Source organism: Odontesthes bonariensis, chromosome 7, assembly GCF_027942865.1.
Source record: "Odontesthes bonariensis isolate fOdoBon6 chromosome 7, fOdoBon6.hap1, whole genome shotgun sequence".
NCBI classification, from domain to species: domain Eukaryota; kingdom Metazoa; phylum Chordata; class Actinopteri; order Atheriniformes; family Atherinopsidae; genus Odontesthes; species Odontesthes bonariensis.
In genome coordinates this window covers 22,540,921-22,608,420 of record NC_134512.1, presented here as the reverse complement: position 1 = coordinate 22,608,420, position 67,500 = coordinate 22,540,921, and the positions used below count along the sequence as shown (strand labels likewise).

At 40.5% G+C, this 67,500-nt stretch overlaps 1 protein-coding gene across 1 annotated transcript; it reads left to right on the top strand.

The window, feature by feature from the left end:
- Window positions 1-17,741: 17,741 nt before the first annotated feature.
- LOC142384136 (tumor protein p53-inducible protein 11-like) lies at window positions 17,742-66,014 on the top strand. The gene is made up of 7 exons (XM_075470120.1): window positions 17,742-17,866; window positions 53,078-53,215; window positions 59,970-60,028; window positions 60,214-60,262; window positions 60,627-60,723; window positions 62,383-62,484; window positions 63,289-66,014. The coding sequence occupies exons 2-7, from the start codon at window positions 53,087-53,089 to the stop codon at window positions 63,420-63,422; spliced, it is 570 nt and encodes a 189-aa protein (XP_075326235.1). The 5' UTR covers window positions 17,742-17,866; window positions 53,078-53,086; the 3' UTR covers window positions 63,423-66,014.
- Window positions 66,015-67,500: the final 1,486 nt, after the last annotated feature.

Here is a 67,500-nt window from a genome sequence, read left to right as displayed (position 1 = left end):
TATTATCTTTTAATAGTCCTTAGTGAAAGTGTTGGGAATAATTTTACATTCCTCTCCTTTGTCCACGGAGGAAAATGCCTCTCGTCTTCAGCCGGTGTGCCCTTAAGTGGTACAAGTGAGTCAAAACCAGTCTTACTCACAAAGCTGTCCCTGTCAGCTCTCCCTTAGATTGCCTGCTTTTACTCGTCATCATTGGCAGGAAGGAAAGTGGAATGGCATGTAATGACCAAGGTCAGACGGTAGGCAGCAGAACCCTTGCTTAAATTGTCTTTCTAATACCACAGATTGTCATTTCTTCTTCACTCTGTCTTTCGGCAGCGACGTTGTGCCGGATTGCGCTGATGTTAAACCATTTCAAGTTCACTTTAAAAGTGGGCTGTTTTTCATCGTTTGATGTAGGCTAGGTCAAACTAAAGGCTTCTTTTGTCTGTTATTGAACTGGAAGCAATAATGCAGCACAAATAACTTTTTTTCTCCTGAACTGGGACTGGTAACCATGTCAGTTTGCAATCTTTCATGGGAAATTGTCCCCTAAAGTCAACCTTCATCTCTTGGCTTAAGACGTATCAAGGAGAATGATTAGGCTTATGGTAGATGCCCTAATAAGGGCTGTGTAAAGAAGCATAATAGTATAAAGAAGTTATCTCTAGGTTATCTAAAAAAACTTGTCACACACTTCCATTTCAACTTCTCCAACAACACATAGATGGTAAATTAGTCTGCAGTCTCCTCTGAGAAATACAGCAGCATCAAAAACACTTTATCAGTAACTAATCTTGGGGTTTATCATCAAGCTCTGACATAATGAGAATTAGATCTTGTCGAGCTCAGGGGCTGATGTGTGTTCTACCTTTCCTCCACAATCCTATGTTAAAAATAAGGCTATAGATATTTCATCAGTTTATTTCTATCCCCGAAGCCATTGAAAAAATAAAGTTGGCCTCGTTATGGATGTAGCAGAAGCTCACTGTGCCTTGTGTCTTCAAAGAAAAGATCACGGCCGGGCAAACGGTTTTAAAACATGGAAAAACACAGCTACGCTTTGTCATGCAGATTATTCTTTTCAATGGGATCAGCAAGAGTGATTAGGATTAAGTCTACTTGGGACAAAGCACAACAAGAGGACACAATATTAGTTTTGATATTACTTAAATGAGAGCGCTCGACGCTGTTCTCTCAGCATCTGAAATATTTCTGTGTTTTGAAGTTGAGTGAGTTAAGCTCTTCCATAAACAACACATTAATGGTTTATTACCATCTCTTTAAACTGGAGGAATCTATTGATAGTTTTTGTTGGTGGCTGCATGAGAACATCTATATAATCTTGGAGGGGAGACAGCTTGCCAAGAACAGATCCGGGTAGTGCCAAAAATCACAGAAGATCAAACAGATCTAGTAGGACGGATGGGCAGATTTTACTGACTTCAGTTTAGAAACAGTGGAGCTGATATAACAGTAAAGAGTGTTTTTAATGATGGTGAGAAATGCTGTTGGATCAGGACCTTTTTTTTTTGGTTTGTTTGTTTGTTTATACGTATGGCCAGGGGCCGGCTCAGTCTCTACACACCCATGGGGCCGTATCTTCTGTTAGCATGGCAACAGTTGGCGAGCTCAGGTGAGCTTGGAGTCACATCTTACCCAGTCACCTGCGAGGCTTGGCTCCGGTCCGTGGAAATCTGAGACACAAAAAGTGATGGGCCTATTGTCGGTTGACATGCCTGTTCTTCTCCTTCACCTTTCCCTGGGCAAATCAATTTACTCTCTTCTCTGCATCAGTCTGACAGTTAGGCTGAGGGCGTGAAATTGTAACGGGTTGAAAACCAAATCTCTCATCTCTGCGTGGCCGTTCACTATAAGGTGATTTTTTCTTTTTCCCGTATGAATGTGCAGTATCTGGATGTATAAATTCAGGATGGAAGGTTTTACTCAGACACTTATATGGCAGACATTTATATCTTTTAGCTCTTATATACTGGCGTTGCCCTTCAATCATTAACGTGTCAACACATTATGAGATAATAGAAGTGGCATTTGTTTCACAATCTCCATTATCAGCTGTCTGTCTCCCTCTTCCCACATAGATCCATCATCACTCAGAATATCAGCAGTATCTTAAGCATTATTTATTTATATGCCTGTGCTAGTCTTCTTTTCATTTGGCTCCTCTGCAGGAAGGTCAGAGTGCAGGTCAGAGGCAGACGGAGCCTCAGGAGGTGACTTAGAGTCAGCGTCCTCTTCAAGGATGTGTTTGTATGTGAGATTCAGGCTGCCGGGAGAGGATGAGCCTCAGATCCCCTACTGTATGGCGTTTTTCTTAGTTAACATCATGCTGCTTGTCAGAATTGCTAAGTTTGAGAAAACACATTTTTATATTGGACTAAGAGCTTAAAAATGAATCTCTCCAAACCTAAATCTATCCATGTTTAACAATGCCTCTCCTCCTCAGTGACCATCAACAGCGACAACGAACATTTTTACTGGGATTTTTTTATGTGTGAAATAATTCTATAAAAAAAGTGCTATATTCAGAGGTAAACCCTATAGAATATCTTTCTCAGCTCTTATACGTGTCTAATGGAAAACACGAGGTCTGGAAGCCACATGACTGATCAGTGGAGTGCACAAGAGAGGCGGAAGCATTCAGATGAAGACAATTAAGCTGAAAGTTGTGAGTGACTGAACCAGAGTATTAAAAAGGTCAAATTAGCAGCTTTCAAGTCTAACATTTCTCTTTTTTTGAAATTGTGAAATGCTCTAATTATGTATGTATGAATGCATGTATTAGCGAAAGTGGCTTTCATCTGCCCCCACCCTCACTGCTAATCACACTGTGGCATTACAATGAAGTCAACTTTTTAAAAGTCCCTTTCTTCCCATCATCAGTAATAACTCAATCTTATTGTAATTTATCCGATCCTTTGTGTGTAACACTGAGTGTGTTATTTGACAAAAGAGTCTCCTTTTTATGCTAAACAGAAACAGATCTGCCACAGCAGGTTTATGTTTTTTGTTTGAAGTGCTAAACATGCTGAGTTTATTCCTCGTGGAATTTGCATTCCATTTGTGACCTAAGCAGTATTTAAGCCACTGTTTGGAGAGATCAACTGAAGCAGCTCTTCGCTCCACTCATCCTGCGACTTGTTTTTCCAGCCATAAACTGTGTTTGTGCACCGCAAAAGACGGTGTGACTCACGGGAGACGCACAATAATCCAAATGTTAAATGCCACTTACTGGCAGTTCAGTAAGGGGAGATCAATTGAAAACATGCAAGGAAATCTAATTATGCACAAGATTTTTTTTTGCCGAAAGAGGTTAAGAAACAGACAATAGTAGGTGATTTTATAAAAGGATATTAAACTGGGGCCCCTGCTGAGAGGTGGATGCACATTCACCACAAACACAGAGAATGAATGAGCCACTTAAGATGTGTCAACAGGTCAGGCCGACACAACACGGAATGTAGAAGTGGAGTGGGAAAGGGTTCTAAAGGCTGATGCAAACCTTTTCCCACATGATTAACTCATCTTTATCACATTTGCATTAAATTGTTAGTTTAGTATTTTGGGCATTGTTTCATGAGCAATTTCCATGTTTGCTTGCCCAAATATGAAAACAAAGCCAGCAATTTTAAAATGCGCCTTGCCTGGATGGCTGAATTTCTGAGATCTCTTTAGAAACCCTGCCAAAACCAATCTCAAAATCCAAGAAAGCTGAATTTAAAATGCGATTAAAGCTAGTTAGTCATTTTTGTCCGTCAAACTTCTCTCAGTGGGCTTGTTGCTGGGAAGTTTGTACGTGCCACATGACATGTTTTCAAGTGGTATCATTAAAACAGTGACAAACAACAGTCAAGTTGGTAAGGGGAACAAACCTCAGGTTTTACAGCTCGTTGACATTAATTGCAGCTACATTAGGTGTGGTGTCTTTCACCGGTCTCTGACCTCCAAATTAAGCAGTAGATGGCAGGCCGTAAAAGACAGATAACTGATACCTCTAATATCTGTTTGCTGAGTATGAATCTGCAGGCTGTCAGCTCACCTTGGTATAATGATTGACAACGGGGGGGGGATCTTTTTCAAACATGTGGGGTGTGTTTTCTGACAGTTTCAGCTTTGACAGTCTTGCCCTCACTTGTATGATATACAATGTCAATAGATGTCAAATGTGTACGTGCAGAGCTGTTTGTTTCCAAGCACAGACCTATTTTGCTCCGTACCTCCACCAGTTCTGCAAAAAAGTCGTAAATGTCAGAAGCAGTGTTACAGCTTCACACAAATGAAAGGAGAAAGTCTCGGTCTGTCTGCAAACATTCTCTGGTAACGATGTCCACAGTGTGCCATTACCACAGCTTAATTTTTCAAAAGGTTGAATAGGGGAATGTTTATTGGTAACTCATAGTTACTTACTATAATTAGTTCATTGCAGGTGATAAATGAATTGCTGTAGAGTTATAAATTACATAACTTTGATTTATCATGTCAGCTTCACTCTGAATGGTTCATGTGGGAGATACGTCATCACATTCATCTCACATCTACATCATCAAAATGTCAGCCAGGAGCCCTCCTGACACAGAGAAGATGCATTTCTCTTTCAGAGGAAATGAACTACTGTGAATGAAGAAACGTTTGACATTTCCACACATAGCACTATTGTGACCGGGGTAATGAAGCAACCAAACCTGCAAGAGACCATCAAATCTGTCCAGCACAATCAGGCCTTTTTTTGCCGAGTGTAATTACCCGGCATTTTTTATTTCCCTCTGCCTTCCTCTGGGGCCTTCTTCCAGCTGCCTTGAATGTTTATCTATCACTGATGGAGATGAGGGCTTTGCAGTTTTCGAGGCAATTGTTATGTTGCTGTGTGACCCTTCAGACAGAAATATTCTGTATGAATCATGACGTGATTGTGGTTCTTACGGAACACCAATTATACCAGTGCACATACTGCAGTCAGGGCATCCAGGCGTCTCAAAGACTGCCATTCTTTACTATGTGGTGGGTTTTTCTCTGTCTCTGCAATGAGTAGCGCATTATTTGTGGCAAGTGTTTTTATCTGAATGGGAAAAAATCTTGAAAAATATTTTGCGCTATTTTGTCCCTCCCCATCCTCCAAACAGAAGCATCCTCATTAGAATGAAATCTTTCCCCATCTCGCAGTTTCTCTCATTTCTCTGCTTTTTACTTGAACTTTGATTTGGCGCATAATGAATTCTTCCAGTCCACCCTCTCCGTCTTCCCCTCACACTCTGTCATTTATCTCCTCCGAGCTTTTGCTGACTTGAGTGATTTATTCCCATCTCCAATTTAGTCTCACGGTGAAATGTGAATGGGTTCTTAGTCCCTTGGGCGGCTGGCTGGTCACAGCTGAATACATTTTGAGCTCATGTTCCTCCATCCCTGCCTGTCACTTGAGATTGACTATAAATGACCCCAGTGAGAGCATCACAAAGGAGAGCAGGGCCTCACTAATGTAACAGTCGCACATTTTATACCAAGATTTCACTAATTTTTAGTTATGCAGACGTATGGAACACGTTTTCTTTTAGCTGACTTTGTAACAAGTGTGTAGGTGTTGATCACAAAGCATGGCCCACTGAAGCACCTTAACTTTGCATTAGACGAGATTTGTTATGTAAAAATAATAATATACTTCCCACTGTAGCCTACTGTAAGCCTTCTAAAGCAGCACTCATCCTAAATCACAAAGCAGCTCTGTGATGGCGAATCGTTTCTGTGGAGAGGCTGTAAAAGTACCACATACTGTCCTGTTTACTGGAGTCAGACACTGACTGAACAGAAGAATAAAAGAAACGTCTTAATGTAATAAGAATGAATGTCTCACTTTATCAAAATTAGGGTTGCGTGAGTTATGCTTTTCAAGTTTTAGCAGATTGTTGCAAAAATTGCATGGAATTCTTTTTTAAAGGGTCGATATGAAGATTTCGATTAGTTCATTATCTACGAGAAAAGATTTTGATAGTTTGGCTTTTATTTAGTCTCAGATGCCTATATTTTTCTTTGTAAATTGTAACTCGCCTAAGTTGCATTGCACAGCTATAACATGTTTATAAGGAAGTAGGACGAATGAATGGTGTCAATGCATGACAGTGTTTGGAATGACCATCTTCATAGCTTTATGTGTTAGTATGGAAATATTTGACTTACTAAACCAAGCATTGGAAAACTTCAACTCTGTGATGTTTCTAGAGAAATCATGTTGTCAGCAGCATTTGTACTCTGAATGCTACGTCCATACTCCGAGGATACTGTGACAACATTTATTGATATTGTGAAAGCATTGTATCTTAAAATCAGTTGAGATAGTGGTAGCACTTTAAAAGGATGCAATAGCTAAATAATATGATCCATCGTTGCTCATTGGGCAGCGAGGTCGAACCCCTACCCCTCCCTTTGGGATTCTTGAGTGTGTGAATAAATGAATGGAAAACACTTTGTAGTGTTTTCCATTCAACAAGGTTAAGGTCACTACTTGAATGCAGACCATTGACCACTTACCATTTTACCATTGACCACTTGATGCTTCATTGATGCAATAAGATTTAATGCATGAATTAAGGCTATATCATGAAATCCTGTTGCCTACAATGATCTAATGATCAAGCCACTGTTCCTTTATACACTTAAATACATTAATCTAGTTATCAGTGGAAAATTCGCTTGAAAACATAAAAACAGAAATAGATTCATTAAATGATCACATTCAAGGCCTTAGCCGAGTACGACTTACGTATACAATTTGCACGGCTAAGTACTGGTATTGCTGAAATTGCTAAGTCTTGATGACAAATATGATATATATTATATTATATTATACTATTACATTATATTATTAACATCATTGTCCCAACAAACTGAAATGTTAATAACAAGAAATATAGATTTCATGCTGTGCTCGTGTAAGGTGTCCAGCAGCACTGGCTCACAAGTGTTTATGTAAGAAAAGATAGATGAATTGTGAAACAAAACTGGTTAAACTGTTTAGATTCAGCCAAGTGCAGCTAAGTTGATGGATATGGCTGGGCAATGATGCGAAATGTACTGCAAAAACAGGAGTCATTAAAGGCTTTGGAAGCCCACTGGTGACGGCCTGTGCTTTTTTTTGTCAATTTCTTCAATTAGCAGTTTGACAACAGTGAGAGACACGAAGGGTTTCAAACCACAGGGAGCAAAAACACTCAGTTCAAAGAGAGGTGTGAACTGAAAGAAAGAACCGCAATCTGCTTGTGAAGTTCATCACTTCACAGTGAGCTGAATAGCGAGATTACCCATCAGACATTTCGTCTCACTTGAGTTGCAAAGTACGGAGCCCGGTGGAGATCAAACAATATCTTTTTCAGGGGGTTTCAAGAAAGCGTTCTCTCACTTTTCAAAGTGTGCCCTCGCTTTATTAAATCGTGCGCTCGTCTAAATAAAGCGTGCGCGCGTATACATAAACCGTGCACTCGTCTTACTAAAACCGTGCGCTCACTGCCCCTCGGTCGTGCCCACATTATATACCTTGTGAGCACAATAAACAAAAGTGTGCCCACGATCTGTAAGACGTGCCCACGACATTCTATATGGCAACAATAAATCCAAATTGCTTGAAACGTTCGCACGTTGTATTAATTGTGGCCACGAAATCTGTTACCATTACAGGGTGAGCATCTCACCTTTTTAATCTATTTGGAAGTTGCTTGGAATGGAACAGTAAGTGCATTGTGCTATGGCGAATGTATGCCTAAGCAAGTATTATGGGACGAACAGTGTCCCTTAATGTAATGTATAATTCAAGTGCTTGGTCTGGACTGTTTGTCAACTGTAACCCTCGTTCTTGCATTATGCCTGTGCAAAAATCAAATACATCGATGTCGCATGGTATGGAGTCGAGGAAGGTGCATTTCCTCTTGCAGACGGTCAGATTGGCTTCATCGAGAGAAAAGAGATGATCTTCAGCCCCCCACAGATGCGGAGCCAGGTGCATTATATCCGGTATTCCAGCCGGAACACCTGGGTTTCTGGACGGACGGATGCGATGTGCATTCCATGTGTCTTGGATGCTGTTCAATTCATCCTGGGGAAAAAATTAACGAATGCAAATAAATATTTTAGGATTTTCATTTGGCTACAGCCCTGACTTGGGCGCCTTACAAGGCAGCCTTGAGAACAGGTGAGGGTGTGTGAAGTACTTTGAGTCAACTAGGCTCATGATGATGCCATGACTGGACGCCAAGGTTGAAAGAATATTCTTGTATTCCATACCTAGCCCATGGTAAACCCTGATTAAGTCCATTTCAAAATGGTTAAGAATCATATCCTGCTGGTAAATTTGGCTCATGATGTTATGAGAGTGTGGAATCGTGGCCATGCTTTGCTTACTTGTGCCAATTTTAATTAGGCTATACGTTTCTTAAATAACGTTAACACGTTTTGTGAATCATGACCACGCTTTAGTAAATTGTGGTCACGAGGTATATAACTTTGTTACTACAACGAGAGCAAGAAACTACTAAATCGAGCGCACGATTTAGGTAAACGTGCGCACGTTGTATTTCAACGAGAGCACGTTTTGGTTAAATGAGCGCGCACTTTGCAAAGTGAAGACACGTTTCAGTAAATTGTGCTCACGAGGGATATAACGTGAGTACGACTGTATTACAGCGAGTACACGACATTAGTAATTCGAGCGCACGATTTAGGTAAACGTGCGCTTGCTATATTTTAAGGAGAGCACGGTTTGGTTAAATGAGAGCGCGCTTTTTAAAACGGGTGCATGCTTTCTCGACACCCCAATATATTTCACCTTAAGACTCAAGGGGCTCCGTAGCAAAGTAATAAAAGAGAAAAAAGAAATTGCTCAAATAGTATAACTTGAAATTATGCTTTTATTAATTCCCAAGGAGACTATATTTCATGCATTTTAAAGCTCAGAAAGAAATTAGAAATTTGATTAAGTGTTTATTTGTCATAGGAAAATGCCTTTCTTACTTGAGTCATTTAAGAGGTCATGTTACATTACGTTACTGAAAACTCTATAAATTAAGTCCTCAAATAACTTTAGAGAAGAAATGATTGTTTACATTTAACGAGCCAATAAGTAACTTAAGCTAACATTTGTTAGCTAGCATGGCTATGTAATGCAAACATTTGTTGTTGTGGCGCTTACAACAGTTTACACGACTATTGTCTTCCGGAGCAGAAAGTGCCGTCAGTGTTAGTGAAGTTGTAGGGTGTTTGAAATGGGCAGTTCCTGTGTTTAGCATGAACTACACACAGTCAGAATTAAGTTATGACTAAGTTTCTTCCTCACAGTTTCAACTTTCCGTGCTCCTGATGCAGGGAGATTTTAACGTCAGATAACTTAACGTAAAATACCATTTTTATGTATTTTACAGAAACCAAATAAACAAGATGTAGGATAACATGGGTACGACAGTGATTATATGGGGATTTTAACAATTAAGGTTTCTTGTATTTACGAGTGTAGTCAAGTTTTAGTCACTCAAGTGTACCTGAGAATTGCTGTGCTTGATATTCAGCACCACGGTGCAGTTGTTGGCTGACGGTATTGATATTTCGGTCTCTTCTGTTTTTTAACTTGACAGGCTTTTTTTTACAGTTTTTTCAGATTTGGGTACGAGGACCCAGATTTGGAAACATGAGCACAAAGCTGTTGGGCCTGGTTGTTGTCTTCAATAGGAGGATTGTGTTTCAGCAGTCAGATCCACAACTGGAAATTTGTCACGAGCTACCACAAAGTTCAGACCGTAGTTCAGACATCTGCGTTGTTTCTTCATGAGCGCTTTGAATTCCACGAAAAGTCCCAGTTACTCATTGCATATGTGGTTTTAAGTTCAGACTGTAGGAGCTTGGAAATCGTGTTGGCACCACTGAAAACATTAATAATTTCCATATATGGTTTGCTTGACAGAGCTGACTCTAATTCTCTGCTTCAAAGGGGAAGCCTGATCTGTAGGTGAAGAACTGGACAGAGAACAAAGAAGTATGAGAGAGGTCATCTGTCCCTCTGTATCCTTGGAGACCTGTTATATTTTCATCTGGCAGCTCAGGGACCTCCAGAGTGTTAACCCGGTTCTCATTTCACCTCTTGTTGGAGTGGAAAGAAAGATACATTACATTCAGTCCTCTCCATCCTCGTCAATACAGCGACCGTCCTATCAGCAGGACAAATCAATGTGTGCCTTTACCTGGGAACATCTTCGATAAGGAGAGATGGTCTGAAGCTCTGATTTCAGGGCAGGAGGCTGGTTGACCCAACCTACATTTTACTCATTGCATATATTTAAAAAGCTAATAGTACGCTTATATGTCAGAAATGCCATTTTCTTAAGAATGCAAATTAAACCAAACCACAAACTGCAGTGTGTGCTTGAGTGTGAACCCTGTCGACAAAGCCACCCTGCTTACCCATTCAAAACCCTTGGCTTCAAGCGAGTCAATTATTAAACCCAATGACTTTAAATACCCCTCATACGAAGAATCTACTTTGCCTCAGAATAGTTTTGTAAATATCTGAGTTGCACATTAACCCAATCAGAGCAGCTTTGTTTTCTTTCTTTTCCTGCCCATTATTGATTTCCAAGGTGTTTTGCTTGTTGACAGTTCAACCTTTCAGCAGATAATAGCTGTTTGATATTGAAATGATGCATTAATTTAGCATAAGTGTGTGTGTTGCTCTGTGGCCAGGCTTTAGACTCTACAAAGATGTGTCTATGCTCTATTATTTGTACAATACTGCTGTTGTAAGCATCAAAACACACCGTACATGTTTGCTGTTCCTGGCCGAATTTTGACTCTTCAGCATGTTGATATACTTGCACAAAAAGTCATTAGTTTTGCAGGAATTAGAGATCTGTATGCTGGTCTGTATACCACTGTCTCCTTAAAATTCTTTTTTTAAATAAACCTGTTTGTAGCAGCAGAGGGGAATTCAAGGGTGTCACCAAAATTCTTCCTTGCCTGCATTACAGATATCTATAAATTGCATGAATATGTGAGAAATTTTGGGTCAAATTGATCGAGATATACAGTATGTGAGTAAAAATGAATATAAATATGAACGAATTTATAAATGTATTTTTACTCACATATATCTCGATCAATTTGACCCAAAACATCCCCCATAGTTTTCAAGTATGCAACTAACATTTGTCAACACTTGTCTTTTGACCACAGGGAACTGCATTCGTATTTTTCAAAAATAATTTCAACCTTTGATTCCTCAGTGCACTGGACTGGACTGGATTTTAAATGAGCTCTGTCTCACAGGCTGAGGCCATCTTTCTGGATCTTGTTGATATGTTTTTTTTTCTTTACACAATTTTGACTTTTGAAACATTTGTGACAAACTGCGTTCACTGTTGAAGGTTTTTGGAAAGGGTTCTTGTGCCCATGCAGAGACTACTTTCACCGCAGAACTTGCTTTTATCTTTTATCTTTAATACGCTGGAATTCTTAATCATGCACATATGAACTGTCCAAGTTCTTTGCAGCTTTTCTGTTAGGAAATGCCACAATAATTGAACTATTTCACAGAGCGGTGAGCTTCTCTCCATCTTTACTTCTGAAATACTCAGCTCTTGTGCAGTGCTCCTTTTATCCCTAATCATGTTACTGACCCGCAGACTAAATGTGAGATGTCCCATTATTACCACCCTGTTTTTATTTTTTTCATTTTCTTTAATTCTTTGGAAGAAACTTTCACATTTGATTTGTTGCCTATGTACTCTTTATTGTAAGCTCTATCCAAACATTGTTTTCAAATCATTGCATGCTGATTTCTATTTTCATGTCAGACTGGGTTCCAGTCTCTTTGGAAACAGGGTTTATATTTTGGTCTATTTTCACCCTGTCAGTATCTCTATAAATGCACCATTTGGCCAACATTCAGACTGCTACAAGTCAAGGCTGTTTTGTAAAAGAAAATGGTTCAGTAAAATCTTTAAACTGCCGTCTGTTTCTGTGCATGCGGTGTATAGATTTGAGCATCCCTGCAGCTTTGTGGAGGGGTTTTCTTCCTTAATGATGAGATATATGGACAGTGCAAACAACTGAGTGCGGGAAGTCAAATATTCATTCTCGAGTGTGTGAAGGGTGTTGAGCCAGTTTGAAATATTGCTCTGCCTTGGGTTGGTGCCCTCTGTGGAGTACAGCAAACAGATGTGGGTGTTGTTTTGAGCAATTACACTTGGATTTATTGGTGTACAAGGTTCAAACACTGTTCTTTGTTTTTTTTTTTTTTTTTCAAGCTAGTCTTGTTTGTGCATCCATTCAGCTGATGGCACAGTCAGCACCTCTTTCCATTTTAAACCAGAATTAATTAGAATGAATCTGTTTTTAATTAAATTATTAGCATTTGTTATAGCTGAGACCTGTCGACACATGACATTAAAGCCCCTCCTTCCCTGTACGTTTTCATTTCCTACAGCGCCCCTGGGACATTGTTAAGCTTGTGAAAACAATTAGGTTTCATAAATCATGTAAAAATCTGATTTGCGTCAGTACTCCCACCTGTATGGTCACAGCTGGGAGGTAGAATGTCCCCAAATTGGAATTGAGCCCGTGTTTGGATTAATCATTTTCCCCTACTTGGAACAAATATGAGCACAGTTCCTAAAATAGCACTTGGCTGGAGAAAAGAGGAAATTGAATCATGCTTGAAAGAGGAGACCCCATTGTTTCCATAAGATGGAAAACTAAGGTGCTAAACATGTAGATAGATTCCACGCATTGACCAAAACCCAGGAGAGCTCCCTCATGTTAAAGACTATTTCCAATTGCCTTATCTTTGTAAGCATATCAATTAGGTAATGTGTATGTATCGCTGAAGAATGCAGATTAGAATTGTGTGCCACAAATATGGTAGATATAATTTTTTGGTCGGGTCATTCTGCGGACATGTAATTCATTTTTCTACTAATTATCATTGGATTACTGGCTGCTCTAATTCACTCCAAGATCTGATGAGAAAATTTGGAAATTATTAACTGACTGTGGAGTTGTCCAAGCTGATTTAAGTCAGGTCAACAAGCTGTTTGTGCCGACAGAGCGAAGGGGAGAGAAGAGGCACGGCTCCAATCTGCTCTTGACTAATACTTGACCTTCACCTTTGTCCACTTTTGAGCAACTGTCCTCGCAAGAGATTGTCACTGATGAACAGCGGAATCGACCCCCTATATTTGGGCTTAGATGTCACAGGGGCTGCAGCCACCAGGACAGCCGTACCCCCAACACAATAAACTTTATGAGCAACAGCAATGTTTCCTCTGGACAACAAAAATGCGAATCAGTCTGAGTCAGCAAACGCTTTTCTATCTGCTGAAAATGTCTTCTTGTGCTTTCATAGCTTCATTATATCCTTTCACCTGGTATTATTGGCTGTGGACTTTGTTTGCTGTTTCTTGCTCTTTTTCCTGGAAATCGCTGTTGATTTTTAGTCTTCCTGTTCGCGCAACTGCTTCCCTTGGAGTGAAAGAAATATTGCACTCTTGCTCTTACAGTAGATATCCTGCTGTGTTGAAGCAAGGAAAGATCAAGCGGATGATCTTGTTGAATTTTGTTGAATTGTTAATGTTTTTTTTAAGGCCATGTGATTACCATATGCAAGGGATTTTGTGTGCTTTCAAAGGCACTCTGAAAACGTAGCATGTGGACTGCAATGAATCACAGTAGGAGAATTTAAGACGAAAGGCTGGAGGGCTGCTTAACATGATTAGTTGAGGAGGTGGGATGCCTGGAAGGGAGCTGATAACACGAGTTTGGTCTCACCAAGGGCTACTGAGGTGTTTAGTATATAAAGCTAATGACCTGAGACTCCTCTTAAAGGATTTGTTGTACACCATCCTCATAACCACTGTCACTTCTACTTAACTGTGTTCATTCTGGAGGATGGATGGCAGTTAAAAGTACAAACAAGACTCTTTTTGTTTGGAAATCATAGTTAGCCTCTCTCCTTGCTGTGAAATCAAGCCATGTTTGCTAAAACCTACGATTTTTCCTAGATTACCAGAAATATCTTATTGATTATAGATGACAACAAACACTTGCTTACCATGTTGCATTTACCATTTCGGTTACATAACAATTAAATGACAAAACACAATAAAGGGTTTTAAAACCCGCCATCCAAAATCAGCAAATACCTTGTTCCAGACAATCCCACTTGGAGAAATTGAGTGTTGTGATAATGACATCTGATTGGTGGCTGCATGATGGGGGTGGAAGAAGCGTGTTGTTTGTTTGACAGGTTTGTGTGTGGGTGAAGACACAGCACACATGCCTCCCCCATACATACAAGCCCCTTTTTCTTAGAGCCCATATTTTCTTGTTCATTGCACAAATTGCAAAAGTACACGTGCACATTTCTGTGTCTCCACGCTAAAAATGGCACAGGAGAAGGATACAGAAATGAACACAGTAAAAGAGAAAACTTGTCCTGTCTCAAAACCCTCACGTCTTTTTCCACTAAGACACAGTGTCCTTCAATATGCACCCGCATCTTTGTTCCCCTCACACTGGTATACTTAGCCTATTGAATCGCCTACAATTTTCTGCCTTTCTAATCTTTTCTAAACGGACCGGACTGCCGTTCGCTTGTAACATGCAGCTGCTGCCATCACTGCTCCTTTTCAAATGTCACATCTTCCCTTGAGGGGCCAATGTCCTGACAAACATCAGAGAGGTGGTTTTTATATTCATGCAGTTGAGGAAAAATGCCACTGAAACATGACCAACTGGTCACAGGTACCCTTTTGCTGAAAATATTGTGACAGTTGAGATTGTCAATCAACAGGATAACCCTTTTGTGTTGTAGACTTGGATTTTTAAAATGTTTTGCACAGTTTTACACACATCAAATGGAGTAAACTGTGTGTGCTCTTTCTGCAGAGGCTTGATTTGTACCAGTACCACAGAAGTGATCTGCACATGCAGAAGAACCAGACGCTTATGTGTCATATCATTATGGTTCCATCAGCGCATAGCTAATACTTCTATATGTAGTATCACACTTAGTGTATTTATTAGATATAGCTTAGCAGACTTTTTTAGCATGCATTCACTGTCCCTCCACTGAACACCCTTATTACAAGAGTGTAAAAGATTTGAGTGGAGTAAAGTCTAGATTCTGTTCAATCAGCCACAAATCAGAAAGATTTTTTTTTGGCAGAGCAGCCTCGATATATCATAACAGACCATAAGTAGGGGGAAAACAACAAATACGACGACAAACGGCAAGATGTCGCCCACTTCTGCCTGAAATTTAAAGACACAGAAATGTGTGAGTTGTTTCTCTCACGGAAACCTGTGTATGCTGCAATAAAGCCTTCCTTTTTCATCCATTTCATCCACAGTGGCATTTTCTCCAGCACTAATTCAGCACCTGTGTGCAAAGCCGAGGAGCCTGTTTTATTAACAGCTGGATGAGTACTGTTGCTGCTGTTACGAAGGCAGAAGATAACAGACAAATAACCCTGCATGTTTCCTCTCTGATACGCTCTATCAGTCTATGGCTCTGATCTATCTATCTATCTATCTATCTATCTATCTATCTATCTATCTATCTATCTATCTATCTAGTTTCAGCACTTACACTTATCATCTGCAAAATAGAGGTGTCCCTTCCTCTGCACAAATATATATTCCCTGTGACTGATGTTGTTATATATAAACTGTTAACGTACCAATGAGTGTGCAGCAACTATGCACTTCATCTTTGAGCATTTTCAAGACTTTTCAATGTTGCACGATTCATAACTGCACGGTGGATCTGTCTCAAATACGCTCCGGCCCACCTGCTCTATTAGAACACACTTGTTTTACTGTAAGATCTCCATGGTAATACAACATACATCACAAACAGACCATGTCACAGATTTCTATAGAATACTACTGACTGCATGCTTTGATAGTCACATATAGCACATTTGGAGGTCCTGCGAGGGCAGTTTGACAAAGAATCAGACCTTGCACCACCCAAATTGCAAAGATCTTTCTCAATTGCCTAGGCTCATTTCTTGAAACAAACCGGACGTTTTCAACACTCTTTAGTACTTTTTGCAAAACTAAACTGAATGGTTCAGCAAAACACCACGGTTCACCAGCAAAAGCTCATATCTCCCCCTAAACAGTTCACCCATGTGTCAAAATGAAGTTTCTTTCTCATTCAAATAGTCAGTGCCCCCAAAATGCATTGTCCTTTTGGCATTGTGTGAGCACTACAAGTCAAAATGTTTAGATGTTTTGTCACTATGGCATAGGACTACCTAACAGAATACAATAGTGTATAAAACTGAAGGAAAAAAGTTTCACAGTAAGAGTAGCCTCAAAGCACACACAATACACTCATGCCAACCATTTTTATTCACACAAATACTGTGAAGTACGTAACTTCCATACAGTACAGTATTGTAGAAGGAAAAGAAAAATATACATAGCACACATATACTGTAATATTTAACACAAACAAAAAAACAAGCAAAATTATGTGGCTATGGATGATCTATAATTGTGGCCCGAATTTCATCTGGGACAGCACGGTGTCTTCGTGCTCCTCGGCCTCTTCCCCCTATTCCACCACCACACATCCTCACTCCTCCTCTTCTTCTTCTTCTTCTTCTTCTTCTTCGAGCAGGAACTTGCCCTTGTTCATTTGCTTGGCCTGGTGCCTCCATGTTCAGAAGTTGGTCCTGGTCAAGCTCTTTATATAGGCCTACATGTTTGGCAGCGCTCACAATCATGGACAGCATCTGTCAGGTAACTAACTATGCCTACCATTTGATTGGTCACCTGAGGTGCTTGAAACTCCTTCGTTAGTAAAGTTCTAGTTCCACCTGATTGTCAATTACTGTCATGAATTTATCAAATGTTACATGAGATTCTATATGGTATTGATGGTATCATGTTCTTGGCCCATTTTGACAATTGAACAGATTATTGTGTATGTGATGACTTATACAATGAAATCATGCTGACATATTTTGGATAGAAGAACCATTAGATCAAGAATCAACTAATCAGTTCAGATCACCAAAATCGATTCACTTGGAAAATGTGCTAAATGTAGGCAAACTGTGCAAACTGTAGGCTACTTGTACTTAATCTTTTGCAGAGATGCACTGAAACAATTGACACATGTATTAAGACAATTGCAATTTGATGAAAGCAATGAGAAATGCCATTCTGTTGTGAACAATTGCGAGGTGGTTTGGAGCTTTGTCCATGTTATTTTGATAATGTAATTTCTGTTTCAAGAAATGAGCCAAACCAATAGAGAAAAACTGTAAAAAGCCCTCACTGAGATCCTTGTGCTGTGGTGAATTAAAGCATGCACACCACATGGAGGTGAATGCACCCACACAGACACTGGCATTTATTTGAGGGACAAATATGTTTGTAACAGTTTATGACTGTTTTATAACTGTTTATTCGGTCAACATGAACCATTTATCTGCAGTGGTAATAATAATCCCAGGCATGTTTGGGGCCCTGTGTGTTTTCTCTCACCACTACATCTGGTGAAAAGTACATATTTGGCAGAAGTGTTGTTTTAACAGATCACTTGAACGCGTTACTTTCAATTGCAACACAGTATAAAGATGTACTTTTAGTATAAAAAAAAACGTGTTCCTGTTTACTTCGGTGATGTCTACATATTACGGTAATAAAATTCAGACGTGCGTCTTGTTTGAGAGCCGGTTATTACGGTGCTGTAATGTTTCCTGCTCCGGGGTCTGTGAAAGCGCGGAGCGCTGTGATGAGCCACTAACCGCTCTACCCACTCCCTGTTCACCACGGCCGACGTTACCCTCAGAAGCAAACTCTGGATATTGCTCCGCTTCCCGCTGTAAGTCACACAATAAGTTTCTGCCTTTTCACAGTTTTTCCGCGCTTGCCTCTCCGGTGAGCTACAGTTTTACTTTCAGATGCACGACTCTTTTGTCCGTCAACGTCTCGGGGAGTTAATAATTGACGGTTAGCAACAATTGAACAAATCTCGCGCTGCGTGGTCTGCAAAGCTTTTAAAGGAGGCAGTTTAATTGAATTGCATGCGAAAGTTGTCCGTCGGGGCGACAATAGCCACTGTGAATTTAACTCTAAAGGTCGGTAATGCCACGGCTGGCCAAGAGAAGTTGAGCTCTTTGGACAGCTCAGTCAAAAACAGCAATGTTTGTCTCATAACACGGAGCTAAAACAAACGTTTATGTTCACCGGGACGCAAGTTCTTTTTAAATGTTTTTTTTTTCAGGAGACACAGCTGCTGCACCGCACCCACCGGCTGTGAGTGAAAGGTTTAACATTAGTGGGTAACTTTTTGGTTATTTAGTGGAAAAATCCTTCTGTAAATGAATCGTTTGAACTGCTGGGTTTAGGTTCCCTCCCAGGTTTTGGGTTTAGTCGATAAATTGGGAGTTTTTTACGTTAGCGCACCGGCTGTGTTTATCCGTAGGAAGAGGGCAGACGTGCATATCTCTGTGCTGTAATGTTTACAGGAGAACGGCTACGTTTTCTGCCTCTGTAAACAGCCCAGATCAAATGTTCTCCTTCATTTCGCCACCCTTTAAAATGAATGATACCCAAAGTGTAATGGAAAGTTAATTAAGTGTATTCTCTTTTGCTCATTCTTTTGAAAACAATTGGTCCGTGCAAGTGAGAGTGTGCTTATGTTTCACTGAAGGTGTTCACTGGTGTGTCCAGACTTGTCCCGAGAGAGGTGCAGCCAGCCACAGTCATGTTATTCGAGTTGAGCAGAATGTGGGGGGGAAGAGTCTCAAAGCCATTCCTCATGAGGATCGCCCATCTGATGGTTGATCTTGAACTTGAGTCTATCTTTTCCACTCTTAACTGCGACACTTGTTGAATATTTGGTTGGAAGCAAATCGTTTTAATTTGAACCAACAATGGACGATTTTACTCCCCCTCCTCAGGAAAAAGGGAGCGCATACCTTTAAGTTAGCATATCTATGTGTAACTTCAAATAAAACTGAACACATATTATAACCTAAACTAAGATGCTGGTCTGGGTCACAGGGATGCCAATTAAATAATCAAAGCACCAGTTTCTTTTTCTTTTTTATGAAATTGGACGTTTTTTTCCTTGCAGCCATTTCATCTGCTCATTTGGTTAGTCTTTTTAATGAAACAAGTCCAAATCCCATGGCATCAGTAGCACTCTTTTATAAACGCCTTGCCTTCAGAAATAAGCACATCATCCCGGCTGTGTGAGTGGGCAGGGGGTTTCTAATTGGCAGAGGAAATCGGCATGATAAAACAAATACTTCCATCTCTGTTGTTGTGAGAAAGTTGTCAGCTTTGTCAAAGTGGGGAAAGAAAAATGGAAACGTGATTTGGAGGGAACCGCAGGGGATTTCTGTTGACTCCGTGGTGGCTGTGTTGATCTGTATCCATCAGCCATTTCTCTCGCTTGGGGACTTGTTTGAAATAACCTTTGTGCTTTTAAACCAAACCATCATTGTATCCATACTGGGGCTCTTCTTTCTGAATGGAGACGGTTAAAAGATTTGGTGCAACAGAGGGTTAAATGGGTCTCTGGGCCTAGTCTGTGAGGCCGAAATACTCCATGGTAACTTGCATATAGTATACATACTGTATATATATATATATATATATATATGTGCGTGTGTGTATATGCTGGGTAACTAAAGCAGATGGTTGTCTCCTTTTTTGTTTTTTGTAACCCTTTGGTAATTAAGACAAATCACCAAGGACACAGCCAACTGTCAAATGTGACCATTTAAATGATAAATATTTTTTTCTCTCTACAGAAGCTGCACTTGTACATTCGCAGGCCATTGAACATGTGATAATGTTATTAATGCTGAATGAAGTGCCACTCCCAGGTAAATTATGGCTGCAATAAACAGTGAGTGCATTATAAAAGGGTTTAGCCTCAGGACTTTTTTCCCTTGATTTCTATACGAAGAGCAGTATTTTTCTGTTTGCCTCAACTCAGAATATTTTCTATTTTCTATTTGTGAGTTTTTTTTTTTTTTTTTTTTTTTTGTGCTCCGTTTCTAAAAGTGGATGTTCGGAGCAACAAATGTGAATTGCCCCAGCAAAAATACGTTATGCTATATTTAGTTTTGTCTTTCAGTACTGACTTCTGGTCTGTCTTTATTGCCTACTGTGCACCAGCAATATTGTCATGGCAATGAGGATGGCTTTCCTCCTGGGGTCTTTGCTTTTAATTTCCGACTGTCGACCATGACACCGAGTTAGCCACACATAGGCTTTGATGACGACCCTCCCGCAGATGTGCTTTTGCTTATTTCCAGTGGACAAGTTTAGAGAAGCCGAGACGATATGTTGCTTCCCAAATTTTTGTCTTTTTATGGCCGCGACGGCTGCCTCTCATTGTCCACATCTTGGGAAGACGGGAAAGCTGTTTGTTGCGACTCGTCAAAGCACCGTGGCTAATTTCTGTGTATATTTGGTAGATAATTTCCCTCTTCCAACACAAGCTGTCTGTAGAAACTAAGCCAAATCTCATTTTGTTTTCCTTATCGTTTGATAAGCACTTTGCGCCGTTGGAATATTGTTGAACACAGTGTGCGATGAAAGCAATTTTTTATTTGGCTTTTTGTTTCGTCGATGTTCTAAAGTCATTGCAAATATCAAGTTGGAGGGGTTCTTTCATCAAAATAAATCAGGTTTTTTTTTTATAAATATGTGTGTGTATTAGGGGTGGGCGATATGTATCGTTTGCGAAATTATCGTGAATGTTGTTTTGACGATGAGTAATTTGCAATATCGAGATATAGGCAAAAAAAAAACAAAACTATTTATTTATTTATTTATTTTTTCTTTCAATCGCCAAAAAGTGCAGCGCCAGTGGTCCTCTGCCCTTACCACGGCGCCACGCCCTGCTTTGAACACTCTAATTTTTTCAAAGTAAACACTTCGGACCCGCGGGACACTCAGCTAAGAGCATCGAGGGGGCGCCGAGAGGCAGGGGCTGGGACAGACGGTAGCTCGCCTCGCGGCGGACCGTCAGCTCGATCCCGAGATCCAACAACGAGCTTTTTAACTGCAGCAACTTTAAGATGCGCTATTGGAGCTGGAATTACCGCGGCTGCTGGCACCAGACTTGCCCTTCAATTGATCCCCGTTTAAGGATTTAAAGTGTCCTGTGTTGTTATTTTTCGTCACTACCTCCCCGAGTCGGGAGTGGGTAATTTGCGCGCCTGCTGCCTTCCTTGGATGTGGTAGCCGTTTCTCAGGCTCCCTCTCTGGAGGGAGAAGTAGCCTGAGAAACGGCTCGAGGTTATCAGTCACCAAAGCGGCCGGGGCAGCCCGAGAGGCACCCCACATGGGTTTTGGGTCTGATAAATGCACGCATCCCCGAAAGTCAGCGCTCGTTTTGCATGTATTAGCTCTAGAATTGCCACAGTTATCCAAGTAACGGTAGAGCGATCAAAGGAACCATAACTGATTTAATGAGCCATTCGCAGTTTCACTGTACCGCCCGTGTGTACTTAGACTTGCATGCTTGTGTTCATTTTATTGTGATCTTAACGCAAGTTTTAATTTTTTTTTTTAAATATCGTCAAAATATCTTTATCGTGAAAATCCTAAAAAATATCGAGATATTTTTTTTTGCCCATATCGCCCACCCCTACTGTACAGACGGGTGCTTTGAGTCTGTTTGTATTCGTGCTCTCTGTGGAACATTGTGATTGTTTTGGCTGCTGTGTGCATGTGCCCCAGCATTAAGATTTTCATTTTGCACTGTTTCACCTTTACCCTTTGCCATTTGGACAGAGTCGCCCTTTCCCCAGCAGTGCTCATACATCATGTCTAACATTTTCAACACTTGCGTAGTGTACTCGGTTAGCTGACTTCCTGACAAATTTTCAGTGGAAGGGGTCAGGCGCACCACACAAAGAAGAAATGGAAATGGCTGTTAAACGTTTGCCACTGGGGCGGCGGTTTTATCTCTCCGCTGGGTCACCCTGTCTTTGACACATCCCGTTCAGGCTCTGTAAGCCCTGTCTTTTTCATTTGCTCACAGTTTTTAAACCCAAGAACTCACCAGCTGTGAAGTTCAGTGTTTGGGAACATTTGGTTCTTACTGAACTCACAACTGTCTCTAGTTTACTGCAGTATGAATCAACGGACACACTGGTTTTATGTACAAGTTGCTTTTTCTAAATACTTATTTGAAACTCTAATGATTTATGTTCAAATGTAGAAAACGCAGCACATACTCCAGGCCAAACTATTCATTTTTGTTCTAAGCACTTTGGCCTATTGTCAACTGTCAAAATAACAATACTAACATTTTAGTCGGCCAGTGAAAATGAATCCTTTTCTGGCTTGGATGGATTTATTTAAGACCTCAGTTTGCAGTCTTGTAGGAGTATTGAGGAGTTTAGCTTGCCATGTCAGATTGTGTCCCACCATCTCCTTGGTTTCCTGTCAGAACGCGTGCTGATATCCACTTGGATTGCGTGGCAGCAGGAGATGCCATGAAGATGGAATCTGTAGAGAAAAGTGGTTGTTGCTGCAGGATGTCGACTCTGTTGTCTTTGAGTGAGCTGCTTCACCCGCACCCTGAGGGGAAGACGGCCATCATGAGATCACCTGTCGGTGCTTTCACTAAAGTTGTGCAAACACTGAACTATTCAGCAGGTGAGGGGAGCTCAGGCATGAGAGGGAATGCCTTGGGACCATCAAAGACAAATGGTTTGGAAAATAATAAGTCAGATATCGACCACTGGCGCCCTGTGTACAGTCATCCGTCAGTGTGGAATGTGTCTTGTTCTGGTTATATTTTGTTGTTTTAAATACCAATCTTTATGTGGAGAAGACATTCGAGTGGTGCACAATTGTCATAATTGTCACAATTGTCATAACCTGTGAGTATATGAGTTGATGGTGAGGGGCGTTTACTTCTTGGTTATACTCTGATAAGACAGTTGGTACAGTGGCTGGCACTGTTGAATCGCAGCATGAGAAATTGTGGCGCAGACATGCTGGTTGACTGGGAACTCTCTGTATGGAGTTAGCATGTTTTACTGAATGCTCCTTTGTCCTAATGCACTCCAAATCCATGCACTTAAAGTCAATTAGTGGTTCTAAAATAGGACGTAGTGTCCAGGCTGTACACCCTTTTATTGTCCAAAATCACACGGGCTCGAAAAATAAAACCCTATTTACAGGTTGTTTGGAAAAACTCGATGCTCTAAAAGTACAGAAAACCATTTTCACGCCTGTACTCCCCTTCCCTCACCTCCACAGGACACAGGTTTTATGTGAAAGTCTCGGCTCCGACGGTGATTTGAACTGACTGCCCACCGTGGTTTTACTGCTCTCACACCTGAGGATCACAACCTTTGGGCAGTAAACACATATTGCCCAAAGGTTGCAGCTCAGCATCCCTCCATATAAACGTTCTTTCCCTTTTCTTCATCAAAAATTCCTCTCAGTAGTCTTTTAATAACTTCCTAAGCTGGTCTTTAATCCGTTAAGTAGATTTCAGAAATAATGAAAATAAATTTCAAGAAATGAACTATTTCTCTTGACTAATTAACTGTTTGTTTAGGATTCTGCACTAGAATCACTTCAGTTTATTTCTCATGTGCAGTACTACTGCCGTGGCAATTTCTTAGTTATATTTTCTTTCCTTTTGCAATATTGTAGTCTTCTGTCGAGTTCGATTTATTTTATTTTTTAGCAAGTTGGCACAGTTTGTAGAGGTCCTATTGAAATGTGTGAGACGTGCTTTGGTCAAAATGTCACTTTGCTTTTGAAGAGCAGCTGAATTCACAAACTGTGTTGAAACAATACTCCACAGACCAGCCTGTTTTAGGTGTGGGGAGAGAAAAAATGAGCAGCTTTCTGAGACCGCCCCCCAAGTGGCAGAAATATGCTATTACATGTAGATGTACATTTGTAAATGAGATATTTTCATGGGGAAGGGGATATGAAACTAAAGGTGTGTTTTTCATGGTTTTTCAGTTGGTAGTGACACACCCAAATATGTGCTCTTAAGAACAGAAAAAAAATGTGTTGACTTTTCTACACTAACAACATATGTGTCATTCACACACAGTTTATTATCTATCAAAGATAGATATTTGGCTTTCTTTTTTTTTGACATCCCTCCATCATGACCCTTGGCAACTCCTTTGAGATGAAAGGCTTACCTTTAAGCCTCTTGTGTAGACTTTTCATCTTCAAAAGATCTTTTCTTCTGACTTTCATGTCCCCAACCATATATGGACTGTATGGCTGTTCAAACGTCTGAGCACGAACCAGATAACATGGAGAGATTCTGGAGTGTAAAACCTTTTTCCATTCCTGGAGAAGGGTTTAGGGAAAATGACATCAAATTCTAAAAGGTTTTTAAGAAGACTTGAAAAAGCTTTAACGCGGTTTGATGAACACTTTTTGCCCAAAATGAGTTTTTCAAAATGCATAAATGAATGACGATGCTGTGTTATCTTGCACACTGTAACCTGTGAAAGAATTGGCATCCTCCAGCCTCAGGTTAGTCATCATAGTAATCACTTATCCTGGTCTCATGATTAAAGCTGACTCTGAACAAACTGTCGTGGTTTAGTGTCCCACAGTTCATAACCTGGACAGACCAAAGACTTTTAGAATGTCATTGGCTCTGAATTTGTTTTAGTGCTTCAGTTATGCTTTTTGAATGATCTGGTCCACAATTGTGACCAAGTCAATTGGCTTGACCGACTACTCAGTGCCAGTGGAACATTTTTCAAAGTGTGGGAACAGTTTAAATTTCACAACAGGTGACTGCGCAGCCTCCTTCAACTCATCCACTCTGCGTTGAGATTTCATACGTGAAGTCAAGGCGATGTCACTGTGTGTCAAGTATTTCCATTTCAGTTGTGAAACATTATTGCTTTTAGTAGATTAACTTGCTTTGCAAGCAGGCGTTAATGCCGCAGACGTGTCATCATAAGAAAAATAGCACGTGGTTAATTAGCATATCAACACTTACTTGTATTACAAATGTTTCTCAATCTCCATTCAGACACGATAAAAGCCTGGTAATCACTGCTCGCATCTCTCCTACTAAGACTGTTACATAAACATCTAGATCTATGTTCATGCTGCGTAGTTGCAGTTAACTTCTTCACTTTTTCTTCCACCGAAGCCCCGTGACTCACTGATTGTGACATTTTGATGGAATCCTCTCGTAAAGCCTGTCTACTCTCTCATAACTTTCCTCCTCCCGCTGTTGCTCGGCATCCAGCATCACTTTTCCCCTTAATTTAGCTGCCTCTTTCTTCTATTTCCCACATTCTCCAAAGGTTTTAAATTTTTCTCTGATAACCCGTATTTTACATGGTGAGCAGAACCTACTAGTATTTGATTCAAGTTTCAGAAACTGACAATTCAACTTTATAACAATTTTGAAAATGTGTTTTTTTTTAATGATTTTCTACAGATCCTTATATTGTCTGTGCGCCGCATCACTGAGTCGCCCTCATTTTTCTTTACATCGTCCTTAAGCAACCATAAAATTTAAACATCAATCTAAGTTTTTTTTATTGTTTTTTTTTTTTCGTTTTGTTTCTGGTATCAGACAGCATAATGATAATGAGTCTGAAATAGTCCTCGAAATGCTGCTCATTAAGACTAGATAACCAGCCTTTGCTCATTAATGATAAAATCACTGCACATAAAAAGAGAAAGTTACTTCACTTTAATAAAACAGTCATCAGTCATGCAGTCAGTCAGATAAATCTGCTGCAACTCAGCATTAGATGGGTAAAGGGCGGGGGCTCCCAAGGCTGCTACGGCAACCCTCTTTAATGGAGGCACCTCATATTTTTCCGAGGGCATTGCTTGATTTGAAGTAACGTCCTTTGTTGTATTTTTTTCTCCCTTGATTATATCAAGAAAGTCACTAAACCAATAATGTGAAACTCCTATCTTTTATTGGAGACGTGTGGAAATCGGGATGAGTGCTGGCGAAGGCTTCAAGGAGAGAGAGGTTATCTAATAGTCATAATAAACTGATATAAACAGTTGTGTGTGTGTGGGGAGGGGATTAAAAGATAAAGTAATGTATTTAAAGGAGACGGGTATAAGTTAGAAGTAATATAGAAAAAAAGTGCACATCCAGCTTTAGTTTTAAAATTCCCCTTTTGTTGTTCGTAGTAACTACAATATATCTGCTGAGTGAAGAACCTTCTGGAGTCATGTTAATGTCCTTTTTATTAGAAAAGCTTCAGACTTGAGTTGGCGGCTGCGTGCTCTGTCGACAGCCATGTGCCCAACTGTGATTGCACAAGATTAACTAAATCAGTGCGGACAGTTCAAATTCAAATTGAATTGAATTCAGATTCAAATTGTGGATAATAATTCTACCTCAGATCATCATCATCTTCATGGTTTCTCACCCCGAAGACGATCTTTGTCCAATACAGCTGAAGGCAAATCAGTTCTATCCTTTCACTGTCGGTGGAATCGTATATTTTTTTTAATTCATTTATTTATTTTTATTACGGTTTAGAAATATTTCTCAATCTGTTTTTTGAAAAGTAATTTTTTAAATCTTATTATTTAATTTTTTTTTTAGATTACCCTGAAGGCTGGAGGGAATTCTCTCGTATTTAATAAGAGTGTACAAATTGTGGTAAATGCATCTGAAATCTTTTTACACCAATTTTTCCAAATGGTTTTGTAATAGTGTTTTTATTGTTCCTGACATTGATTTTTATTTTTATTTTTTTCATTGTTACATATTATTTTTTTTTATATCACCAAGCAGCGTCTTGTCTTTTAGAAGTGAAATACTTCTAAATGCATTATAGACTAATGCAGCCACAACCAGAGTCTTGCAGTGGGAATAAGCTCAAGTGAACAGGAGACGACAAGGCAGCCTGCCTCCTTATTAGATATCTCCTTAGTCAAGCTTGAACATCAGCCATCCCGGGCAGGTTATTGATTTGCCACTGGCTAAGGTTGATTGCCTCATTTGTTTCTGTGTAAACTCAGCTGAGCCCGCATGGCATTTTGGGTGCTCGGTTAAAACCTGATTAGCAGGCTTCAGGCTTCTTGGCCGTATTCACAGTTACCAAGACCTAACTGGCATTTACAATATAATTTGTGATCAATTGAGACCGCTCAAAACCTGGAGTATTCTTCTGTTTATGAGCTTTGCAACCTGTTTTGTTACATTATTAACTCCTTTTGTTTTTGAAGTTTGCAGTTTAGACAAAACAGGAAAGAGAAAGTGAGAGAAAACTCTAAATTGCTTTGCATTAGTTCTTGACATTCTCTGTTGACAGTGTGTGAAGTGTGGCAGTTGGCGTGGTTCCTCAATTATTCTGCACCTCTTTGGCTGCATGAATCCTCCACAATCTGCCAGAAATAAAACGAGAAATAAAAATTTCCAAAGAGTTAGATTAATCCTCTTTTTTTTTTTTTTTGTCATTGAATCAACTTGCATAATAACTTTTGGGACAAACATTGCGAGAACGTCCCCACTAGAGCGAGTTTTTCCATCACGAACGTCTCTTTCTGCTTGGTCACTTGTATAGAAGGACTGGACAGGAGGCCTTGAAGTGGCTGCGAGTTAAGAAGTAGGTCTCAATCAACTCCTTTTCAGTCACGATTTCAGATTAGTTTTGTGTTCGTCTAGCCTGGGTGCCAGCCGAACTTAGCCCCGCCCATAAAAGTTTTGGTCGGGAAGTTTGGTCTGGCTCTGCTCAGTTGGGAAATCATTATGCCCGACCAAGAATCGGTCGACCCAATCAGATTGCCAGGGCGGGCTTTATACGATCAACAGGGACATTATCGACTACGTCACGAAAGAGCTGAACATGGCTGCTGCTGGAGAGCTAGGGTGTGTAGATTCTGCCACCGAGTCTGTTCTACAGGATCTCCACATTGCATTCATTTTGAAAGACGAACAGAGGAACGGGATAAGGGCTTTTATCGATAGAAAATATGTTTTTGCCGTCCTTCCTACAACAAGTGTGAGTTGCTTAATCTACATCACATACTACGTTGCTCTGATTGGTTGTAGGTCTATCCAATTGAGCGAAGAGGCATTTTTTTCTCCTGGTTCGGTTGAAACGCCCCATACTCAAAACTCTATTGAGCGGTGTCAGACTCACATTCTGACTAGAATCGTGAGTATGACGTAGTCAGGCTAGTGTTTGTCAGCCATAACGGAGAAATACGAATGAGAAAAGCTTTATTGGGAAATCCCCTTTATTGACATAAAGTATATGTCAGTGTAAGGATGCAAACAGACTCAATTTGATGCATACCCTGAGCCCAAAATTCATTACACAATGCATTACCAGACTTGTTTCATCTCATTTCAAGCCAGACGCAGAGAGCCTGCTGAAAGCTATTCCAAAATCATCCATCAGTATTAGCAGCTAATGTTGCAGGGGTATACTGTAATTCCTGTTCCAGGGCTCCAGAGTGCGACCTATTTTCTCAATGGTGCGCCTAAAAAAAATCTCAGGTTGCACCGGTGCAACCACCCAATGTCTAAGCGAAAGTCTCCCTGTGGTTCAACAACAGACACACGTTAGACCCATATCGTGGTCTAAACCAATCAGAGTAGTGAAGGGCGGGACTCCCTTCTGATTGGCCCGTGTACGCGTGTGTAACACGAGCGTCCTGTAGTCAGACAGAGAGGTGATGAACCTCGGCTCGTCAGATAAACAGTGGATGTAGCCGCGGGCGATAAGATGAAAAGAACGATTGACAACTTTTTGGTTAAGTTAAGGCCTGATTCGTCCGAAAATAACCACAACCAATGCTCTGACACGGAGCCATCAACCTCCCACGTTATGTCAAGCCCTGGTCCGGAGCTAGCATCAGATAATGAGCTAGCATCCGGAGCTAGCATCAGATAATGAGCTAGCATCCAGAGCTAGCATCAGATAATGAGCCACACACGATCGACTCCGAGCCAGAACCAACTGAAATTAAAAGGGGTAAAGTGTATACATTTCTAAGAAAGTGGCTTGACCAGTTTCCCTGGCTAAAATACAGTAAAGCCGATAATATAATGCACTGCATTTACTGTAAAGTGTGGCAATAGTGCATTTGTGACTGGTTCTAATACATTTCGAATTGAAACGCTGAAAAAGCACAACGCATCTATGAAACACATTACCTGCCGCGATAAGTGCACTGCTCAGTGTCCCCTCTCCCCGCTGCCTTTCAGCGGCAGGCAGCAGCTGAAAGCACCTGATCGTTCAGGAATGTGTCAGTGTGTACGGCCGTATCTTGAGGATATATATATTTAACCCAACTACAGGAGTTGGCCATCCGAGGGGCATGTGACTGCAATGGAGGATAGTTCTCTTAGCTGCATTTTGACCAGATTGCGAGTTAATAGACATATATGGACAGCGATTTTAAAATAAATAAAGTGAACCTGTAAAACTGCAGTGTTAAATGCAATGCGTTTGAAAATTTGGGTGCACCTAACTTTTGTGCTGGTGCACCTAAGAAAAAAAGTTAGGCGCACCAGTGCAACCAGTGAAAAAAGTCTGGAGCCCTGTGTTCAATTGGGCTGTAGAAACAACTCTGTCAAGTAACTCACGCCACCTTCTTCGTGAGAGATGAAGCCTTTTAATTCACCCTTTTGCATTCTTTCAATTGTAGTAATTGGAAATAGAACCAGATTGATCCTAAATTGAAGTTGGCAGGCCAGTGAAATTATACCGGAATCACTCAAGGAAGTTGCAGTTGGTGCATGTGTATATGACTGTATGGCCCTTTTTAGCCCTGCTCTTTTTCTCAGGTTAAAACCCAGACCTGAATACATCAGTGCTGCTTCAATCTCCAGATTATCACAGGAGAGCCATCTGTTAATTAGACATGGAGCTCCACTCTGTACTCACAAGATGGTCCTCCTCCCCAAAACATGCCCATGTGGCATCTTGTTGATGTAGGCATATGTGGCGAATAATGATGTTTAAAGGAAATGGGACTTAGAGTTATTATCAGAACAACTGCATGTGAAGGGTACAACCGTATCTATTATCTAACCGTACCAAAATGATGTTAGTACCTAAATACAACCAGGAAGTTAGAATAGCTTTATTGTAAAAAGTGTCTCGCCCTCGATCTCACACAAAGGCCTGTGGTTGAAAGCTTGTGTGTATATTCGCCCTCCTTCCTCCTTATGAGGTTATTTTGGCCTCTTAAAGCTAATATTAAACGCCTTAATAGGGCTGGGCGATATGGAAAAAAATGTTATCACGATATGTTTTTCCATATTGATGGATCTCGATTCTTATCACGATATGTAGTTTTTGCAGATGCTGCCAGTGTGAGGGACATCCTGAAGCTTGAAGAAACAAGAGATTCACTGAAACTTTATAATAAAGTTTAATAACATAAAAAAATGCCTTCCAATAATGAGCACAAAATGCTTTCGCTCATACAGAATAAAAAAAAAAAAACAGTTATTAAATAATCATAATAATCTCAAATATTTGTTGAGGCAGTACAAAACCAAACTAAGTAAACATGTGGGTCAGACCCTCTGACACATTAAAGTGTTAAACAACGACAAAATAAATGGAAAATCTAAACCAGTATAATACTATTATCCTATTATACTGGTTTACCAGTAGTGCTGGGCGGTATACCGGTTCACACCGAATACCGGTTTATAATTTCGTTATGATATGAATTTTTAATATACCGCCATACCGGTGTATTTGATTACCAACGGGGGGAACGCTGCGTCGAGCGACATTGTTTGAGACGGGACCCTTTTCAGTGTTGCGCTTCTAAACACGCATGTTTACTGTCTGGGTGCGAGGTGGTAATAAGCACTTGCGTTACTCGAAGGTGAAGGTGGATAGGAGTGTTTCCCACACATAGACTAATTCGTGGCGGTGCGCCACAGATTCAACACCGGCCGCCACATATTGCGTTTCGTTATTATTATTATTTTTAACGCTATTTAAAAAATACTCGTATTCGTTAAGCTGCATTTCCTTTCCCTGCTCTCCCTCCGTCTCTCTGTCAGCCTACACACACACACACACACAGCCCCTCCCCTCCGTGCACACCACGTGTGTCTCCATCAGCGAGATCTCATCCCTGGAAGCGTGGAAGCTTGCTAGCTTCAGCGTCGCGTTAGATTAGCTCCCATTAAAAAGTCCTATAAAAATATTTTATATTTTTAATACAATGTTGACCCGGCCCATAGCAAACAAGCGATTACGCCTTCTTTATAAAGTTAACTAGTCGCAAGTTTGCCGTAAAAAAAAAAAAAAAATGTAGTTGGGTTGTTGAGGTCAAAACACTAGCAGCTGTGAATCAAATAAAATAGTTTTTTTAAACTCTTACACTGAATGTTTGCTGCTTCAATCCAGATGAGTATTGAAAAATATTTTCCGCGATTGAAAAAGAGAAGTGCGTGTTGATGATGAGGACCAGCCTGAACCGGAGGTATCAGTCTGAAACAGCTGAACAGTCCGACCAGTGTAATTAGCTATGTTATTCATTTGTTTACAATGAAGATGTGAATATTAATACAATAAAGTTCTGTGTGACCAATTATTAACGAAGGAATTATTTTGAAGAATTTTTATTTTTATTTTTAATTCTGTTCTCAATCTGTAGAAAATGCTGTGAACACCTAATTATGCATGAAAAAAAAATACCGTGATATACCGTGAAACCGTGAAAAAATACCGTGATATGTATTTTTGGTCATACCGCCCAGCACTATTTACCAGTATAATACTATTATACTGGTTTACCTCCCAGAGATTTGTTGGAGGTATTGAAAAACGGCTAGACCATAGATCGGTGGTGGTGGCAAAGTATTTAATATCATTCAGATGAATTTCCACCTTACGACGGCATTCATCATAAACCTGTGGCATCGCCGTTCTACCAGGGAGCACGTACCTGGGGTCTAACACTTTGATCAGTTTCCTGAAGCCTTCTTTTTCCACTGTGTTCAGGGGCATCATATCTTTAGCGAGGCAATAAGTGATAGCGCTCGTTATAGTTTTGCTCCGCTTTGACTGTTTTTCATACGGGGCAATGGCTGCAAAGCACGACTGGATGGATTGTTGTTTATTGATGCTACCGGGCGATCTGTGTGTGTGTAGCTTAGCTGTGTGTGTGGTGTGCTCGCTTGAGCCCGCAGTGTTACACTCTCTGTGTAGTTCGTGGGGTGGTGCCGTTTCAGGTGTTTGAAAAGGTTAGTTGTATTCCCCGTCCTGGCTGGTACTACCCACCGGCATATTTTGCAGACCGGCTTCGCCTGTTCCTGGTTGCTTTTGCCATAACCGAACCATGTCCACACAGCTGACGTGATGTGAACTTTTTTATCAACAATGTCTTCGAGTAAGGTGTTGCTTTCACGTTCGCCAATAGTTTCACGGTCCTCAGCTTCAGATTTGCTCATTTTTTACTTCTTTCCCTTTCTCCCTCTGTCTCACTCTGTTTGCAATGGTAGCCGCTGCTCGCTCGTGGGCATGTCCTTCCGGCATACAGCCTCCGGCAAACTGATACTGGTGTTGTTGCGCGGCGCCTAGGCCTACTTTTTAAAATGTCATATCGAATAATATGTCCCAAACATATTATCGAAATTGATCAAAATTTTATCGCGATCCCGAACAGAGATCGAATTATCGCCCAGCCCTATGCCTTAACACAAGCTCATCGTTTGACACCAGTTTCATTGTTATTTTTTATTCATGTTTTCTCATGGTGCAAGTAAACGCTGACCAAATTAGGTTTCGGTTTTCACGCATTTAATGGCGTGGTTGGCAGCAGAGCAAAGTATTCCCACAATGAAATCAACTCGCTGTGATATTTCGTTACCAGAGAATGCACTTGTGACTGTCTGCCTCCTTGAAAAGTGGGCAGTGTCCACTTCATCTGGAAAGCTGTTGGCTGTGTTCCATTTCCTGTGCAAGTTCATGTTGCCCAATCCATTGCTGTCAACAACTACATTACTACGACACTCTTTGTGTTACTAACTTAGTTGATATGGAATTGAACGATGCTGTCATGCATGTGACCTTTGTAGATACTTAAATGTGTTTTCCTCTCACAGTCAAGGGTAGAGTTGAGGTTTTGAGCGGTTTCTAATATGCATGGTTCCAAGCGTAGGTTTCTGTGTCACAGAGAACCCTAAATTTTTCACTAACCGGTAAGTGTGTGAATGGTTAAAGAAAAGAATAGTGTACGAGTATGTTTGCAGAGATGCAGCTGCTGTATGGGCATTGTACTGTTTGTGGAAAGTGCTTTGCTTACCGATATGTGGTGTTGACACAAGGATTCGTGTCACAGAATTTCAGCTGGGTAGCATTGAAACAGCAGCAGCAGATTTTTTTTTTTCTAAATGTAATGCCTTCTCAGGCATTACATTTAGATTAAATCATGAGAGACAGAGCCTGACTGGCTCAGAGCCAGAGGCTGGTGGTACTACCCCCAGATCTACCTCCAGCTTCTCCTTTCACCAGAGCAGGGAAGAGTTAAATTACCCAGGCCATGATAGACCAATGTGGACCTCACCGTTGTTGGGTTTGTAAGGTCATGACTCGCGTTACTTCTAAACTAAACAAAGTTGATGCTAATCGACCGGTTTGTTGTCCTTTTTCTCCAAATGAGAATCGATAAGGGAACCGACAAAGAACCGAATCGTTAAGCAGAATCGAAAATGGAATTGGAATCGTAGAAATCTTATCAATTCCCATCCTTACTTGGGGGGTAAACGACCGATGAATTTTTAGGCGGTTTTCTTAATTTGCTTCTGTACGTCCCCACGGCGGATTTAAAATGAAGCAATTAAGACTTGATTGAGGTACAGACTTTGCATTTTAATTCAAGGGTTTAACAAAAACTATTGCAGTGACCCTTAGGAATTGCAGCATTTTTTACTTTAACACTCCATTTCTAGACCCTCAAAAGTCTTTGGACAAACATTATTGAAAATATCAGTATTATTTATGTTATGAAACCCTAAACCCACAGACATCGCCAAGTCACAAAACTTGTTTCAAAGTCTTCATTGTCCTAATGTGTACAGTGTTTCCCACACATAGACTAATTCGTGGTGGTGCGCCACAGATTAAACACCGGCCGCCACATATTGCGTTTCGTTATTATAATTTTTTTTTTTAAACGCTATTTAAAAAATACTCGTATTCGTTAAGCTGCATTTCCTTTCCCTGCTCTACCTCCGTCTCTCTTTCCCTCGCGTCTCTCTCGCATAGCCTACTCACACACACAGCCCCTCCCCTCCGTGCTTCCCTGGAAGCGTGGAAGCTTACTAGCTTAGATTAGCTCTATAGCTCTGGCTCAACCGAAAGAAGACTGCTGGCGAAATTCACGAAAGGTTGGTATCACGTAAAATCACACATTAAAAAGTCCTATAAAAATATTTTATATTTTTAATACAATGTTGTCCCGTCCCGACCCATAGCAAACAAGCGATTACGCCTTCTTTATAAAGTTAACTAGTCGCAAGTTTGCCGTAAAAAAAAAAAAAATGTAGTTGGGTTTGTCGAGGTCAAAACACTAGCAGCTGTGAATCAAATAAAGTAGTTTTTTTAAACTCTTACACTGAATGTTTGCTGCTTCAATCCAGATGAGTATTGAAAAATATTTTCCGCGATTGAAAAAGAGACGGGTTGAGGATGAGGACCAGCCTGAACCGGAGGTATCAGTCTGAAACAGCTGAACAGTCCGACCAGTGTAATTAGCTTTGTTATTCATTTGTTTACAATGAAGATGTGAAAATCTGCAGATAAGCCGCACCTGTGTCACCCACCGTGACACAGGTGTCACACATCCTTACGTCCCCCATAATTTTCCTTGATGGAGAAATTATCCAGGTTCTTAACTCCCAATGTGACATATGTCACATTACAATCTCTGACAGTGGGGGGTGGTATTTTGGAAAAAAATTCTGAAATGGGTCCTATGTGGTCTATTTAGTCTGTTATAACCTAGGGCTGGGCGATATGGACCAAAAGTCATATCTCGATATATTTAGGTTGAATATCGATATACCATATATATCCCGATATTTTTTTCCGCAAAGTGAGAGCTGTGAAATGAAATGCTCAGTCAAAGTCAAAGCCAAATACGAGTAGTTTTAGTGAAAACTCACTATAAAATGTAAACACTGTATAACAAAGCTCCGTAAGGTGCACATTTAAATAAAAAAAATATCTTAAATAAAATTAGCCTATAAAATAAAATAGGTAAATCTTTTTCTGAGGGCAGCATTTATATATAAAGAGATAACAAAATAAAGTGCTCAGTTTAAGAAAAACGTTTTTAAACATCAGCTTGAGATTACCTGTTTATTTTTGTTAATTTAATAGCTTATCTGAACAGTCTCAACCAGTTGCCAAGCTGTTTTCATCTCCCAGTCTTGCATGAAGTGAACTGTCACGCTCATATAAGGTTCGCACAGGTTCTGCTTGACCACATATCGCTGGTCAACGCAAAATGGGTGACGTTAGCGAGCCGGCCCGCAACGTTCTGCCTGACTTCACTATACATTTGCGGCAGTGCTTCTTGTGCAAAATAGTTCCGACTGGGAAGCTCGTATCTCGGGCCCAGCTTTTTAATTAGCTCTTTGAACCCGACCTGTTCCACTGTTGCAACAGGGACCATGTCTTTGGCAATGTGAAAGGACACTTGTCGCTTTTCTTCTCATACGGCACACAGCGGGAAAATGAAGCTTGCAGTGAGCTTTGTTTTGGGGCTGGAGCTTTGCCAGGTTGGGGAAGGCTTGTGCCTGTGGCTGCTGCAGCGCGCAGTTTCACACACTCTTCATATTGCACTTTGTGTCACGTTTTTAAGTGATAAAAAAGATTCGTAGTGCTTCCACCACTGGCTGCAATGTGCTTATGGCACTCCCTACATATAGCTTGGTTTTGTTGCTCGTCTGACAATTTGAATCCGAACCATCTCCAAATGATTGAGCCACTGCTTTTTCTTTTACCAACCAAGGGGCTCTCCTCCGTACGCTCCGCAGGTGTTGTTGCCTTCTCCATGTATGTTTAAGAGTGCCGGAGTGTTCCTCCCCCTCCCCCCTCTGTGCATGAAAGAGGAGGGGCGGAGCCGGAGCGAGGGAAGCAGTGCAGAGAGCTCTGATCAACGGGTTGCCTGAAGCAAGTATTACAGCGGAAATTTGAACTATATCGATATATGCGATATGGTCTAATTCCATATCTTATTTAAAAATCTATCGATATATCTTAAATATCGATATATCGCCCAGCCCTATTATAACCCCCTTAATTTTAATTTAAGTAGAAATGGGTCTGGGTTCTTATGGGTTAATACAATAAAGTTCTGTGTGACCAATTATTAACGAAGGAATTATTTTGAAGAATTTTTTACCCCCCGGCCCCCCGGCCCACCACCACCACACATTGCCTTCACATCTGTGGGAAACACTGGTGTACCCGTAATGTTACATTGTATGAATTGTGATGTCAAATAGGTCAAAAAATAACTTAAACAAGCCATCGGATAATCGGGCAACTGATTCCCCTCCTCTTTCCTCGCACAAGCCTTCTCCATCACTGGATGGACAGGATGCTAATAAAGGGTTGCTGTTAAGAAAGATAAGAAACCTCCACTTCTTGATGGAGCTTTGTACTCTGCTCTCACAAACGAGGGAGAAAGAGGAAATGGCCTTTCTCTCAATGATTGCCAGATACTTTTTCTCTGTCCGGTGTGTGTGATGTATAGTGTTTTTTTTTGTTTGTTTTTTTTTTTTCCACTTTTTTCCTGTTCTATTTAGATGCACTCTTATAAAAACAAACCAATAATTTTACTAGAATTATACTAAAAATAGTCTCGCTATGAAAACAAGTAAACAACACTGAAAATGCTGGGCGAAAATGTTAGACTTTGAAGATGCACGTACACGAAATAAGAGCCACAACAAACTGAAGGGATGCGCATTAGGTGGGGAGCTTTGTGCGGCGTAGCTCTGCCACATCAGGAGAAAATGTAGATTTTTAAAAAAACATTTCAGGATTCTTCTGCCAAAAGCAATTGGAGCTGAAACCAAGCGGCGTAATATCCCAAATTATAGCTTTGTTGCCTCTAAAATCAGGGGGAAGAAGCTCATCAATTGATTTCTTGTTTTGGGTATTTTCTTATGACAAAAGGTGGTTTGTCATATGGTCACATGTTTGATTCTAGTTGCTCTTGAAACGCACTACTTGTTAAAATGTGTCAGTCACAAATTGCCTTATATTAGAGAAGCCAGCTGACGGCTGATTTCTCCTGTAAACCGGGTGAATGATATTTCAGAGCAGAAGTTAAAGGACATTGCTCTGAACGGTCAGCTGGGAATGTTTACATTTAGAATTTACAAGCGTTTGGTTAAAGTTTAGAATGAACGAGCGCGGTTATAGAATACGTTATTACGATTTACCCACTATTCATAGGTTGTGATTGCTGTCATGTCATGTAAACAGAAAACGGCAGAAGAATAGGTTGCCATCTATTTTGGGCATGTGCTCAAATATTTTTCTGCTTTTTGATGAGACAGACCTGGAAATCAGGCTGCTTTTAAGAGTTCTGCAGCTAGTGACGGAACAGGCAGCTCTCACATTGACTGTGATACTTCTCAATTGACCCAGTCACATGCTGCCGTGGCATTTTCTCATGTAGCGAAAAGCAAATTAACTGATAATTTTGTGGTGTGAAAAGAGGAGGCTGGTAGATGGAACAGAGCAGACAGCATTGTGTCTCCTCTTTTTCACAGTTAACAGGCTGCGTGTCTTTCAAACCTTCAGACTTGTTAAATAAAAGAAGAACATTTAGGTCACTATTATGATTAGAATTCCTTTGTAATGTTACAATTACACCAGATAGTGGTGTCCCTGAGTATAACCTATATTTTTACGGACGATTATGTTCTTTATATACGTATTATACATCTATTCAAGCTAGCTCGTTCATGTTAAAGAAAATGAAGCCGGTGCCAAGGTGTAGGGCTGAGCAATTTTATCGATACTGTGATATATATTGATATTGCATTTCCCGGTAAAGTATTGATTTTTCAGCTGCGAGTATCGATTTATTTATTTATTTTTTTTTTTATTTTTTTTTTTAATTTAATTTTATTATTATTATTATTATTTTAAGGAAACTTTATTGAAAAGTCAGACGTTACAATTGGTGAAAACACAGAACATTAAAGTAATACAATACAATGCCAGGGGGTCAGTGTATCGAATCGTATCGTTGGCTGAATATCGTATCGTATCGTGAGATTAGTGTATCGCTACAGCCCTACCAAGGTGTGTATGTGGCAGATGTAGTGTGCTCCTGTTGGACTATTTAAATGCAGGTTCTTGTGGTGTTTTAAGTTTTTCTCATGTACCATTCTGCGTTATCTTGAAGTTTGTTACAACAGGACTGAACTTGTCATTCTTGGTCTTGGGGGGTGTATGGTCTAATGATGAGAAGTTGACGTGGACCCACACGTGCACTGTGGATGTTGTTAGCTGTTCTCTGTTGACTCATTTGAACTTTATAGGCAATGGAGAACATTTTCCGCCCTGTGCAAACCTGCATTTGTGTGCGTTCATCCATTATCACCATTATCGCCTGGAAGTACGAGCATGGGACACCTTCTCTGACACATGTTCAGGAGAGGAAATAAAACACTCAGGCACTCTAAAAAAAAAAATAAAGGCATTTTGTGGAACTACGTATCGCTAAAGAACAAATAACAACACATTGGATATCTTAAGAATTCCTTTTTTTGTCCTTTAGTGAGCAATAAATTCCAGCAGAATGGTGACATGAGTTGAACCCTGAAATGTGTACTCTCCATTATCGAACACAGCTGCCTAGCAACCAGGTTGCGCCTCAGCAAGCAAGACAAACTGAGAAGTTAAAGGCTTCGAATTGTACTATGAAGACTCTGAGGTCTGTGGTCAATACAGTTAACTTTTTCTTATTTACCTTGGGACACATTGAATCATGATAATCAAATAAGGATGGGAAGTATGTTGACTTTTTCTAGGTAATATGATTTCTATCCAAATGAGTCGTTGGACGAGACCAGGGTTGTTTCAATTCAGCCCCTGTTTGTTGGCCAATAATCATTGGAAGTAATTCGTTTGGCGGTTTCTATGAAGGCTCAGATCACGTCAAAACGGACTTTCTTTTTTTTTTTTTCTAAAGAGGGCAGAGAAGAGTTGGAGGGCAAGAGTGAGCTGGGTCTCATGTGGAAATGACCACTATATCAGTATTGCTATAATAAAAGCTTCTTATGTGTGTTAATGGATCTAAAGGATAGGATTGACAGATGTAGCTAGAAGACAATCCAGTTTTATTATCTAAGTTGTCCGAACAAACTGTCCAGTTTTCATCTTCACAAAAGAGCAAAGTCAAAGAGTTTCAAAATGGGGTCTGACAGGAAAATGTATACAGCTTTTGTTTTTTCGAGTACGTTGTTTTGTTCTTGGTGTGTGATTTTTATTTATTTTATTTATTTTTTCATATTTTTTTTTCCCCCTGTATTTGTTTAACTTCAAATTGTTTCTGAAATGAAAATGTTGGTTTTAAGTGTTCTTTCTAAAGCTGTTTTCATACACAAAATTTGGACTGTATATACAGTATCCTGTGCGTCCAGACTTTGAATATCAACAATCTTATTTTCCTGGATAAAAAGGTTCAGTTAAAGAGTTCATGTTGTGCTTTGCTTTAGTTCGTCTATTACCAATGAATTATCCAATTCACCACGTTCTTCTCCGTCTACAAGCACGTTTAGTGTGACTTTCAACCGAGTTGTCTTGGGGTCTTAATAACTCAGTCTTAATGTAATTTAGCCATGAATCCGATTCTTTACAGTGCCATGTAACCCCACTGACTGATTCACCAATTCAGGCAGATAACCACACTAGAGATGCGCGGATGACGTATTTTCCCATCCGCAACCGCTGCAAAAAATATATATCCGCCCGCTATCCATTTGCACAAACATTTTTTCACCGATTTTCAAAACCGAACCCGCCCGCCATCCGCCGATAGGTGTAGGTCTATTGAAGGTGCCTTGGCTATTTGTATCGGCTTTTTCAAACAGCGTAGTTCATTATATCTGGTCAATAAGTCCGCCTACTACTATGTAGTGGATAATAGTGCTGTCAAAATCACTCCCAAGTGCTAAATTGAACACCTTTAAGACACACAGCCGTCACAAGCGATTGAATTCCTTCCAAGGCATTCACACTATCACTAGTTACAGGTTAGCATACCCTACGTCTCCCCACTTGTATGTGAAACATTAATACAGAATATAACTATATATAGTTCTACATTTTGGATTAACCGATCTATTTCCAAGCATCACACGACCCTTCTATCACCTTGAAAATGTGCATTCCACTGTCGTTTTGACATGTCTGCATTGAAATACTATCTGCAGCTATATTTCACACTCCATCAAGAAAAAAGTAAAACATGATGAGCACGGGCACACCGTTTTGAGTGTACGAATTTTTTTTTAAAGAATCTAGACAACAAAGTCCGTCTACATAGCACGATAAATCCATCCTTTAGCGCAAATGTTCCCAACCTACTTCAGAGAATGTAAAACAACTTCAAAGCACATAGTCTAAGCCCAAATCAACATGCCACGGCGGGCAAAATGAATAACCAGATGGCCTACCTTAAAACGCTGTCTTGATCACAGGATTCTTGCAATTATTCCACTTTAATCCACACGGTTTAACGCACCCAACACTGCTAGAAAGCAACGTAGAACTAGGGTCCTATGTGCTAACTGTAGGCCATGAATGGCCTTAGTAACGGACACAAACAAACGAGAAGACCTACGCAGGAAATCTAAAACGTGGTTTTATTTTATACTGTTTGTAATGTATGTTTTCGTTCGTTACCTTTGGAAAATTATGTTGTTTTTTTTTGTTGTTTTTTTTTGGTGCTTCAACCGTAACCCGCCCGAATTTAATTAAAATACGATTTTTTCGGCGTGTCATCCGCGGGCTCCGCGGTTCATCCGCGGGCTCCGCGGATTCAACCGCCAACCGCGCATCTCTAAACCACACCCCTTCATTACAGTTTAAAAGAAAAAGGGAAAAAGCCGAGAAATTAACGTGACATTGGAAAACGAAAGTCCCCATATATAGATAAATGTAGATCTATGAAATGGATGTCTGCTGAAATAAATACAATGAAAGTGTTTATTTCGAATACTTATTCATATATCTATTCTAACTATATTCATATTCCATAAATAGACCCTCCAGAAAAACGCGGGCATAAATCCTTGATGTTGCGGGCTAAAATCCTGGATTTTGCGATTGAATATGCGGGGTTTTTTAATAATTTAATGCCGTGAAATTGCGAGAAGTTGCGGAAACTTGCGAATTATGCAAAAAGTTGTGAATTATGCAAATTTGCAAAATATGCTGCTACTGAATGAAAAAGAGTCATTTTAAAGACCTCCTATGATAAATAAGCATACTGGAACCAAGTTACTTCACAGAAGGTTATTTTATTTTAACAACTTTAGCAGTTTCACAATCAGTTGTTAAAAAAAAAAACATGGCTTAAACATTCCTGAGTCACAGAATTGTAAAAGATAAAATAAATGCTACCTCGTTTCTGGTAGCCCTCGCAATGGTTTTGGAGGTTGATGCCTCGGTGAACGTCAGCTGTCTGGCTTTGGCTTTCCTTTCCGCAGCTGCAGAAAGCATTTTCAAATGTTTTGCGCTGGTAAAGTGGCACGTCACAGACGATTTTCTTTTATGCTCCAACACACAGTTGCACGGGGTGCAGAATAGTTTTCCCGCGCTTTCGTGCAAGACATCGGGGTACTGGTTTGCCCGGTCTTTGGCAGTAATGTGTGTCGGTAGGTGAGGTCGATTAGCTTTTTTCATTTTGTCTCTCGTTATTTTTTCTCTTCACGCTACGGTGCTGTTTTCCTTGTGTGTGTCGGTGGCAATGACGTCGCAAGCCGCGAGTCGCACATCACCAGTTAATTTGGTTCATTTAGACATTTTTTCTCTTCCCAACTTTATGCAGAAAAGTGCGGAGATTGTGAAATCAAGCGAGTCCTGCATATTTCGCATATTTTGCGCGGAAAATGTGAATATGCGGCTTTTTTGAAAAAATATTGACCCCCGCATAATCAGCGGTATTTTGCTGATTTTGCAATAAAATCAGCAATCGCAAAATTGCGTTTTTCTGGAGGGCCTACATAAAGAAGCCTTTTTACACACCATTCGTAAGAGCAATAGAGTTTAATACAATTCTGCTGTGAGAAACATGAATAAAGCAACATCATGAAGGGTTTCCAGATTTGAAGAAGTAGAATAACTCAGAAACGACCTGCGGGAATAGGTATTTCCATTCCGTTAATGTGAAGTCTGAGGTGGTGGGGAGCATATTGCTTTCACACCTGACAATATACTCATCCCTGTGGGTCCACAGCAGAACACAGTGTCAGGTTTGTTTGCCTTTTTTTGGTATTTTCACAGAATAAAAATGTTAAGGTATTGTTTCTTATGCCATGAGTGGTTTTATGAAGCCAACAACACGTTATTATTTAGTCAAGTATGAAGCAACTCAACATCCCCGTTCTGATTTTTCATCTCCACTTTGCAAGAAAATGACAATCAACTTGCAATCTGCTGTACAATTACTGGTAATTTACCCAGGTACTCATCAACATGCAATTGTAGATGGAGCCCAATCCCATAATATTACTGATTCCTGTGTGATTCTCTCAAACTAAATGAATCTCTGCAGCACTTCGAAAGACTGCGGGCTAAAAGCAAAAACATTCTTAGTATTAGATTAGGCCGCCTCTCCAGTGAAATGAAATTCACTTTATCCACAAAGTGCATTAACTCAACTAATTTTACGGTGATGTTGTATGTAGTGAAGGATACGTAAATGCAAAAAGGTCTGCTGCAACGTGCCAGCAGTCTGAAGGGGGAAATGTCTGGGTGTGCTGAATTTTATCCACTAATAACCATTTGTTGTGCGTCATTAAACTCTGCTCCATTAGACCATTTAATTAGTCTTGGCTAGCTGTTACCCCTGACAACAAGCGTTCTCCATCTGGTATTTCAGGCTACCTGTGGCTCCACCAGGGCCAACGCATGCAATGCTGCAAAGCTCACTGTGGCCCAGTTTCAGTTACACCTCTCTAAAGCTAATGCAGTTCAATACAAAGTTGTTGTCACTGTATGAGCTGCTGAACACCTGAGTAGATCTCACGCAAAAAAATAATTATATGTAAGCAGTAATTACTGGTTGGCTGTTTCTGACATCAGCAGCTTGCAGTACAGCAGACACAGAGCTTTCAGACTTTGTGTCATCTTTGTTGGTATTCAGCCAGCTGCTGAAGGTGGAAATTCATTCTTCTTTGTTTTTTCTCCCTTTATGCTGCATCAATAGCTGAGCTCTTGTGGTTTTTGCTACCTAAAGGAGATTGTGAGTGTCAGCTCTGTTTCACCTCACCGCATCTTTGCTGCTTCTGCATGGGGTTTACCATGAGCCCGCTGCATCCAGATGGTTCCAGAGAAAGAAACCCCAAACAACACCTGGCAGGCCTCTGACTTCCCTCCAAGTCGAGCCTCTTCTTCTCAACCCCATGCCCAACACGGGCTCGGTTTAACAGATGATGAAAATAATCGACCTTTCTACCTACATTTACCTAAAAATAAAAAAGCGTTCTCTCTTCCACACAATATCCACACCTTCTATATGCAACAGCATGCAAAAGTTTTGGCACCCTTGGTCAAAATGTGTTAAGTTAACCATAGCCTGACTTCCAAAAGGCATGAAATCTTTATTATTTAACTAAAGATTTATTTTAGTAATACATTTATTTATATTTAGACACCTACTATGATCAATATCATACCCTTATATCTATAAGGGGGGAGGGGCTGTGAGGACCAAAGCAGTCCTTCAGTTTGTGCCTCTTGAGGTTGTCCAATTGTGGGTTTAGTTGTGTTTGAGATCATTATCCAGTTGCCCTACTCTCATTTTTCATTTTCAGCTTTTTTTTACAGACTGTGTGATGGGTTATTTAGATAAATCCACTCTCGCCTAACTCTGCAGGCGGCAGCAGAAGCCCACAGCATGATCAATCCACTTCCAGGCTTAATAGTTGGAGAGGTGCTCTTTTTTATTTTATTTTTTTTTGTGAAACTGTGCTTTTTTTCTTGTCCTCCCCCCCTACGAACATACCTTTTTGCTCATCGAGGGCACTATTTTAACCTAAATTGGTACACAGGACGTTTATCATAAATGCATTGTCCGAGCGTAGCCGCTCAGAAAAATAAAGCACCACAACTCCAGAGTCTGCGTAATCTTCTCAAAGGTCTTGTGCAGTGTAATGCGATTTTGAATTACCTCTCTGGGGATCCTCTGAGCCGTTCGTGCTCTTCCACAACTTGACTTGACCTGCACTGTTCCTCTTAAATGCCATTTCTTAATTGTTTTACAGACTTGGGGAAACGCTGATCTCAAAAAGCTTGGCTTTTCTGTCGTAGCGCGTCTTGTTCTATGGGCATCAATTATTTTAATTTTCAGACTGCCACTCAGCTGCACGGAGGGCCCCATGGCAGCTGTAGGTTTGAGGAGTCGGAGTACCGTACTTATATAGCTTTGAAATTTGCATCATCTGGCCTTTTCCTGACTGTGAACACGCCATAATCCTCCTAAGAAAATGACCTTTTTAGACCGTATTGCTTTAGTTGCTCAAACGTTTGCATAGAACAGACGATCTTTTAATTATTATGTTTTTCTTCCCAATTTTTATAAAACATAAATATCACACCCATCCTGCTTACACGTATACTGTTTATTAGACAATTCCATCTTTAATTGTATCGTTTTGACCAGGGGTGCTCAATTTTTGCATGCTGTGAGTCAGAAGTACACAGCAGTCATACTTAGTCCCTTTAACTTCAGAAAACATTTCCACTATTAAAGTGGTGGTGTTCTTTTATGCCCTTTTTTTTTTTTTCTTTTGTTTAGTTTTAAGTACACATTAATATATAACGTTAGATGAACAACTGTACTTTTGGCTCCTTATAGTCAGTTAAAATAAAGGTTAACGCCACAGGGCTGAAATCAGCCTTGCAAAAATAGATAATTTTCCAATCTAATTTCTACTGCCTGCTTGATTTTTCAATGGAAAAAACATAAAGTGTAATGCACGTAACGGGATTGGAAGACTCGCTGCTCGAGAGGAGACAAGCAGGGGGTCAACCGAGACCCAGCTGGACAATAACATTGTCAATTTGACGTTTATTCACAATCCTGACAGTTGAAGGCAAAAGGGGCAGCGTTTGAAAGGGTTGGTCAGAGATGAACGTTTTGGATCATCATTGCAGTAACATTATGACTTAGACACTGAGCTATGAGTGTAATTGTGACTTCTTCAGAACGCACTTCCATGATTGCTTTGGACTTGGTAAACAATAAAAGAAACTCCCTCGCTGCAAGATGACGTAATAGCTGAAGATTAGGCAGGGAAAACTCAATATCCCAACAATCATTAAAGCCAGTTCAATCCATGTTATTGTCCACAGATGATCTTACTGTGTTTTCCCTTCAGCTCAGCACACTGATCCATTGATAGTGAAGAGGAAGCAGTCCTTTTCCCATATCAACTGCATTTCATGGCCCTCATTGGTGGTCTGCTTAAACTCAAGAAGACGCTAATTCACTGCTTGCTCCTTTATCCTTTGTTCATCACAAACCATCAGAAGCCCTCTTTTGTGCGTTCGTCTGTTTTTCTTCCCTTTTGCCTCAACTGAACCGTATCTGTAATTCATCGCAGCACATCACGGCCGTCATCTGTCATGCGGGGAAACTATTACTTTAGGTGGTTTGAATGAAGAAGTCTGCCTTTCAGCACCCCTCAATAGCTGTATACATCTACAAGATCAATCTTTCCATTCACACCATATAATATGCCTGTCTGTGCGGCTAAGTGCCTTATCTTGATTTTGTCAGATTAATGTCACGAGCAAGTAAATGTGTGGCCACAGGGAGAGTAAAAGGCGTTATTTTATTTATGTTTCCACACGTTCATGTGTTTGTAGTTGCCCTGGTCACTCATTAATGATCATTGTTTAATTGGTGAAACTTGGCTGCTGTGTGTCATCATATAATTTACGCTTAATGGACCGATGACGACAGTATGAATACAAATGACAAAAGGGCTAAATGTAGGGTTTAACAGAAAGACATGAAAGAGTTATCACATCGCAGTCTACACTAGGGGTGTGCAAAATAATCGTCATGACGATGCATCGCAATTCTAATTTTCGCGATCTACTGCATCGATTCTTGACGCCAAGTTTTATTATTTAAAAAAACCCAAAAAATTATTATTTAAAAAAAAATAATAATTTTTAATTTTAATTTTTTAAGGCATATACAATTGATGCATTTCGCTGCAAGGGATGTTTGCAATATATATATTTATTTTTGTTATAGTTTTATAAAGCCTATGCACTTTTTTTTGTCTGTACTGATCATCCCTATTTTGTTATTTTAAGTTTTATAAATCCTATGCACTTTTTGTGATGAGTGTGTCCAGTAATAGTAATATTTGTGTCCAGTAATATTTGTTTTAAAGACATGGTTGGTAATCCTGTTCAGAAACACATTTTGTAATACTGGGTGAAATGGTCCGTCTATCCTGAGAGAAATCTATGCAAGATGTATTTAGAAAAAGGGACGAAAATAATCAGACCTCTGTGGCAGCTGCAGGACTGAGAAAAAGCGCCTACAAAAAACAGGGTCTCCGCGGATCCTAAAAAGTCTTAAATAAAAAATACTTTTTTTAAGGTCTTAAAATGTCTTAAATTTCGCCGATTTTCGAAGAGTGGCATTAAATTTCATCTGGGCGAAATGAAAGAAAGATATGTCTGGAGAGACGATTTTCTATCGCTCTGTGCACAATAGGGCTCGGGCACACGCGTTGCATTCTGGGATATGGTCGCCATATTGGAGGCACAATCTCGTAAACAAACCCTGAGGCAAGACGGAGATCAAGGACCAAACAGTGAGAGAAAAGTGAGAGAAAAGCATGTTAAAATCGAAGAAAGGATGTGGGATATACCGGGATACATTACAGAAGGAAGCCAGAGATCGGTACATGCAGAAGATTGGCGTTATAAACGGACTGGACCCTTATGAAATACCGAGCAAGGAATGGATTGTCGACGAAGATTTACTGCCTAAATTCACCCTTTCGGACATAATTGCGTATATAGTATGTGGTGTCAGTGCTTATACTTTGCAACAGTTTCAATTATAATGACACTTTACACTTTTGTCATGTTACTCTACTTGTAAATAAATAATGAAACACACACACTTGGCTGTATCTCAAAGCATATTTATTTCAGACTACTTCAACTTTGCACAACACTCCTGCTCATGGTGGTCAGAGTACAACATACAGACACAATCTTGTCAAAGAATGTTTTGTCTTCACCTTCGCATGGCAAAACTATGTTGATAGGTACTTTTGCTGAAAAAAAGGTGTATTGTTTCTGACAGTTCCAATCGCCCTTTCCATGTGAATTTGGAGATGGGCAATTTTCCTTGTATTTTCCACATTAAATTAAGATTAAGATCAGATTTATTGTCATGTATACATGCATACACACGAAATTTGTCCTCCGCTTTTAACCCATTGAGACATCCCTTGCTTCCAACTGACAGTGTCCTCTTGTGAAGGCGGGGATCTTTACCTCAGCACACAAAAGTCTGTAACTTACCAGAATGAAAATGCAGAGAACACACTCTCATCGACACCGGGATTGAGTGGAAAGTTATGCTTGGTCGTCTTACAGCAGCGATCCATGCTAGTCGACGACGCTTTGTTATCTCGGACACTTGGTCTCCGTGGGTGTGCCTCCAAGCAGGAAACCGTTAAAAAGATAAACCATTTACGATTTCCCCCCCATTCCTGTCACGGTTTACGCTATTGCACCCCACGACACAGCAACGTGCGACCATAGTGGCAAAGACAATAAGTAAAATAGATAAACCAACGAAGAAAGTTCCGAGACCAGGCGGGAGTACGTCTGCGCGCAGTGGAAAACAATGTAAACAAAACAGTTCTGAGCCTCCAGTATGGCCGCCGCTCACGTAGTGACGTCACGTGCCCGAGCCCTATATGGCGACCGATGACGTTTTGTGTGTGCGCCAGTACTTCCGGTGAAAACTTCCGGTGATTTGACAGCTAGCGCGTCAGGTTAGGGCCAGTGGCCGTAAACAAAGGTTAACTTATAGCCGAGAAGAAAGATGATAATATAACGTAGCTAAAAAGACTAGCTTTCTTCTGTAGCCTAATGCTTACCGATTTAGCAAGCCTAGCAGCCTAGTTGCTAATGCTAGCCGCAGTAACGTTACCAAACATACCTGACGTCAAGGTGTTGGCTGAGCAGGGGCAAGATTATGGAGGTGCAGAGTTAACTTCATAATGGGTGAGTGCAGGTTTCATTCACTTGTTTTCATTCTTTCACAGGATTGATTCACTTCATTGGTTTATCCGATTGCTGGCCGCCGAGCCATTATGTGTCTGGGTTTGTGTGGGTTACTGATCATGGTTGTTAGCAGTCGATAGTCAGGTTATATGATGTGCGTGAGACGTGTGTATTTTTTCTATGGGTACGTGCCATTGACTGTATGAGCGGTCTGTGCTCGTTTTTATTTATTTGATTGGATTGGAGATACTTTATTAATCCCGAAGGAAATTTGATTTTGTCGTGTGGTTTATGCTGCAAAGTCACAGTCCAAATATGGACAGCTGACTATTGCATAAACCAGTCTGTGCTTCACGTGAGTTGTCCAAAGTTCTGGTTTTAGTTAACTTGGGTTGTAAAATCGTTTTGCTAGTTGTAAAAGCACAGTAGACATAACTCGAAAATTAGGTTCAATTATGGATTTATTTTGCTCAGAGCCTCAGACAAACAGACAGACAAATGGCAGCGAAAACACACTCCTTCGCAGATGTGTGACAATTGGGCACGATTGTCCTGTAGTGTGTGGTGTTCCCTTGTGCGTTCAAATCTTATGCGATCATGTTGACACACTGATTCAGTATCACTGAAGCACACATTTCACACTGGACTTTTTTTCAACACCGAACAGCCTAGAGTGTAGTTTTTATATATATTTTTGCCGTGGTAATGGTCTTCATTTTTATTCTTAGAGGTCTTAAAAAGGTCTTAAAAGTCATTAAATTTGTTGATTAAAAAATGTGCAGATACCCTGAAAAACCAATCAGAAGCCTCTGCGCTTTCTGCCTACGCCCCCCTCTGTCGACTCCCTGCTCCGTGTGCGCACGCGGTTCTACCGGCTTTGGATGAAGCACTGACGGAATGGGGAGGGGGGGGTGGAGCTTTGAGGAGGGGCCACTTTCGAATCTTGCTAGCTCTCTTGCTAGCTCTCTAGGATTACCGACCATAGCTTTAATGGCAATACCTCCAAAAGTTGTTTCAATAAATACAGTTATGAATTGATTTGCTTTGAGTTATGTATCAATTGAAGATACATACACAGCCAGTCAGCCACTGGTAATGGCTGTATATACACATACACAGCCAGTCAGCCACTGGTAATGGCTGTACTATTTTTTTTAAGTATGTTCAGTGAAAATATCGCAATGCATCGCAATAATTCAAGTATCGTGATGCATCGTGATAGTATCGCATCGTGGCATGTGAATCGTGATTCGAATCGAATTTGCCAATACCCACCCCTAGTCTACACACTTAAGTTGAAGACAAAAACTGTGTTTTTCCTTTTGTTTCTTTTCTGTCATGCTGTGCACAGCCTCCGTCTTAACAAACCATAAGTGCAGCACTTTCCATGACTCGCATATACTTGCAGCTGGCTCTTCTCTGTTTACATCAACTGAACAATGTATATTCAAAGAGGTATGACTGAAATGGGAGAACAGTGTCAGACTGATGTGGAAATACTGCCAATCGTTGGTCCAAAAAAAAAGAATATTTGTTAGCTGCATTTTGAAAAAGGAGAAAAACTCCTAAATGGATCTTGAAAACACTGAATTTAGTAACCAATCTGCTTAACTGGTGACAATAAGAGGAAAATGAGTGTTCTTTTCAACACCGCGAGCGAGGGGAATGTCAGGCCACTCAGCAGCGATGGTAGTCAATGCAAATAAAGTCGCAGTAAAGCAGAAATAAACCTGTGTTCTCAGTAAGTCACGTCACAGACAAACGTTATTAACCACCCAGCCAAACGCAAATGATAGAAACGCTCATCAAGTGAATAAGATTAGTTCTCAAAATCACAGGAAAATGAGCCATGAGCCAGACATCTCAGATCGGTTCAGTTGAGCTACACTAACGAGAGAAATGCTGTTTAGCTCTTTGGTTTTGCTCATAACTGCTTGTAGAGCTGCGTTCCATAGCTGTTTCTGGAGGTGGCTGGAATGAATCATCTCATCACTGCCGAGTATTATTATTATTTTTTTTGCTAAAGCACATTGAGTTGCCTGTGGTATGAAATGCGCTATATAAATAAAGATTGATTGATTGATAATCTTTGTCCTTATAGTCATTACATAGTGATAATACAATGGAATTAGAAAAATATAAAGTCACCGGTGCCGTGTAATAGGATCTGATGTACATTTTTATTACGTCAGCAGTAAAGAATGTTTACAATGAGCGTTTGGGTGTTCCGGATATGTTACTTGTTCTTATATGTCACCAAAAACTTAGCCGAACACCCTGACATGGATACTCATGAATACAGGAGAAATATTTCACTAACTGTGAAAGGTAAAATGTTTACAAATCAAAGAGTAACTCTTTATGACAATAGATAGACATTTTACTGAGGATGAGATACTTGTGCGTGTTTCTAGAGTGAGAGCAGAAGTGTTGCTTTGTGCCTGGTCTAGCCTGGGCACCATGTGGTACTGTTAGATATCCCAAACATGTTGGCGATGGGATTTGGAGGCGATTTAGCGGCTGTGTCTTTACGGAGAAAAAGAGGAGATGAGCAGAGTGTTGAATCCTCTGTCTTTAGTAACACATTTGATCACGGTTGTTCCTTCACACCCACGCACGACTTTGTTCCTATGATACAATTATTTTTCGCTTAACATCTTTCTAGTCGCTAACCAGAGGTCTCTCGGGAGTTTGCACCTTTTCCCGTAATATCTTCCTCCAGAGTTTAGCAGCTTTTCATCTCGTGCTCGCCGAGTATGTGTCACTTTAGAGGATGAATAAACATCAGAAATGTTTAATTCATCAAAGAATGTCACTTATGACAGCCAGGAGTATGCGACGAGGTCAGCAGTGGCTGTCCACTGAGACGTTTTTGTCAAAGGTTGTTTCAATCATGGAAGGTGCTTTTAGCAAAGAAGATGCAATTGGTCCATTGGCAGTTGCTAGGCAACTGTATTAGCATTAGTCTTGCAAGTCAAGGAGTACCAGTGGGGACATTCAAAGGGGGAGAGACATCCAATGATATTTTAGCATGTGTGAGAAATGTTGGATGCACATTATTTGCTTCTTTGCAGACACTATATCTCAGGCAAGCCCTGTGATATGGTGATGAGAGAGGAGAGGACAATTGGTCCGTTTACCGTTGTTTGAATAAGAATGTTGTTGGAAACATGAGGGAAAAGTTTTAATGTATGGAATAAGAAATATACTGTGCACACAATTAATATAACAGACTGGGCCCAGTTTAAAATGTTTGATTGGAATGCATTAAAACTAGTTAAGTTAGATTTGCGTGATTACTTTGATTGTCTAAATGTAAAACCAACTAATCACCAAATCACAGCTGCCAGGAACAGCAAGTTTGACATTTTTAATTTAGCCATTGTCGCAGTAATAACCTGTTTCAATAGCTGTGCTACTTACTTATGAATTGTTTTCTGCAGAAACTATTTTTAAAGTTGCTAACCAGATGTACCCACCTCTTATCGTGCACTTTGAGCTGTTTCCTGTTAGCTCGGACTATTTTTTTCCCCTTTCCTGGGGACAAAAACCTGTGTTAGAGATGCTATCCTCATCCTTGGAAGAGCAGTTCAATACTTTCCCTTGTTTTTCTCCCCCCAGAGAACTGCCCTGCGGAGTAGCCATCAATTTGTTTTTGCTGTCCCTTTCTGTTCATGTGTGCACACACATTTGTTTGTGCCTTTTAGCCTCCAGTTGAATTATGGTGCAGGTTATGGACTCAGTGGTGATCTCTCTTAATTTGACTATTTCTGGTCTCCATTCAGTCTGCTTGCACAGTTCATTAATGCAGCTCGGTAGTGCCACTGCTGTGTATTCTGTTACCAGACAAAACATGTAAGGATGTAAGAACTGTACTCTAAAAACTGTTAAAACCATTTAAATACAATATGGTCGGAATGTATTGCACAGAAGCTTAAACTTTTTTTAGCATGGAAAAAGCTACGTTTGCAAGCTGGTTACATGTTGGCAACAAACAAAAAATCTATGAATAAGGAGAGACGGAGCAGATCACATCATTTTTTTAATAGAAGGCTACAGAGTAATCATTCCAAACAAGACGTGTGCGCAGTCATCCTTGGAGAATATTGCTTTGTATAGAATACCGGCCTACATCCAAACACGTACTGAATTGCACGCAGTCAATGAAACTATAGAACAATATGGACAGTTAGACCTTCGGTTTCCTGAAAGTCCTACTCCATTTACATGTGTGGGTTTCTATATTTGTGTCACTATCTGATACGTTCACCCTCTTAGCAAGCAACTCTGTCTGCTCATCAGACAAGGAGGGCATCTGGCTCTTGCTTCCACCCTGATTATGAGGGTTGCCTGTATTTGTGCAACTTGTATTGTGTAATTTTCTTGCATAAGCCAAGTGCTCCAGGGTGTTACTTGCAGATAGGTAGATACCACTTCCTCCCTGTGCCCTACAGAGGTGTCTTCTTCACAACGAAATGTGACACGAATAGCCGAATGAATGAATATCTTCTTTCTCTTAGTATTTTATCCCCTCCAACTTTACCAAACATATGTGCCTCTCTTTCCTTTTCTGTCAGGTGTGTGACATGGCATCTAAACCTCACCCTCCTCTAATGAAGAAGCACAGTCAGACAGACTTGATAAGCCGTCTGAAGAGCCGGAAGATCCTAGGAGTTGGTGGCGAAGACGATGATGGCGAAGTGCACCGCTCAAAGGTCAGATTGCTTCAGATGAACATTGCAGTCAGTTTATTCGATATGGACAGTAATGTAGACGACGGACTTGAGAGCCCAAGGGCATTAGTGCAACAAATAACTTTGTTAGTTAAACTATCATCAGTCAAATGGATATTGTTCCATCAGTGAAGAAACAAAAAAATGCCACTCCACCAAAGATGCATTTATCAACCCTCATGAAGAGCTATGGATTCTTTTTAAAAGCCACAGAGCTACTAATTGGCCTCTATTATTGTGCATTTGCTACTCATGCTTGAGTAAATCTCGATCATGTAACCCACTAAGTTCCAGCAGCTCCACTGAGATGTCACTGGCTCCTCTGGGAGTCGGCCTGCCTCTTTCATCTCATGGGTGACATTATTTCCACACATCGATTTGTGCATACATACGAACAGTACATACCAAAACATTATGACCCGCAAGCTGCTTTATCGAAGGAGAAACTCAATCATTTGTGAGGTTCATGCATTCTTAGCTCCATGATTGCAGACTTGATTCAGACATCACAGTTTCAGTTAATTTTTTGTTTTTCTTTTCTTAAATAAGATTGCATCACAGTGTGCATGGGCACAGCAGACAGCTCTTCACTGAAATATTAATCAGGCAAGTGAGCGAGAGGAAAGGAACAGAAGGGAGCAGGCATACGGTGGTGGCTGATAGCTTGTGATGAGATGTCAGCCCCCTTTTCTCAGCCCTTCCGTGTGTTTGTTTTTTCTCCCAATGTTTTAGCACAGAGCCTGACCCAGACATCTGTCACAAAAATCTTTTTCGCAGAGCGTCCTCATGGAGAGATGCATATATTGATAAAGAGAAAAACGTAACATCTTTGACACTGACAAATATTTGATGAGGAGAAGATACTCACTGTTATTACTGGATTGTGATCCAACAGCAGCCAATGCTAAGTACAGTCGAACAGCAGCTAATGTGGTCTGTTTTGAAAAGTAGGCTTCCTTGTTCAAGTGTGACATTGAACCAGTTAGAGAATTAAATCGTTGCTGTCACACTGTAATCTTTCTCCCCATTGTACTGTCACCATTGTTTTTATTTTCAACCTTGCCACAAGTTTTTTTTTTTTTTTTTTTGCAAAAGAGGCCCTTGGGATCCAATCTAAAAGTAATGTCAGCTGCGTGAGTCTAAGTGGAAAGGAAACAGTTGCCTTTATCCTTTTGGTCCCTGTAAACAAAGGAGGGAAATGCTCCGCTAGTCTGCTGACTGTCTCTTCCTGCCTTCTTTACTGATAAGAATACTATTCCTATTGCAAATAGTATGATAAAATGGCAACTTGTGTATTAATACCTGTGCTGCCCTGTTTTTGTGCAGCTGTACTAAGTGATGTTACCTGACTTGTTACTGTTGTTAATAACGGCCTCTTTAAGCCAACAATACAATAGTTTAGTGTTAAAGTTATGAATAGAATAGAATAGAATAGAGAAATACTTTATTCATCCCCCAATGGGGGAAATTCAAATTCGTCAAGTGGCTCAAAAAAATTATAAATATTAATATGATTGTATATTAACAACAACAACAATGATAATAAACTACTACCGGTACTAATAATAATAATAGTAATAATAAATTACTAAATAAATAAATTTGAGAAGAACATGTCAGCAGTGTTAAGAAGCCTTATGGCTGTGGGGACAAAGGACCTTCTGATGTCGCAACAAACAAGCCTTGGCATGATGAGCCCAGGCCCTCACAAGTTAACATACCTTGGTGTATTGTGTATATTTTCTGCCTGACGGTTACCACTGAGACACATAAAATGGTGCCCGCTACCTTCTCACTCTAACTTCATAATCTGAAAGCTATGCTGAGTATCCTGAATATTTTTCATGCTTTGTTGCTGAAAGCTCTGCAACGGAGCATTGTTGACCGACTGTAGCCGACTGACTGACATTAGCTGTAGTTAAAGGGATATGCCACCCCCAGGCCAAATTAAGTGTATCCCCGCATTCCCGAGACATAAATAAGTGTGTGGGAGCGTTTTCCTGGCGACCCAGGCATTGTCCGAATCTCACAGCACTGACCACTGCTTGGTTGCGCGTAATACATACATGCTAGCGTCGCCACTCGAAATATTTCGCCCAACGTGAATTAATTTACTTGATTTACCTTCTAATTACTGTGTGAGTGGTGTACTTTCACATTGAGTGCAAATGACTGTGTAAATCTACACAGAAGGCTTGTTTTGCTCATGTCGGTTTGGGAACTAGTTTCAGGTGCGGAAAATACAGCCGAAGCACACTCCCCGCTACGTCTTTGGGAATCCCCACCCCCGACTTCTTCAAACAAACCAGCGTGAAGGGGGGTATTCCCAATGACGTAGCGGGGAGTGTGCTTCGGCTGTGTTTTCCGCACTGGAAACTAGTCCCAAACCGACATGAGCAAACCAAACCTTCTGTGTAGATTTAGACAGTCATTTGCACTCAATGTGAAAGTACACCACTCACACAGTAATTAGAAGGTAAATCAAGTAAATTAATTCACGTTGGGCGAAATATTTCGAGTGGCGACGCTAGCATGTATGTATTACGCGCAACCAAGCAGTGGTCAGTGCTGTGAGATTCGGACAATGCCTGGGTCGCCAGGAAAACGCTCCCACACACTTATTTATGTCTCGGGAATGCGGGGATACACTTAATTTGGCCTGGGGGTGGCATATCCCTTTAAGTATCTTTCTGCACCACTGGAGGTGTATTGGCATCTTTTCCTCACATTCTCCCTCATATGCTGAGCCAACTCAGTGCCATCAGTTAATGCTCCGTTCCTTTTGAGTATTTGTCATGCCAGTCATGAATATTTATATGTTCCTGTCAAAAACAGCCCCAGGAGCCACGGCACAGGAAGGCTGATTCACCTGGTCATGTGATCACAGCTGGTACAGTTGGATTCATAATCGGGCAATTCAGCTGCAGTGAAAGGAGGAATGTAATGACTTCATTCTGACTGTTTATCTTACTCATTTTAGGCTTCAAGGTAGTCTACTTAAAGGGGAAGTTCGCCATTTTGCACATTAAGCCCTGTTTTTAGGTAGTCTGGGGTGAATTATAGATGTTCTGATCACAATTTGGACATTTGGTGCTGAACGGAGCATTTAGGTATCCACTGCTGCAGCCCACCCACCTTTGCATTGAGTCAATGACCACTCAAGCAAACAATCATAAAACGGCATTAAACTTTCGTTTGCAGAGACATGAAACTCACCGTGTGGTCTGTGGTGGACAGCGATACGTTGGCTCGAAAATCACCGCGAAATACGCTTCCAGAGAAGTTATATTACCATTATTGTCCGTCTTCATTGATTTGTATTGTACACAAACAACGCACTATCGCCACCTAGTGGCTGGATGTCTTGCTGCTGCTATTCAACGGTGTCCGGAAAAATAGGTCCACCAAATGCTAAAACAACTGTTAGAAGGCACATTTCGAATATAACAACAAATGTGCCTTCTAACAGTTGTTTTAGCATTTGGTGGACCTATTTTTCCGGACACCGTTGAATAGCAGCAGCAAGACATCCAGCCACTAGGTGGCGATAGTGCGTTGTTTGTGTACAATACAAATCAATGAAGACGGACAATAATGGTAATATAACTTCTCTGGAAGCGTATTTCGCGGTGATTTTCGAGCCAACGTATCGCTGTCCACCACAGACCACACGGTGAGTTTCATGTCTCTGCAAACGAAAGTTTAATGCCGTTTTATGATTGTTTGCTTGAGTGGTCATTGACTTAATGCAAAGGTGGGTGGGCTGCAGCAGTGGATACCTAAATGCTCCGTTCAGCACCAAATGTCCAAATTGTGATCAGAACATCTATAATTCACCCCAGACTACCTAAAAACAGGGCTTAATGTGCAAAATGGCGAACTTCCCCTTTAAAGCACCTGCCAAAAAAGCAAAGATAGCAGCAGCCTGGAGCAAATGCTTAAGAATCTAATCGTGGAGAGGGGGAGATGAAACACCAGATACCTTTGTCTCCATCGTATTCCAGACACATGACATATTCCTTTACCCATCGGTTTTCTACTTTTGATATAGTAAAATGCTGCTTCTGTGAAGGCACTTTAAGGAAATCTGAAAGTTTATCAGCACGTCTGCTCCTGTTTTTGTATGCGTTCGAATTTGCCGCGTTTTTATGTTGTGTGTGAAATAAAATGATGAAACTGATGTTTAGAGCTGTGAACTCCTTTTCACTCCTTGTCTGTTGTTTTTTATTTCCATCTTGTTTGAAATGAATGAGCATAATATCATGAGGATATGTTCCTATAGAACCCTGAAAAGAACCAGCCTCGGAGAAGGAGCTAAAATGGTTATAGGAACTGAGGGCCGTGGTCCCTAGTTCCTGTATGTCCGAATGCGGGAGAAAACGGCCCCGTGGATTAAAAGGTTATAAGAACTGCCAAAGGTTCCTACAGTCCGAATGCGGCTAGTGTTGGTCTGAAGGTGGATGATCTCAGGCCCTGTTAGGAGTGATTGCAGGAAAGAAAAGCAATGTTTAATGGCATATCCAACAAGCCCGTTGTTGCATTATTAGCCGTTTTTTTTTACTTGAAATGCTTTCAATCAGATCAATGAAACCCAAATGAAAATGTCTCATTTAAACACCTTCAACGGACCTGATCCAGCACAATCAAAGTGCCTATTTAATTAGCTCAAGAAAAGTGGTTTAAACCTTTTGGTAAACGGATCAACAGGGAAATGTAGCCATTTATTCACTTAATCTAAATGTTTCCCTCAGGATGGAATAAATGTGCTCTTTCTGCATGCGCTTAACCCATGTAGGGATATGCTGACGTGCTGAATTTCCGAGGGGGGGAACATGGAGGCAGCAATGCACAGCTGATCTACGAGGGGTTGTTTTTCTTTTTTTAGCCGAGGTCTTACCACGCTCTCCGACAAGCACTTTTCTCAGCCTTTGATCCTCAAGCACCTGGTCTTCTTGTGGAAGGGGCCCAGCTAGCTGAACAGTGAAAGTCTGCTTTCACTCTCTACACGTTTAACTGCGCATTCGATCAGATTTCTTCATTTGGTGTTCGTATAAATGCTTTCTTTAATCAGAAGGATTTCAGTCGAAGTGAAGAAATATTTGTCCTTGAAAAGCTGGCAGTTGATGTGATTTATATTACGTCTCTCTGGATGAAATACTTTTTGTCTTCTTTTTTCCCCCCAACTACTCATATCTGTTAACATTTACACAGTGGGAAAGGGCTAAAGGGCTAATGAAACACAAAACCAAGTCACATGACACGTCATTTTGTTTTATTTACTATAACATTTCTCAAAATCCTGAAACAGGAAACTACATTTCAGTTGATAGAATTTCCTGTTAACATTGGTGTCCCGGAAAGCCTGTTACATCAACCCTGTTCTTGTGGCTTTCATGCTTTGGGTACTTTCAGCTTTTGCGAATATAACAACAAATTTCGAGGAAACTGACTTTTTAACAGAGCAAAACAAATTTAAAAAAAAGCAATCATTTTCCCACACTATTTTTTTCTGCCCTTTTTAAATCTTTGGTTGAAAAAGAAAGTCCTGAGTCTGAATTTGTCAGCAGCTCTTTTTTTTAAGCTTTAAGCTAATTAAACTGAACTGTGCTACACTTACAGATGTAGTATAGTGACAGTAAGTAAAATCTATTAACATTTTAACTGTGACATGCAGGAGCTTGGCGGACATACAGCTTTTCTTATGTGCATGTTTCGTGACTGTTGCCATTGTACTTTGCCAGCAAATTTTTGGCTTTGATTGTAGTTTATGTCTCTTACAGTGGAGATCAGATTAGGGCTGCAGCAAGCAGTATTCATTTATCTGTGAGTCATTTTGATTACTTGATTCTTTGGCAAGCCTCCAAAATGGAGAATAATGTGAAAGTCCCAGATCTCAAAATAATACATCAGTCAGGTTATAAATGATTATCAAATGTGGAACATTTCTAATGGTTGTTTATTTATTCAAATGTTTGCACTTGGTCGAATAAATACACAGAAGACCAAAAGTTAAATGACTGTTTATTTGAGCGGCCCCAACATTGTGTCATATGGTGCAGAGAACAAGTTAGGTTGAGGGTTTAGGCGTTCCAGCTTTTTTTTTAGCATCTGTCATGAGAAATGCTTGTCCGAACATGTATTATAACAAAAAGGCAGGGATGTGTCTTCTCAAAAATGCCCAGTGATGAGTTTTTACGTGTATGGCATTAGATGAAATCTAAGTGAGTCTTGGTGTTAAACTGAAGCGAACGTTTGGTTACTAAGAGAGCACAGTCCATACAGTTTTTCAGCAGCAGCTTTGGGCTTCCCAGGATTCGAAATATGATTATGGTGGTTCTGTTTTAGTAGGGATGAAGGTATCGTGTGACAAATAATTCTCTTCCTGTGGCCGTAGTCATGGTACTTAGTCATCAAGAATTCATTGTGAGATGGTTTGCCAAACATTCTTATTCCTCAGGAGGTGATTAAGGAGGTGAGGACATTTACAGTCTCTAATTAACATATTAATCGGCCTCTTTCTTTTCCACCCCTCTCCCATGCATGGTGTAATGTGCTTCTTTCCGGGAGCTCTGTCACATCAGGAAACCTCCTGAGGGTTTTTTATTCTTGGTTAAAATGTTCTTCTTTTTAATGTCTCCACAAGATAAATATCTGTTAATTTGACAAGGTCCTGATAACATTCATCCTCTCATAACTCATTTCCTTCTCCCTTTTCTGTTTCCTTGTTTGCTCATAGATCAGTCAGATGCTCGGAAATGAGACGAAGTTTGCAGTGCGAGAGCCCATTGGGCTGAGGTGAGGTTTCAACCGCTCACTGACTCAATAACCAGAGCATCTCACAGTTAACACAGCTGACTGTGCAAGGTCGTCTGTGTATCACTTTGAGTAAAGTTCAACATAAATTCTGAGAGAACCAATGTGAAATCAGTATTTGTTGTTGGGAGGATACTTTACGTCATGTTTTGTCTTTTTCCTCTCAGGGTGTGGATACTCGTCTCAGCTGTGGGTTTTACTGTAATGGCCCTGACGGTGAGTGTCCTTTAAATCATAAACCAAGTTAAGATCCTGTTTCACATTCATTTAATGTTGATGGTCTCCGTCACTAAAACATTTACAGTTATGAGCAGGAAAACTACTCTCTTTCGAAACTGGGGGAGACGGATTTGACGAGCCCAGCTTCCTAGCCATTGTAGATTCTTTCCCAGCTTATCACCGAGGGCAATCGAGAGAAACAGCTCCGTCTTTGTCAGCCATACTTTCGAAACTCTCAATATCCTCAGTGTTCTGGGCATACGCAGTGACACTAAGTCACAAACTGGGAGACTTTGAGCAGGACAGAATGCTGCTGTGTTGATATGACAGAGCTGTGTTGTGCTTTTGTTTTCCCACACAGGCTCTGGTGTTTCCCAACCAGCTATATGAGGTTGTTTTTGAGGAGGAACTCTCCACGACCAGCATCTCTGTTCGCCTGTATGGAGGAGCCTTACTCAGTAAGTCTCAGTCCAACGATGCAAAAATAAGACGGCTATTCATGTTCCCACCATGCCCTGCTACTGCTTAGTGACTGTATTGCAGGAGTGAATGCTGTCACTGTGCTGCAGTGATGTTGTCACGCACATTTTTTAAACATCTATTCATATGACAATTGCATACATGTACTGCGAAACTGCATGGGGTCTCCTATGATAATGGATTCTAATGCATTCATCAGAGCTCACACACACTTATGCAGACACTGGATAAAGGGCTCTCTTTCCTTAAACAAAATCACTCATGGAGGCTACAACAGGTTGTACAGTCTGCCGTCTTTCTGTGCATCTACGAGTTACTATGAAGGCATGCTAGAGGCACAGAGACCAATTCTGCAGAATACTAACAGCTAATGCCTCAGTTGCCTCTTTTTGTGTCTGTAGTGGCGTCATATATCAGGTTTAAATCTGGTGGGAACTCGGTAGGGAATGGCATGACAGACAGACAGTACTGTGTGTCTGTGTGGGTGTGGAGTTGAAATTCAGAACAGGAAATGTACTGTGCTTCATTTCAGCTTCGCAGCTTGATTATTCAAAAACAGAATAAAGACCAGTGTTTTTTTCCCCCCTCGGTTCTTTTGTGCCACGTCGTTCATAAGCGATTGTAAATATGCCAGATAATTGTAGCATTTGTGTTTTACTCCCCTCGTAGAGAGAATGTGTTTTGGAGGCAGCAGCAATTACTCTAATGGCCTTAATTAGAACCAGGGCTGTCGGTCAGGTGATTTAAGGGTTTGTTTTAGCTCTGTGAAGAGACTCAATATGAGAGAGGGGCATTTAAATCACAGCGTGCTCCATGATGGGAGACTAAACAGTGAAAGCAAGGAAAATCTGTATGCGCACTTTGCAAATATTCACTTCTAAGTCAGGACGTAACATGTGCCTGAGTGAGAAGACCTTAGATTCTGTGGTGACGAATTTTAAAAGCAACACAACCCTCTTAACGTATGCATTTGTTGCTTAACTGGCGACGCAAAATCAGAAGATATAAAAAATGCAGCATTACTGCTTTGGTTGTGCAGATATTAAACCTTAAACTGTGCACTGTGAGGGGGGGATAAGTGTATTAACCAGCTTGAAGCTTCGTAAGGTCGTCAAAAACCTGGCGTCATTATTTCAAATGTCAGCAGAGCTTTGGGGATTAGCAAAGAGAAAGAGTGATGTGTTACAAGACAAGGGGCAATAGTGGGGGCGAAGGATGGGGTCTCATCTGCTACACAGATGGATCCTGGCAGGGAGAGGATGCAGTCCATCAGCCCTCCCACCTCACTACCCACCCCTTCTTGTTTCCATAGCCTCTCTGGTCTGTGTTGGTGGGAGAGAAACGCAGGAAGATGGACCTGAGGACAACTATGGAATGACATGATTGAGCACAGGCTTTTATAAGAATCAATGAGTCAGAGCATTTGGCTACATCAGTAATCACCCTGCAAACATGCCAGTATAGATTAAAGCTGCAGGTTTACAGCAGCAACCAAAGTATTCTTGTAGCAGTTTTGAGTGTGAAGATGCTCCTGCACATGTGAGGGTCCTCTTCCCTGAGCCTCCTCTTTTTCCTATTTCCATTCCCATGCCCCTTAACTGTTGACTTAGAATCGCTTTTATCATTTTCTTTTCCAGGCCTGGCCCTCATTATGTGGAACGGTCTCTACACGGCAGAAAAGGTCATCATCCAGTGGACTCTGCTCAGTGAAGCCTGCTACTTTGCTGTCCAGTTTTTAGGTTATTAACACACAAGATTAAAGCTTAAGTTACGCCTTTATGTCTTTAGCTATGAGACTGCACTTTAGAAACCCTCCCTTTCTTCCCTACTGTCACAGTCAAGAAGTTGAATCAAGCAAGTGTTTAGAAGTGTTTTTAGAGTAATGTGCATGATTATAGTGCCCCCTTGTGTTTAGGCTATGGAGTCGCAGTCTTGCATTCTTTTAGATGAATCTATAGATTAATTAATTTAATATGAACACTGTTAATCCCACATGTCCAATAACACCATTATTTATATATATATATGGACTTTTGAAATGTAATAATTATTTAAAATAATTATTACAATACACAATTTCAAATGTTAAAATTTTAAAGATTTGATTTTGATACCAACGGCCTACTTTAAAAAAAAAAAAGAAAAGAAAAGAAAAAAGTTTAAGCAGTTGGTTCTTTCTTTATTTGGAAATTAGGATTGTTTGTGTTGGAAGAGGATTTCTTTAAAAGTTGTACCTGCTACCTCTTGGCTAGCTTATCCAGCACCATTATGTGTGTATTGCAGTTTTTAGAGGGATAATATTATTGTCTTCTTGCGAACACCCATTTGACCTAACTCCATTTATCCCTTCTTGTAAAGCACTTTTATGATACTGTTCAGAAAGTGCAAAACTTCCTTTTTGTGTTACAGTTCAAACATGTACACAATAACATGTGTCATACATAAAAGTATGAATCTATCCTTTGGATTCATTTTTATTCAAGTTACCAGTGCATTCAGTGTACTCTCTGCCAAGTAAGTTAATTTTGCTCTTGTGGTTTCAGTGACGTCCATCACCTTAATGGAGATTGGCATCCTGCCCAACACTGCCATGCTCCTGCTCCTCAGTCGAGTGCTCTTCTTGGCGGTCACCATGGCCTACTACTATCACCTGGGCCGTAAGCCAAAGAAGATCTGAGCTGACCGCTTGTTTCTTCAAGAAGGGGACGTTCTGAGCACAGATCACAAACGTGGGGTCAGAAGGTTTGGATCATAATTTGGCTGGGGCTTGGAGTATTACTTTACCCATAGATGCCCCTCGTCCTCTTCCACAGGACCTAGCCTAACGTAACCCCCAATATTTAACAGACGAGCAGTGCCACATTTCAGACTCTGCAACAAGAACAAGAAATCTCATGATAACGGTGAACAACTCTTTAACTGGGCTGTCAGGTCAAGCCCCTCTTGACACACATTCCTCTTTTGTTCAGTTTTGATTGGTGGTATTACGAACCAGGAACGAGCAGTAATGTAGTGCATTGCATACGTGCATCATCTCGATGTATGATTTAATATGTACAGGACAGATCATTCATGTACAGCTAAATGAGTTCCAGACTCGGTATTTAGTGTGTTCTTGAGATAAAAACTTAAATCTCAGTACTGTTTTCTTTATTTTTAATTTTGTTGTTGTTGTTGTTGTTGTTGAAGAGTTTGTGCTATCATTTTTGTCTTGTTACCTGCTGTGGATGTGACCTCATACAGCATGTCTTCTAAAGAAAGTTCTGTGACAGCTTTTCACTGAACATAGAAGATGGAAAAAGCATTAGCTGTGCATAGAGTAGTGTATGATTCAGATAAGATAAATACTAGATGACTGACACTGGACCTTTTCCTGCGCTGCTGATTTCTTTCCTTATCGACGCAGTGAAGAAACTCAAATGTCTTGTTTTTTCTCTCTCAATCATAGCCATCAGTGCGTAGACTGCCCAAAGTGTTTATTCCTCTGGCTTTTTCTCGATGACGGTGAATGAGAAGAATATTTTCACAACTGCAAACAAAACTAGAAATGATGATAGAAGGACACATGCGAATGAGTTGCACAAGAGAGAAGGCTCGCTTTTCTCCTTGCTGCCTCTCAGCTGTCATGATGGGCTTTAAGTCTGGCCTTTGCTGTAATGCTGGTGTCACAAGTTGAGCATGTCAGTGTGCAGGATAACCAAAGCTGAGCTGGCTCCTCTGTATGTAGCACAGAGATTGTTGGGGGTGCCCCCCCCCCCCCCCCCCCTCCCTATCATTAGTCTTGCCTTAAAACTACTTAAGACAACAGTCATCAACACTGCATCCTATTTCTTGTACATATGTAAATAGAGGTATTTACTATAATGTGGTGTTATCGTGAACCAAACAGGGAACTTGTCCAGTATTAGTTAAATGATTATCAAAGGGTAATTCTTCTCTTGACATGTTTCATTTCCTGCTATTTAAATTATTGTGTTTTGATGTCATGCATGGCACAAATGTCGTAGCAATCTGTGGCCTACGAGAGGCAAAGCTGAAAAAGATGATGGTGAGTGGTGGCAACAACTGAAAAATGGTAAACAAAATTCCTAAAACCAAAAAGCGCATTTATAAGGCAGTTTAACTAATCGAGCCTGAAAACAAATTGTTAACTCTCACAGTTTCAACTCTGCCTCTTCAGTACATTTTCTACCTCGAAGTACTTGGCAAAGCCCTCAGATGTGGGACATCCCGATTCAGTTTTAGAGCTGTGCTGATTTGTAAACTGTGATCTCTGCAACTCAAACAAATACCCGATGGCTGTCTGTCAGACCAACATAAAAGGAGGCATAGTTTGAGACATGATTTTGAGTAAAACGGGGAACATACTGTAGATCTCCAAAGGTGGTCCATATTGTTGTCCAGCCCCCAAAGGGAGCGGTCCAGAGGTCGGAGTGATTCTAGATACAAATTTAGCACTGAAGGCAGATGGGCTCGTCCCTTTGGCAAGCTTTCAGGTCAGATAGGGAACATAAAACATGGGTGAGGTCTCCTGTACCTCCGAAGAGTAGTAATTATCTTTTTTAGAGTGTTTAATTAGACGCAGTTCTCCCAAGTAACATTGTGCGACCCAACCTACAGCGCTGCTCTGTCCTGACTAGCATGATAATTATGGAGTTCAAGGAAAATGTCATTCCGTTTCCGTCGGTACTACAGGCCTCAAATGAACAGCCTTATGAAATGTTCAAAGGTCTGTAAGGCAGGTTATTTTTGGAGAGATCTGCAATTTTTTGCAGGGGAGAGCAGAGGGAGGGAGGCAGGAGACTCTTTCATCTTTCTGGGTCTGTCATAAATTAGACACAATATTACACTGGTTACTTTTTGTTTTCTTAAATTTGAAAGTATGACAAAATAGCTTTTGGGGCTATTCATTCCCCGATTCAACGTGTTATACTGTTATGAATAGTATGCTTTGTCACACTGTTTCAAGTTGTAGCAATGTGTTTTTATGTATATGTATGTGTATATATATATATATATATATATATATATATATATATATATATATGTGTATATGGGATATTGTACCTCAGACATGAATTGTTATGGATTTCCAATAATTAGTTTGAAATAAAGAACACAACTGTATATTCTTTAAACGCTTGAAAGTTGATGCCATCACTTTGCTCCTTATTGTCCCATCTGATTAAGATGTGCAGCAGACTGTTGTTTTCATGAAGAAACACCGGAGCATCTTAAAATTGTGTCACTTTATTGTCCAGTATCCAGTTTTTTTCCCAAGAGACAGCTCTGAATATAATGAATGAATCGGTTATCAAAACAGCCAAGTGAATAATTGTTTGCCTGATTGTTTTGGCTTTAGAGACTTGATTTTCCCGGCTAAATACTAGCACCCACATACTTTAAGTAATGCCAGGTGGACTGACGGGATAAGGATGCGCCGATTTCTGATGTCCATCTTTTTATTCAACTTTAAATGTCCTCTTTAATGATGATGCATTCCTTTCTGACCAGATCCTTAGAAACAAAGTTAAAAAAAAAAAAAGACATTATTGAATTCCTTATTGATTGCCTATTTCATAATGAAAAATCTGAAAAGCGTTGCTAATGCTTATAAGATATTCAAAAGTGGAGCTGAGTAACAACCCGCATGTAGAGCCACAAACTGCCTTCTTCGTGGAGTAGTTCCCAGCAAACGGTTTGCTCCACTTAGCTGACCTGAACCAAAGTCTGATGGACTCACGGCTGGCAGATGGAGGGTGTAACCAGCAGGTGGCAAAGATGTAAAGCCGTGACATGTCACCACCAGCAGCACCACGGTACGCTGCTCAGCACTGACAAACTACAGAAACGGACTGGAGTAAGTTTGCTCATTTAGGCCTGGAAAAACTATGGCCTGTATGCAAGATATGTAGAAGGTTTCTCCCAATAGTAGTAGTTTCTGTCGTTCACTCCCCCAAATGTTCTCTTTGACAGTTTCAAGGCCTTCAGCCATGAGATCATGTAGATTGCCCCCGTGCATATTTGAACAATGCCGTAGAGTTGGCTTAGTTTTGTTTTCTAATTGTACACTTGTGTTCAGAGATGATGTCTCTCAGTCGTCTCTTTGGTCGGCCTGTTTTAAACCAATCGAAAGTACAAGATGATCGCAACTCAAAAAAAAAAAAAAAAACTCCTCAGAACCAGTCCAGGGCAATGAAATGTCATCAGGACAATGCCCCCACCATCTTGGCTTGTTAAAATGTCTTTGGTAGATGAAGTCCTTTTTCCCAAAGCCCTAAATTTGAAAGCAGCATATTTTAGAGGCAAAGCGAATAGAAGTGCAATTGGTGTAATCTGTGAGCCCATCAGATTTTTGTCTACTAAGTGGGGCAAACTGTTTGCTGGGAACTACACCCTGGAGAAGGCTGTTTGTGTCGCTATGTATGGGTTGTCATCCAGCTCCGCTTTAAGAAATGTAGATTTAAAAAAAAAAAAAAAACAGAAATATGGCCCGGATCCTTGTCCCTTTGTTTAGTGTTTTGTGTTTTTAAAGTGCAGAACGGGTCACAACACGAACATATTCAGGTCTACACAAAGATCCCAAGGTGGTTAATGATGGCGTAGCCCATCCTATCCCAGTGCTCTCCTTTTCACACACACCAACCCAGACACACACAGGGACATGGGTGAAAAGAGTTATTGCGTATCCCAAGATATCTGTATCTAGTTATGGTTGTTAATGTGGAGAAAGCTACAGCAACAGTACTTCAGAA

Excerpts from the sequence above, each read along its gene's own strand:
- LOC142384136 (XM_075470120.1), top strand. The coding sequence starts at position 53,087 with ATGGCATCTAAACCTCACCCTCCTCTAATGAAGAAGCACAGTCAGACA. Across the intron at positions 60,029-60,213 it reads CGAGAGCCCATTGGGCTGAG|GGTGTGGATACTCGTCTCAG; the intron begins GTGAGGTTTCAA and ends TTTTCCTCTCAG. Across the intron at positions 60,263-60,626 it reads TTACTGTAATGGCCCTGACG|GCTCTGGTGTTTCCCAACCA; the intron begins GTGAGTGTCCTT and ends TTTCCCACACAG.